Source organism: Gossypium hirsutum, chromosome D06 (genome assembly GCF_007990345.1).
Source record: "Gossypium hirsutum isolate 1008001.06 chromosome D06, Gossypium_hirsutum_v2.1, whole genome shotgun sequence".
NCBI lineage: Eukaryota > Viridiplantae > Streptophyta > Magnoliopsida > Malvales > Malvaceae > Gossypium > Gossypium hirsutum.
Genome location: NC_053442.1, coordinates 4195183 through 4261917, shown reverse-complemented (window position 1 = coordinate 4261917; position 66735 = coordinate 4195183). Strand labels below are relative to the sequence as shown.

Below are 66735 nucleotides of genomic sequence, written 5' to 3'. Positions count from 1 at the left end.
CATTGGGTATATATATGATTTTGGTTATATGTAAAGGATAAATATATGAACATTTGTTTATATGTATTTGATGAGCATATATACGTTCGGATCTTTGTGTTTAGTGAGTAAGTACATATATTGGTTGTTATGAAATTGTTGGATATATATATGTAAGCATTCGGCATATGTGGATTATAAGTATATATATGCATTTGTCACATGTAGTTTATAAGTATAAATATATGCTTTTGGCATATGTGTTTGAAAAATTATATATGTAAATGCATTCGATTAAGTGCAAGCGATAAGTACACTAGCAATCAGTATATGCAGTTAATGAGTATGTTTGTAACTTGGTTATATGCATATAATGATATACATATGTTCGTTTATATGTATTAGTTAAATATACATTCTTTTAGATATCAACAAAATGATTTAAGATAGTAATGTTTGAATAGTAATTATATTTGGTATTTGTGATCTCAATAAATTTACTTAAGGAATTATATGATTCTTTTATATGTATTTTAGATATGCTAAAGACTTACTAAGCTATAAAAGCTTACTTTGTTTGTTTGCGTCCATTTGTTTTATAGATAAAAACCAAGCTGGAGGCTCGGGATCGTTAGCAAAGATCATCACTCTATCTATTGTCTTGGTATTGAAATGTTTAAATTTTAGCTTATGACATGTATAGGCTAGATACTGTTTTGGAAGTCGTACTTTGATGTACTGTATATATAATTAATAGCCATACAAAAATGACTTATTTTCTTATGGTTTAACTAGATTGAAATGTTATATTTTGTTTTAAAAGGTTAAAGTAGAATTTATAATTATAAATGTTATATTTTGTTTTAAAAGGTTAAAGTAGAATTTATAATTATACTTACTTAAAATTTGACTAAGCTTAATACATTTAAATTTATATATATATATACAATGCTTATATTTTGATTTGGAAATAGTTGATTTAAATCTGTACTCAAACGAATTGCATATAAATGTTAAATTCTTGAATTTTACTGAACGCCTGTATTGAGTTGTGTTTTGTCCAGTAATGCCTCATAACCTTAATTCGGCGACAAATACGGGTTAGGGGTGTTACAGAAAGTAAACATGAAAGTTCGCAACAAATGCTAAACCTCAATTTATTTCGGTAATTTCCTGTCATTTTCCTTCAATGTCGCCATGCGTCACATAACGAGTGTACTCAAATCTCGCGTTCCACATAATCAGTGTATTCAATTCAAAAATTATAACTTCAACATTAATTCATTTTCAACAATAAAATAATTACATAATACCTGTCGAAACCACTTTTTGAAAACAAAAATTTTGGTGTCGATTTAAAAATGAAAATTGTAGTCGCCACCGATCTTTTATTAAGGTGTGATCGGATCACCTTAAAAATGATTTTGGTCTACGAATTTCAGAAAGAATGGGTTCGGGAGTCAGTTACGTACGAGGAAGGATTAGCACCCTCGTAACATCCAATATTGGTACCGTATTGATTAGTTAATGTCTTAAAGTTGAATGTCGAAAGTTTTAAAAGATTAAAAATGATTCCCCTTTTATTAATGACATATTTTTTTAAAGGAAAAAAATGTTTGGATAAATTTGAATGAGTGTAAAAGGTTTTCTTATCTCGATGCAACAAAATGTCGTACCCCGTAAGTTAGGATGCAACATTTGAATCCTCAAGAATAAGCTAACCTTCAAAAACTTTATTGAAATTTAGTTGATAGAGAATTGCACGCGGACCAAGATTGAGTTGTCAAGTCACGGGAAACTCCTACGAAAAATGATAGACACTTGGATCTGAAACGAAACAGAAAATTAAACTTAAAATCAACAGATCTGAAACAAAACACCCAAAATAATAAAGAATCAGCCAAGAATCGAAAACACTTATTAATAGCGTTGATTGGGAGCAAAGAAAACGAGATCTAACTTCAACGAAGACTCCAACACCGAATCTGACAAAGAAAACACCAAAACAGAATGATAAACTCAACAGATCCCGAAAACTAAATTGAAGTAGAGATAGGATTTGTGCGGCAAGAAAGAGGATTCTTGATGCCCAAGAATGTTGTGGACCTCCCAAGCCGAATCTGAAAAGAATAACACCAAAAACAGCAAATTAAACTCAAAAGTCCAGCAAACCGAATTGAATCAGAATTAGGATGATTGGACAGCAAGATCAATTGAAAAGGATGACAAAGGAACGTTTCTTGCTGCCAAGAAGGGTGCCGACCAGACTCTTGAAGAGTGTAATGGCTGGAAATGCAACAAAAGAGATTGAAACAAGTTAATCAATAAATCGGCACAAGCAGAAAATTTTAAAGAGGAATAAATAGCAACAAAGATAAAGAAAGTCCTAAGAAGCCTTGAAATCGAGAAAGATTTCACAACTCCCTTCAAACAACTCTAATCTCCCCTCCAATGTAAGCACACGGCAAGAAGAAGGCTGAAGATGGCTCCCACAATCAAAAAGATTGTTAAAACTACTTCTAAAGAAAACTCAAGAGAGAATTCTTGGAGAAAACTCAAAGAGAATTTTCACTCAACAAAAATCTAATTTCAATGTGTAATTCAATGTGTTTTTTTAAGGGTGGCCGGCCAAGCCTTATTATAGGCCTTCTAACTATTTTCCTAACCCTATTAGGAAAACTAAAAAAAAAATAGTTATTAACTTCAAGGGAAATTCGGCCAAGGCTTTTAATGGGCCTCTTGGGCTGAATTTTTACATAGGATTTTAATCATAAAGTCTAAAAATTAAAACTAAGTATTTAAAGAATTAAAATTTTACAAAGTGGGCCACGTTGACAATTTGGCCTGATTTTCAACTAAGTCTAATTTAAATTTCTTGATTGGGCTTGGAACATCTTATTGGGCCGTTTTTTCAAGCATTTGGGCTTGTAATCCGTTCTCTCCCGAAATTGGTTCGTTGATGCTCGTAACTGAGATCCAATGCGCCTTAGCTGCAAGATTCGATTTCTTGGGCCAAGATTTCCAAGATTTCAAATCTTGATTTTCTTGATTCTTGAAATCGCTCAAAACAGCAAAATTGGACCAAGATTCGGTTTCTTGATTTTCTTGAAAACAAGAAAGTGAATCTTGATTTTCTTTTTCCTTTGTATACGCATCTAAGGCCTTGCTAATGAAGTCTTGAATGGTTCCATTTAGTTTTGTACGCATTTTCCTGGCCTTTGACCTCGTTATTGGGCCTTGTGGTAATTTGAGCCCATCACGTTCTTGAGCTTGAGTTGGGCCTTTGTGACTCGTATCATTCCCCCTTCCTCAAAAAGATTCGTCCTCGAATCTGAAAAATCAAATGGAGATAAATCAACCACATTGAAAGTAAAACTTACATTGTATTCACCGGGTAGGTCAATTTTGTATGCATTATCATTGATCCGCTCGAGTACTTGGAAAGGCCCATCGCCTCTTGGATCCAACTTGGTCTTTCAGCAAATTGAATGAGCTCAAGACACAATGAATTCAGCAGCAAAACAAAGTAAAATTCGGCTGAATTTAGACATATTAAATCAAAAACAAGACACATTAATTAGATGTAATGAAACAGGCTTATTTATGCTATGTAATAACTAAAACATATTAAAAGCAAGCATGAAACACATTAAACACAATTAATTAAATTTGTCCAGATTTAAACATATTAATTACTAACATTTATTTAAGCTGAACTAAAATTTGTCCAGATTTAAACAAATTAATTACTAACTCATTTAATTTATTCCAGCAAATTAAAAATGCATGAAATTAAATAAAAGTGAATTAAGCTCAACGAGCTAGAATCAGCTCAAATTGAACTCCATGATAAAATATAAATTTAATACCTAACCCTAATGCTTTAACTTTTCACAATTTAGTCTTAAAATCAACATTTAACAAAATCACTTTATACAATCATCATATAACATATTCATCCAAAACATCCTATATTCATCAATGGTAACTTCTAAAATTTTCAATAAAATAAAAAACTAATGAATTAGTTAGTTAGACCTAATAGTAAAAATCTCAAAAACATAAAAATTTCAAGAAAAGGACAAGAGTTAAACTTACATGAAGCAAAAATATGAAAAAAAAAGCTTAAGGGGACTCTCCTATGGCGTTTTGGATGGATAATTGATGAAGAAATTGTCTAGAAACTTTTAGATTTTCAATTTAATATTTTAATTTCACCTTATTTACAAATTTGCCATTAAATAGCTTATTTTATTATTATTTTTTCTTACTTATGCCGCTTCATCTATCCCACATGGGCATATTTACTCCTTAAGTCCTTCTTTGTTTAATAATTAAGCCATTTAATCACTATTTCTTATAATTAATAAGTTTTGTGATTTTTTCAATTTAGTCCTTTTTAATTAATTAACTATCAAAACGTTAAATTTTTTTAATGAAACTTTAATACTACCTTAATGACACTCTATAAATATTTATAAAAATATTTACAGCTCGGTTTATAGATTCAATGTCTCAATACCTCATTTTTTAAAACCACTTGACCTAATTATTTTCATTAAATACAAATCACTAATTCAAAAATCTTTCTATAACCATATTTGACTCGTAAATACTAAATAATAAAATTTACGAGCTTACTCGTCGAATTTAGTGGTCTCGAACCACTGTTTTCAACACTACTGAAAATCGAGATGTTCTAATCCAACGGACTGTCATAACTTGAAGCATAAGGGCAAGTCTAGCAAACTGTAATAACTTGCGTATGCCCATGGCCATGGGACTTGCATTCATACACAACGCTTATGTTAGAGTATGCCCAAAAGATCAATCATGAGATGGTTGTAATATCATACTTGATTTATCATGTTTATTAATATAAGGCGTTACCATTATTATTTCAGTTTCTTTTCTGTGTGTATAAATAAACTGTTTTATAATAATGTCCTGAGAATAATATGATTATTCTTAAAAGATTCTTAGTCAAGTACCATGTTTGGTTGGGTGTAATGGATTAGCCATTACACCCCTAATCCGTGGCCCCACTGAATACACTGTTTGGTTCGCTGCATTGCCCTAATACGGGCCTATTACGTTGCGGACGGATTCGACTTTTCTCTGCTTCAGCGTCGATTTGCTATTACGTTCCAAAATCAAATATTGCCTAATCAGTCTCCCTTTTACCCTCCCAAGCAGAAATCGATTCTCCACCCCACCCCACCCTCTCCCTCTCCCTCTCCCTCCCAACATCAACCAAACCTCCAGCCAGTCCCGACTTTCATCTTGGCATATGGTGAAACTGAACCATTTTTAACTGCCGCAGCTCCTTTCTCGCCGAAGATCTCCTGTCCTCCGACGACAATGGTTGCTGCCAAGAAGACCGTAAAGACCCCTTTACTCGTTTTCTCTTCTTCTTTTTTTGAATATTTAACCTAAATTTTCTGAAAACATGCTAATTCATTTTTATGTTGTTGATGATGGTTTTTTAATGCAGAAGAAGACCCATGAGAGCATTAACAACAGATTGGCTCTCGTTATGAAAAGTGGGAAATACACTTGGGTTACAAAACTGTTCTCTAATCTCTCAGAAGCTCCAAAGGTATTCCATTGTTTCTTTAAAAGTGGGAAATACCGCTTGACTGGAAGTTCTCTCAGGTGTTCAGAGAACGGACGACCGGAGAGGAAATTCAGGAAGGTGTGCTATTTGGATTTTTTCGATTTGGTTTCTCTTAGTGTTGATTTTGTCTCAGTGCTAAAGAATTATCGAATTTTATTGTTTTTTAATCCTTATAGCTAATAATCTTTTTTTTCCGTTGCTATTTATTTTTCCATTGTTTAAATTGGTAATATATATTGTTAGATTAGTGTATAATGTTAAGATCTAGGTCTAGCTTCATGCACTGTATAGCTTCTCAAAGTGTGATGTGAAGCAATGAAGAATTTTTTGTGTTCTGGAATTAACTAATTATTGGTTGAGTTCAGTAATTAAGTTGAGATTAGATTTTATTTACTGAAAGTCTGAAGAAGGAATTCAATGAACTGTAGATTGAAATAATTACTAGGTTCCTGGTCTTGGAGGGTGGTGCACCATGTAAAAAATGTACTAAGCAAGTCCTTTGTGGTAAGAGACTGAGTTTGCCTGCGTAACTGATGCTCTTTAACTTTAGGGTGTTATTTATGGACTAACATGGAAGTAAAACTAGTTTCATGCATTAATCGGATGGTCTTACTTAGGAGTCTAGCCATGCAAGTGACAGTTCGATGAGGTTTTGATCCAGTAAGAACCATAATTTCTTTGTGAACCATCTTGGGATGGGCTATTATTAGTTTTGCTCTTCATGATGCCTTCCTTGCATTGGCCTCAACTCTAAGCATGATTAAATAGAAAATTTTGAAGAGCTTTTCCATGATGCACTTTGCTTGATGAGTCTGATTGTGTGAAGAAAATAGTTGCGGGCGCGATATACTTGGTACTTATATGTCCTACATGTTCTGCTTCTCTTTTCACTTCATTTACATGCCATTGTTTCTTTTTCAGTTGATATCATATCTGCAATTGAATTCAATAGAAATGGCGATCACCTTGCTACCGGTGATCGTGGGGGTTGGGTGGTTTTGTTTGAAAGGACTGACACTCAAGACGTACGTTCTCTGACCATTTTTCTTTTTAATATTTCTGAACCTGCTTGTTTCACTTACTGTGATTCTCCGGTGTTCTGTTCTCACACTTTGTCATACTGTTTTATAATATGTAGCATGTTGGACATCGAAGAGATCTAGAGAAGATGGATTATCCAATCAATAGGCATCCTGAGTTTCGTTATAAAACAGAGTTTCAGAGCCACAACCTGAGGTATTTATGTTTCGTTTGTGGTAGACATAAACATAATGATTATTGGGAGTACATGCTAAAAGCTTTCTAGACTTAAATATTGAAAACGTGTACTCCCTTGGTTTAATACAGTTTGACTATCTGAAGAGCTTGGAAATTGAGGAGAAAATTAACAAAATTAGGTGGTGCCAGTCATCTAATGGTGCTCTTTTTCTTTTGTCGACAAATGACAGAACAATCAAGTTATGGAAGGTAGGTAAAGGCATATTTTCTATTCCGGATTTTACAGTTATGAAATTATACACAAATTATTATTGTGATAACTCCACTATTTTTTCCCAAGGAATATCAATATTCCAAAAGCAGCAACATAGCAAATCTACAAATTTAACCTTGTCATCATGTTGGGTATTTCTAATGTCATTTCAAACTTGTAAAGGTACAAGAGAAGAAAGTCAAAAAAGCATGTAACATGAACGTGGACTCAACCAAAGCCATGGGAAATGGTCCTATTGTTGGTTCAAGTATATCAACAAGCTCCAAACAATACATTGCAAATGGAGGATGCACAAGCAATGACTTCTCATTCCCAACTGGGGGTTTCCCATCTTTGCATTTGCCTGTGGTAGTTGTTGTGAATCCAAAATGCTTATTTGTTAAGATACTTTGGAATCAATTACTTTTTTTGTCATTTTTCCATGGTTTAGGCAGTGTTTGATATGCCAATACTTTTATTATATGGTTTACTGATCTAACATGTAATGCTTCTGTCACAATTGTAGTCTTAACATTTTAGCCGTCGAAAATTACTTTGAATTTTTGTTATAAGAATATTGATTATTAAGAAATTTATTAAATTATATATTTTAATTAAAATATATTTAATAATAATTATGTTAAATTATATTTTATAGTATCATATATTATGATTTTAGTAAATTTATATAAGAATATTGATTATTAAGAATTTTATTAAATTATATATTTTAATTAAAAAATATTTAATAATAATTATGTTAATTTATATTTTATAGTATCATATATTATGATTTCAGTAAATACATATAAGAATATTGATTATTAAGAATTTTATTAAATTATATATTTTAATTATAATATATTTAATAATAATTATGTTAATTTATATTTTATAGTATCATATATTATGATTTCAGTAAATTCATATAAGAATATTGATTATTAAGAATTTTATTAAATTATATATTTTAATTATAATATATTTAATAATAATTATGTTTAAATATGATTAAATTATTTATTACTGATATTAATAATCTTATTAAAATTTAAATAACAATTAAAATAATCATTTACCAAAACAAATTTATGCTAAGGGTATTTTAGTCATTTTAGTTTTTTCCATTATGCTATTATACCTCTATTCCATTCAACCAAACACAAGAATACTATTACGTCTCTATTCCATTACATTCAACCAAACAATTGATTTGCTATTACACCTCTATTCCATTACACCTCTATTCCATTACGCCTCTATTCCAATACAGCGAACCAAACGTGTTCTAATTGTTGGCTAGGACAACAATAATGCATTAAAACTAACATGTAGTTTATTGATGATAAAGAGTTGTCATTGATATGGAGTGTCAAAATCAATGCATGAATATGTATGTTAGAGAACAACATATTGGACTGACCCATTCTGAGTATGTTTCTTGGATTATTATGTAATTGTCACAACATTACTCATAGTGATTAATATGTATATGATCCTCAGACTTGAGATCATCATTATCCCAACATCGTGAGTTGTATATTTTGATACAGTCAAACGTATACCGTAATTGGTTGTCCTATAAAGGCTGATGTTGGATATACCACGATCTATGTAGAGGGATATGGTTGATCGATATAGGATAAGTCTCTCCTACATAATAGGAGTGATATCTTAGGCCACTTGATTAAGTGAGACTAGAAATGCATGGTCATGCTAAAATAAGTTGATATAAGATGTCATACTTATTTGTATGTCATAGTCTACTCAAGATATCAAGGAACATGGGATGGACTATGCAAGTGTGAATATTCCATGACTTGTGTCCAACACAGAAATAAATGACTTAAGGATTAATGCATGAAAGGTTAATCGCAAAAAGGTTATGTCAAATCATGATTTCTTGTAACTTAGGTAGCAATGATGCATTGCTAGATGCCACTCATTGTTTGTAACATTAGAATCGTTCTAGTATTACTGCTAACGTTACAAGAACCTACAAGGTCACACCTTATGGTTGAAATTAACGGAATAAAACATAGTTGGTATTGTGTTTGGTTGTCAAATGAATTAAATTAATTGTAGAATTAATTTAATTGGGTAATCAAATATCAAACATATTATATGTACAAGGTTGTTGTACACATAATGAAAACATAATTCTATTAATATATGAATTTGGTTCGTATATAAATTTAAATAAATATAGTTTACCGAAATCATTATTATAATTAATGTAATTATAATTTTTGATTTAAAACATTGTTATATTTATTTAATTTCAATTATGATTATTATGTCCGCATAAATATTTAATGAATTATAATTCATTATATATATACCAATTGTAAGAGGGTTAAAAAAGTGTGTTTTAAAAAACCCTAAAAATTAGAAAATTCCGTTTTTCTTTGCTTAAAAAAAAGGTCTAGCAGCCGTCAACCAAAGTCTTCTCAAAAATAGTTTTGGGGATTTCTTCTGTTTATTGTCAACTGGGTGGATTACGTAGAGGCCGGAGTCATCAAAGGTTGCGGCTTGGTTCGGTAGTAGATCAGAATACTCGTTGACGAAGCGTCACTGTCTACTCAGTTTAAAGATTCGGTAATTTCGAAACCTTTATTTCACCCTAATTCGTTCCTTGCACATGGATCCATAGTTAAGATCGCCAGATGAATTAATTTTTGCTGCGCCGTGGGGGTGCCGATGTTTCAACAACTTAAAAACTTAGACTCCACGGAGTCTCATACTTGAAAAGAACCCTAGCGGGGGTATCCCATGCTTGTGCGCATATATCTTCGTACAGTCCAATTAAACCTCCGCAAAGCCAAATAACATACATATGCATTCCTCATAACCTCCAACTAATCCTCCCCAAAGCTAGTTAACATGAGGCACAAAGTGCACAACATGACATCTCCTTAATCATTCATCCATCATAACATCTCTCCATACTCCGCTTATTATTCATTTTATCAAAATAACACGTATCCAATATTCAACAATATAACGTACTTAATAGTATTTTACCCAGAAACAACTTATCAATACAACAAGCTTATGCTTACACCGAGACATGCATTTACACACCAACTTAACATGCAACAACATTACAATAGAAATCTCATCAAAACCATTCATCAATACTATGAATCAAGCTTACAATAAACATGCACCTTATCTTTTAACATACACCCGTGATTGTGCTCACTTTCTCAGGATAAGATAACCCTTCCTCATAAATATAACACACAACATGAACTTCAAAGTATAAAGCATGTAAGACAAAAACTGAAGATTTGAGTTCAGGGACTCACCGACAAACACCTTAAGGAAGCATCACCTACTAGCTTGACTTTCCCTTTGACATTTGGTCCCTCTCCGTCTTCGCCGACTAAACAGTAAAAACCATATAGGACCAACGGCGAGACATTTACGAGTAAGACAATCAAACTCTAACAACATGCAGAGTAAATTATTTACTTATCAAGCTGATTTTTACTTACAATTCATAATCAACCTTTAGTGAAATGTCCGCAATTCATTTCTTTCTTTCAAATCAAAAGACACAGAAAAGTATATAAACATTACCAATCCTTTATAGGATTAAATTACCAATGGTTAACAAACAATAATTATGAATTTCATCCTACAAAATAAAGACTTAAGAGCTGAACTTTATATTTGGTATGGTGTAACAAAATGTGTTGAGTTTTTGAAGAAAACAACAAACTAGTTAAGTAGCACTGTCCAATTTTTATTTGCTTTTGCAAAGGTGAAAAAATATAGAAGCTGTCATGGGAAACATCCTAATTAAAAGAACAAAACCACAAAAACTCTCAACTCATAAGATTTGATTAAGGGCAAAACCTAAACTTGAAGATTTATAACATTCACACTAAATAAATTAATCTACTTTCAATATAATTATATACTTAAATTCACTACTAATTATAAATGTTGGTTGTCAACACTATCTTAATAAAAATTCAAATTTCTGTGGTTAATATTATTATAATAATAAAGTTGGTTCATCCCCATGAAGACAGGTTCATTTTTAAAATGATAGTCAAAATATTGGGGGTTTGTTTTTAGTAATAATTGAAGTTAGAGATATAAAAATTTTAATTTAACCTTTTAAAAATTATAAATATATAAATTATTGAAATAATAAAATTATATTTTTACTATAGTAAAAATACTCCATCGCTGTGTAAAAACTTCTCATTTCTTCTTACCTTGGACAGCAAAAGCATGAAAAAAGACACAATTTCTCACCATTGGAATTAAAAGATGGAGAATTGAAGGGAAAAGATTAGTTGAGAATGGAAGGGGTTAGCTCTATTTCCTAGTAAGTACTCTTTTTGAATTTTATCTCACCATATAATTTTTTAAAATTATAAATACGAGGACTGAACCACATCACTCAGAAGTATTGATCTAATTTTTATCATATATAAACTATGATGTCATAAGACATATACATAGAAATTTATGGCTTTTTTTAAAAAATAACCCAAATAAATTAATTATTTATGAAAACTTAAAATCATGTACGAAAATGATCCGTTTTGAGCAATGAACCTCGATGTCACCGTTGTCATTGGCAACACCGGACTGATGTGTGATTATATAAAACGTTCAAGGACTTGATGAAGTAATTACCCCTTTTAGATCGGATAAAAGAAGGGTGGTGCCATCACTATTGGCGGCACAATCATGTTTCATCAAGTCCCTGAACATTTTATATAATCACACTTCAGTCTGGTGCTGCCAATGACAACAGTGGCACCCAAAAAATTATTTTTTTAAAACCAGCCAATGATTGGCCCATTATGAAGGGTAGTGCCGCCAATGACAACAGCGATACCGAAATTCACTTTCAAAATGTGTCATATTTTTTTACATGATTTTGCAAGTGGGTCATTTTCGTAAATAACTAATTTATTTAGGTTATTTTTGAAAAAATTAAAATTTATTGAATAAGTGCATTTTAATATGTGATTGTTATAATTAGACCTTTTCATGGGCCGAGTTACTTGCCCAACGTTGAAGGCTCGCCTAAATTTTGGAAGGGTTTTGACAAAAACAGTATGCCCGAAAAATGGGCTTGGGCAAAAATACTAGGTCCGCTTAAAATATGGGCCGTGTTCAGGCTTGAATATTCAAGGCCCAATCTTGGCCCAACCCGTTTTTAAGTCTATAATACTTTATATTATGTTATTTTTATATATTATGTAATTTAGAACACATTAAAAAAATAAACCTATATTAAATATATAATACTACTCTAATGTAAAAATGATTTTACCAAAAAAAATAATGTTAAGATGACTATATAAAAAATTCAATAAATAAAAAATATATAAAATTATTAAATATTAAAATAATATAATATAAATATTTAAAAAAATAAAAATATATGGGCGGACTTAAAATAGGCTTAAGTTAGTCTTTTACAAATATGAGTAGGTTTGAGCAAAATTTTAATATCATATTTCGGACTATGCCGAATTTAGACAAATATAAAATATGTTAATATCATATTTAGTCTCGAGAATCACCTTTAATTATAATCCATGTGATGCCACCGATAACTTGTTTCTCACTAACCATATTAGAGTTAAGGTGAATTTAGTTATTAGGTATATGCGTTTTTTAAGATAAATTATCTAATTAGTCCTTTAACTTTTAAAACACTTTTATTTTAGTCACTTAAATTAAAAATATTTACAATTTAATCACTATTTTTATAATAATTAAACATTTTAATCACCTTTTTTCACTAACCACGTCTTATGTCCACGTAAGCAAAAGCAAATTTTACTCTAAATAGTAAATCCAAAAAAGAGTAATTTTAATTTAGAAAAACCCAAAGGACCAAATAGAATCTAGGTGGCCAGCTGCCACCGCCATCTCCATTGGCTGCTGCTGCAACCGCCGTATCCATAGGCGGAGCAGCCGGGAAAGAGAAAGAAGAGCGAGGTGGCTGTAAAAAAATAGTGCGAGGATTGGAGTCAATGCTAATTCTTCTTTTAGGCGCATGTCCACCGTCCTTTTGTTTCACCACTGATTACTGTCTCTTTTCTGGTAACCATCTAATGACATCTGTGCTGCACACCCAAGTCTCCTTGGATACCTCCACTGACAGCTTTTGCTCCCGCAATAACTTGTCTTGACTCTCACTCTCCTTTGACTCGTTTTTCGGGTCGGTTTCTCGGGTTTCTGGGTATGAAGTTCGGATCTTCCTTGGCTTGTCTCGCATTCTTCTTCCTCCTCCGCTGTCGAACCCTTTTCTTCATCTTCTTCAGCTTCTGCTTGTTGGTGCAGTTCTTCAATGGCAGCTTCATTCTCAAGAACAAATGGAACTTCAGTTGAATTTAGGGTCTGGGTTTTTTCTAAACTAAAATTTTGAAAAAGAATTATTAAAGAATTAGACTTTTTTATCTTTTTATATTATTTTTCCTTTTCTATTATTAACTTTTTCTGGGTAGATAATTTGGTATTTTGAAATTGATTAATTGAAAACATTTAATTTTTTGTTATTAATATGGAAGTACAAAATAAAAATAAAAAAGTTTATAAAACTTTAAATTGAAAGGCTACATGATTGAATATGTGCAAATATAAGTTTGACGATTGATGATGGTTTACCCGGAGGCTAAGAGCTATCTATAAGTAATGAGGGTTAAAGGTGTTCTATGAGTATGAGAGTTGTAAGTGGTCTTCCAAGAGAAAGGAGGAGAGGAGCTCTCTCTTTTTCATGTTTTCTTCTGCGTTGAGATTGAGTGTCTCAAACTAGATCACAAGGAAAGACATATATATAGCCACTAAATCTCGAGAGATAAGCATGGGATGTGTAAAGGTCATGTGTAGATCGTGTATAGTTTATGTGTTCATAGTTATATAATATTTGATAAGGAAAATTATTTTATGTAACGCATATTCATTGTATGATTAATTATTTTAATTTATTTTAAACATGTCATAGAAATTGAATAACATAATATAATTTTTGATAATATGATAGTTAGAGATGTGGTTAATGCGAAAAGAAAATTTATAATCATGATATGTGAAATAGAGCATGCTAGCCATTTATCTCTTCAAAAAGTACTCGTGGTAAAAGAATTAGCCACTATTGTAAATGGTGGATGCTTATTTTTGACCAAAAAAGAATAAGTAAGAAACTTTTACAATCTTTTGTGTTTCTAAGCATATATGAATTTTATCAATTAAATTATTTGAAAAGTGTTTTTTTAAGGGTAACAAGTACACTAGGACTATAAATACAAATCTGAGTAACTATAAGTATCAAATTATTACAAACGGACTGTCCGAGTAACCACCAAGTAGATAATCACAAACAAACTAAGAACTAATACAATCCAGACTAAAGCCAACAAACCGGAACTAACTGAACTAAAACTCCCATGCATGATGGGGCTCATAAACCTCTGTAATAATTACACATGATAGGTCTTGAATCTAAATACTCAATACTTAGAGCCTCCACCTTTACTAAGTGAACTAAGGCCTTATTGGCGAACATTGGTCATTTTTCTTTATACTAAACATCTTGAAAAATTAGTTGAATTGACAAACATCTTGATAAAATTAAAATTTATAAACACGAAAAATAATATGGATTTGAATATTTTTATACCACTAAACTTTTTATTGTATATGATGGTTTTTAAAATTTTAATCCTTGATTTTGTATAAAAAATAGATACCATCAAATTAAATATAAAATTATTTTTAGCTCAACCAACTAATTGAATGGGTCCAAATAAAAAGTTTGACTGAATTAATGTTGGATCTGACTTTCTTTTTTCTGTGAAAAAGACAAAAAAAAATGGAAACAACTTCATTAAAATAAAACTAAATCTTTAAAGGGAAACCTAAAACATTTAAAAATCTTTTCTCTTTGATATCAATTTTTCGAATGATTCAATGTTCTATTCTTGATAAAAAAAAATCTTGAATTGCTAGGATTATCTCGATGCTATCAATTTAAATTATCACACTGTCATAACTCCACTTCAAAAGAAGCGTTAATCTATCTATGATGCCCCACAGCTCGGCCTCAATAATTTAGATATTTTGATCATATTAATATATTTGGTATTATTTATTTTTAGAAGGGAATGATTTTGGTATAATTAATCTGTTATTATCATAAAATATATTAAGATAGATAAAGTCAATGTGGACCCTAAAATATGGGTAGTTGTAAGATAAGCATCAAAAGCGTGGTGGGTTTGGTGCACATCTATTTCTTTCACAGCTAGACCCATCCTGGAGAGCCCACATGGCCCAATAGTGACCCGCGAAGACTATTGTCTACCTCTTCTTTATTATATTAATTACGAATTAATCGGATATTAATTCAATTTATAAAATTATAAAAATATCTTTAAAAATGTTAATTGTTTTAATAAATTCACATGCTTTTTAATCTAAATATAAAAATAATAACGCAGGATACATCCTCTTGAATTTTTTAACTTTATAAGTAAAATTTTAAAAAAATTATGTGCCTTATTTATTTTTTATTTTTTTAGTTTAACAAATTCCATGGCTTATTTATTAAATAGCTGTCCTATAAATAACTACACCTAAAAAAACTAATTTTTCTTACTTTTTAAGTTTTATTAGTGTGATTAGATAGTAAAAGTATCATGGAAGCTCTATATATACTAGGAGTTGAATTACGTTTTGTTCAATCTACCCAAAAAATGGGTAAATTAGTCCTCGTACATTAAATCAAAAAGTAAATTAGTCATTTTTGTTAAAAATTCCATCGATTAAAAACTAATACTGACGTGTAGGGACCAATTTTTAAAAACATAAATGGATGAAAATTTTAACAATAACACCTATTTTTTCTTTGATTTAACGTTCAGGAATTAATTTACTCTTTTTTTCAATAAAAAAGATAAAATGTAATCCTATTCTTATAGCAGGAACTATGATAGATTCTAGTATAAATAATTTAATAAGGGCTTTAAAGATAACATAAAATATGTGACAATACTTGTTAGGCTCAAATAGACAAAGGCATAGGTGACTATGACCAAGTCAAGCTCCCAAATTAGTTCACACGTGAACAACAATAGGATTTAAAGTAATTTGTCCCTATCGAATTCAGGCTCCATCTTTTATCATTTCTTTTGGCATTAATTGCTGTGGTTAAATTATGATCCAAATTTGTTAAGTTTTAATTGAGTTTTTTTATACGATATTAAAGATAGAGGACGGGTAATATTGTATCAATTAAGTTCTTTTGTTAGCTTAGTCTTTAATTTTGGTATTATTAAACAATATCTCAAGAGTTTGATGTTAGTGTACTTAAAGGACATCGATCGAATTTTAGGTGTATGTGTATGGTATATCTATCACATGAACAATTAGAATTAGACGTGTTAAAAAATAGTCATGTTTGAAATTTAATGACACTATCTGTGTTTTGACATGTTAGATCCAAATTGTTCATGCAGTAAGTATAAATGTTTTTAAAATTTAACTCACGTGTTTTAAACATCGAAGTTAGAATTTGATGCTCAATCCGATGACTCAGCTAACAAAAAGACTTGATTGATATAATATTAATATTTTAAAAACTCAATTAACAACATTTTAAAATTTGAGGATCAATTTAAAATGTATTCCCGCAATTAACCTTTTCCTTTGTTTTATAATTTTAGTTTGTAACACTTCTTACCCGTTTCAAACGATCGGTACGGATCGGAGATGCCACCGAAGCATGTATGAGTAAGAAATCTTGGATTATTTAAGAATTGAAAGTTTAAAATATTTTTATAAAACAATTAAAATATCTTTTAGACAAGATTTAAAGTTTTAAAAACAACTTAAAATCATTTACGATTTACTTGTAGTTAATCGAAGGTGATCAGAACTCAAAATGAGCTCCAGAAGGTCAAAATGACTTGAAATGGTGCAATGCTGAAACAAGTGCGATGTCGCAACGAGGAATATTTGACGTCTGACTGAGTTAATGGGGTTGCAACATGAAAAAAGATAAGTCATGACGTCGGGCACCGAGGTCGCAACGTGACTCACTAAGTTTGCCCAAAACACTTAAAAATCACTCCAAAAACACATCCCAAACATCACCATATCATTCCAACATAAATCATGTTATTATAAATCAAAAGTTAAACTCATTTAAGCTTAAAAACTTAGCATGAACACATCTAAAACAAAATATACATATTTGTTTAAGAGAAACGCAAAGAAGGCTCAAGTTAATCATTTAACTTGACAATTGCTTGAGTAATCTAAGTCTTTGTATACATGCTAATAATCCAATACAAATGGTATTTAAACATTTGAATTTCAACCTTGGAAGCACGATGGATCATGCGATACTCCCAAGCCAACACTAGGACTTCTAGGTAAGTCCAACCTACGCTTGAGCTTAAATAGCCAAGGATGAACTTACATATCTTAATTCTTATTAGTGTTGAGCCCATCCTATGGATTTCATGTTAGTTTCATTCAAGCCACATTTTAGTATTATTCGTTATTTCATTTTGATTTACCAAAATGTAAGGGCTCAACTTACACATTAACAATTTGTTAACTAATTCATTTAATGAAAATATCTATTCAAGACTCTTAAGTAGAGTCCATAGTATCTTGACATGTTCTTTCACATTTCCCAATTATAGTCGTTAATCTTTAAGTTATTCATATACATAATTTTCATTTCTTTGAATTATAACATGCTTAAATCATCAATTTCTTTAATACTGTTTAAAGTAAGTTCTCTAGGCCATACACTATTAAAGTTCATTATCATGTGAAATTCTCTTTTGCTTACATATTCATCATATACCTTATTTTAATCTCTTTTAGTTACAAGACATTTAGTTCATGAAATTAACTCTAGCTTTTAGGCATATATACTAATGTTTAAAGTTGATTAACAACATTTAACTTATTTACTCTTTTGCTTAAATTCTCTTTTGATTTTATCAATTTACTCTTGCTTTTAGCCATATATAAGAATAAAAAGGTCTGGTGTGCCTCTCTTTGCAAAATTTTGAGAGATGCAGACCCTATAAAGCTTTCAGGGAAAGAAAGAAAGTAATATAAAGAGGAGTTGCTTCAAACCTATGATCGAGTCTTCATCACCACTGCTAGTGCCAAAGGACATGCCTTCCTCACCAAGAACAACATCATAGAGGAGCAAAACATTGATGAAAGAATTTTTGGTGATCATACCATTAACTCAATCTTGGAAAAAAATGATTTGTTAATATTTGCTTAGTTTGTCAAACCCTATGTTTAGCATATAGTACTTAAGTTCTACACCAACTTGTTGCAAAGTATAAATGACCCCACCAGCAAGTTACATCACGTGGTTTATGTGTGAGGAAGATGTACAGGTTTAGCTCTGCACATATTAAACACTTGTTAACCACATTTGTACCAAGGATGTGGAGTTTGGGAATCAGAGGGCACTATTATTGCTCAAATCACAAATGGAATCCATCTTACCTAGCCTATTGGTTCTAAACTACACTCATCTACCTTAGAACCAACATACATTGCCTTATATGCCATAGCCACGAGGAATTGGCTTCTCAACAACTAGAGGCACAATATGACAAAGAAGATGGCCACCCTATTGAGGAAGGTGGGAGTTAGGATCCAGTTTGATATTAGAGATTTAATATTCACTAAGATATGTAGACATACTGAGAAGGTAAACAATAAGCTCAGTTTCCCTTATTTATCTCTTATATTTCAAATATTATACTTGCAAAATGACAAGATTGTCAAGGCCACTGAGAAGTATGAGAAGATGCCTCCTGAGCTGAAGTTCTCCCACAAGTGGTTAGAAGGCAAACATGCTCCCCTGAACCTTAGAAATGTGCAAGAAGTAGCACCTACTGAAGAGATAACATTGCCTAAAATTGTTGGCACAAATACAGACACAATTCATGGTTCCTCAAACACATCAACTATTGTTGATTAGAGGCTCCTCAAGTTACTTTCTGATGAGATTGATGTCAATGAGAGGCGGATCAAGGATCTCAAAGCTCACATCAACAAGCTATTGGCCAAAACGCTAGATAGTTTGGTTAAGCAGTTTCGATGATCCCTCAGAAATCCTTGAACAAATAGGGGGATTAATTATGATGTGATGGTGATGGTAGTAGCAACAATAACCACAAACTTAGGGTTCTAATTCTCGATAATTTTCTATGATAATTCTTTGCCCCAATGTTCACTCAATCTAATAATATTGTAATCCTAACCTTGTATGTTTGGATCATGTTAACAAGCTTGTTCTTAATGCTTGCCTTAATGAAGATGAGAGTGCTTGATTAAAGGGGATTACTTAGGGGAAGAGTATGTAATTGTGATGATTTTATTTTCCCTATATATGTTTTGTTCAAATATTGCCAAAAAAGGAGATTATTGACATATTTAGAGGCAAGTTTGCTTCTGTGGCTGAAACAGTGGCCACAATTTAAATAATTGTTTCATTGCCCAACTTGCATGTTTTAAAGAGTTAGCAGATTTTAGTACAAAAGCATTGTGCTATTTATTTTAAAGATATTTGGACATGTAAAGCTCATAACTTGAAGACCAATTGAGTTGAAATTGAAGACTTGAAGATTGGTTTCTTACAACCCAAGGAAGATTACTTGTTGAATAAGGAAAGTTACTTTCCATGTTTTGAAGGCATTGGTTTAAAACAAAACTCATATGGAAGTAGTATCTTGTACTGATTTTTAGTCATCTTTATGGAGAAGTGATTATATTGTAATTCTTATGTAAACAAAACTCAAGTAGTATATAAACTTAAGTTTTGCTTAGGTTAAGAGCACCTGAGAGTTTTGAGAGTTTGGTAGAGCACAAATTTGTTCAAGTTAGGAACTTCTGCACACACATAATCAAGAGAGTCTTTTGAGTTGCAAAACTAACTTTCTAGGGAGAAGCTTGGTGGAAGAGTGATGTAGCCTTTGTATAACAATAAGGCCGCTAAATTGGTGAGTGTTAGATCAGTGTTAGAACTTAAATCATTGGTTGTACTACGAGAAAGATAGTGGATCATTGCTTTGGGCAACGCCCTGTAGACGTAGATTGAGATCGATATGCGTAAACAATCTTTTTTATATTTATAGGTGGTACTCTTTTCTTTTGATCTTTTTATAAAATCAATTAAAAAACTCAAATATAATGATATTTGAACCTATGACACCAACATCAACAAAACCTCCATTTTACCACTTAAACCGAAATTTTGTTTTGATTTTGATATAATTTATAGTACTTTTACACTAAAAACTTTTTCACCCACATCGTTATATCTCTACTAACTTTAAACCCCCAACTGAGTTGATGTCACGAGCTAACCTGACACAAACTTGGTTGAGGAAATGCTTACAATATTTTATTATATACAAAATAAGTTATAACATTTTAACGTACTAAAAAAATGACAATACGAGTTGCAAAGTAATTGAAGTAATTTTTAAGATGTATTTACCTATTTAAATTTATTTTTATCACAATTTAAATTATTTTATTTTATTTTATTCTATTATTAATTTCAAGTTATATATTTTATTATTTATTAGATATTATTTACATGACATTCTAGATAGAAACTAAATATATTTTAAAAAAAGGAGTAGAAAAGGACTGTTCAGGCTTGAGGAGGAATGGGCGAACAAAGTTAAACAAGTGGTCAAAGACTCTAAAAGCAAAAACAATAGGACATGACATGTGAATTTAATACTACCATATATTATTATATTTATAGGTTTAATGTTCTTTGTCTTTAGTTTGCGGTGATTAAGGCCCACACTTGTCTCACATTCGGACATAACTCTATGTTGCTTTCTGGTATCGCATTTCATTTGAATTTTAATAATGATAAATCCTATTTTTGTAACAATCTAGGTTCCGATCCTATCTATTTTTTTTCTTTACATAATATCTAAAATTACTCATAATCCCTCTCCAACTCATAAATAAGAGGATAATACGCTTCAACGCACTTGAACCATGTCTTTCTGTATTGATAACAATACTTATATCAATTGAACTAAAACTCAATTTAATAGCATTTTTTAGCCTTGATACACGTCCATTGTTTTTCTTATGTATTATAGGATAGTAGTTAAATTTTAGTTTTAGTCCCTCTATTATATTCAAATTTTGAGGTGGATTGGGATGAGATTAGAAAAGCCAGTTTAAGATTAAGTGTAAATTTTTTGAATAAAAAATCGAGTTTTACCTCGTCATTTGTCATCCATTCTAGTGAAGGACAGCTTAAATGTAGTGTTGTTAGAATCAGTTTAATTATGTTGATGTTGATTTGAACAAATAAATTGAATTCACCTCAAATCGAACCATTCAAAACTAGTAAAAATTGAAAATTGAGGAAAAACAATAGTTGAACTTCATATCAACAATCAGACCGATTGAAATGAGAATTGACGGTGTAATCGATCCCACGATTCGATTCTTAAAACCTTAGTTTAAATGCATAGCTAACAAGTTAGAAGAGGGGGACTTGGAACAGTAACACCTTTAATCAAAAACAAATGAATGAGCAAAAGGGTATGGTGTTATGGGCCAGTCTTTGCCTCTCTAAAGTGTCCCACATTATATTAATAATTGTTTCAGATTCTCTGTCTCCCTTTTACCACAAGTTGTGCTAACGGGCAATGCATTTCTGCTTGTGGTTTTAGTCCTTTTCTTGACTCAAATAGTTACTTAAAAATCCCTCACACTTTGCACCACTCTTCAAATCCATGCAATTTTCTGTCAATTTCACCCATTCCCATTTTACCATCCAAGTTTGGTTCATTTTCTCCTAAACCAAAGCTCGGTCCCGAGTTACTCGATCTAATATTATCGTATTTATTGTGATTGCGGACCCAAATTTTGAATTCCAGTTACTTTGAATAAGAGAAAGAAAGGAAAATCTTACACTGAAAAATGTGAAAGATTGATCTGATTGTGTGGGCAGAGGATGTTGAAAAACCCCTTTTTGCAGCTTTGTTTTTGGGGGTCTTAAAGCACAAATGAAGTACCAAATATAAAGAAATAAGGCCAATTTGGATTTGAAAAATTACGGTCGTCCGTTTCAAATTCTATCTTAAACGGAACTTTGACCAGATTCCGTAAATTCCAAGACCAAAGAGAAAGAAAAGTAAGGGCAATTATTTTCCTTGGTTGGAAAAATCAGCACTCCATTAATTACACAATTTAAGGAGCCCAATAAAATTCAATTGCTCCTCTCTTTCCAACCAAGTTTGCAATTTCCCCATGTTTGAAAAACAAGAAATCTTTTTTCGACTCATAAATAAGATATAATATATTTTAGTGCGCTCGAACTCACTTCCTCTCATATTAACAATAATACTCATATCAATCGAGCTAGATTTAATTGACAGTTTCTTAAATTTTAAAATATTTTGATTAAATTCTTGAATCGCATATCAATCAACTTAAAACGCACGCAAATTTGAGGTATAAAAGATGCAATTAACCCTTAAAAAAGGGGAAGGCAGTGAATAAGCAGGGGAATGGCACTGTGGCATAGATAAAGACATAATATTCTTTTCTTCACTTAAAAATGGTTAGGGGTGAAAGTCTTTTAGACCCATCATTCCTATCATCTTTTATGGTTCCATAAATAAATGAAAGAAACCTCCATTATCTCCCTCTTCATCTCTTTGCCTTTGTCCCTACTCGCCGACCCTTAAACCCCCCATTTGTGTCTGCAAAATCTCACTTATTGTTTTGCTTACATATACAAATCGTTTGTTAGATCCATTGACAGATAGAGAAAAAAGGGTTTAAAAATGGATAAAAGCTGTCAATCTTCTGGTGAATCCTCCATTACTAGCAATAGCTCCACTGCTAACAATAGAGATCATTACCTTAAACACCTTAACAAGCTTTCCCATAAGATATCTAAACCCTCTTCTTCCACCACCGCCGCCGCCGTCGCTGCCTCCGCCGCTGGTCCGCTCATCAGGAAGTCTTCTTTTGAACTGACCCAGAATCTTACACAGGCTCAGCTTCCGCTTCCGCCTCCGCCACCGCCGCCTCCGAATCCTAGCCAAAGTGGTCTCCAGGCTCAACAACACCAGCCACCTGTTTATAACATCAACAAAAACGACTTCAGGGATGTGGTGCAGAAGCTTACCGGTTCACCGGCTCACGAGCGCTTTTCTACTCCGCAGCCAATCCACCAACCCAAACCACATAGCTCTCGGCTTCAAAGGATCCGACCTCCTCCTTTGCCGCATGTTAGTAATCGTCCTTCTCCCATGATGAATATGAACCCTTCCGGTTGCTCTCAATCTAACCCTCCCGTCGGTGGCCCTACTGTTAATAGCTTCATGAATCAAAGGCCACCTGCTACCGCCCCTCTTTCACCACTCCCACCACTCCCGACTGTACTCGCGGCGGCCGAATCCCCTGTCTCTGCCTATATGCGTTGCCTACAAAACTCCTTATCCACCTCTGTTGATCCTAACCCAAAACAATTCACTGGGTTCCCACCATTAGCCCCACTCGTTTCACCCCGTTGGAACAACTTGACCGCCTCGCAACAACAACAACAACCTCCGCCGCCGCCGCCGCAGCAACAGCCACAGGTATCATCACCACTACCATTCGGCTGCTTGAATTCCCCACGTTCACCCTATGCTTTACTTTCCCCAAGCTTGCTATTTTCTCCAAATTCGGGTCAACTAGGATTCCCTCTTTCACCAACAGTGCCCGTGCCCATCCCAAAATGGCGAAGTCTTTGATAATTTGGTAAGTTCTTCAAAAGAAAAAAAAATTATATATATAAGGTTTTAGTCTTTTTGTACATGGATAGGGTTGATGGATAATTTTATTCAATTACCAGTGGTTGGATAAAGAAACAAAAAGAAAATCTTACCGTGGTCAGTTAGAATTAGAAGCTTGTTTCTGGGTTCTTTTTTTTTTTTTCCTTTAATCTTTGTCATGTAAAACAGATACTTTAAAACTATGTTCATCTGCCTATATTTGGTGCTGTTTATGCTTTTTTTTCTGCTAATCTTCTTTTAGCCCATAGTGGAATAGTATATGAAGTATAGAATCCTGTTGGCCAATAATTGGATTAGCTCTTTGTTCCTGTTTTAGTCATCCTATGTGGATTTATCCATAGATTTGAAGTAATTTATATAAGTTTTGCTTAGGAGTTGTAAGGATAGGAAAATTGGATATGGATATGTGCTCGAGTATGACTATTGTATAGAAGCTATGTATTTAAAATTAAAGTTAATCCTTTTTGCCCAAACTCAGAGTCGGATTGCATTTTGCTATTCTACTAAAGAAAGGGCAAATTAGTTCTTGAATATTAGATTAAAACTTCATCTAATTCTATGGTTAAAAATAAGAGGTTTTTACATTATTATGAGGTACACGTGACATGTCACGTGTCATTCAAACATTTGCTATAGATACGCAAAACATGACTAGACTACTTGTAGTGAATATCAATGGTATCAAGTTGACTAGGTTTTGGTTTAATGGCAAATAAAAGACTTTGGGAATTTTAAGGGCTCAATTTTAAATCCAATCATGTGTGAGTTTGATCGAGATTTTTTTTATGGTTGAGTTTAGATGGACAGTGTGTTTACCTGCCGTTAGTATAAAAATGGCGGTGGCGGTGAAAGTAGAAACTGTAGTAATATCGTAGCTTGAGACAAAAAAGTAGCTAAACACACCGTACCGTGCGCACTTGCCCATCTAAACTCACCCTTAATTTTCGGTTTAATGCTTATAATAATTGGTTTTGAGTATGCTGCTGATATAGTTGTAAGTTGGTTTCTAGGTTTACATGTTAGTGATTGCATGTATATGATTTGGAATCTTTATAGAAGTTGTATTTCATTTAATCAAATTGGCAGGGAAAGAAAAGAAGCTGATTTAACTTTTGACTGTGTTTTTCTAATAATATATATTTATAACATAGTGGAGAGGGAAAGGAAGCTAAAAGACACTAAAATTGTTGACTTTGAATATGAATGCTATTGGATTTGGAGAGCAAATGTGTTTCCTGTGAGGATGAAGACTTTTCTTGAAGTTGAGGCAAAATGGCTAATTTTAGTGCTTGGAAAAGCTTTTACAAAAAACTTGGTTGGTAGAAAAAGGTTGAATTATGCTATAAATTTTTGTAGTTTCCTCAAATTTTAAATTTAGTTAATATATTTTTATTTTTAAGAATTTAATTTATTTATTTTTTAATTTTTAATATTTAAATTTAATTGATAATATGTTTATTTTTTAAAATTTATTGGTGTTATATTTGAAAGGAAAAATTTTGATACGGTAATAAATTTGAATTTAATAAAAGAATTTTAACAGTATTAATAATTGGACTTGTATTTTTATATTAAAAATTTTGAGGATTAATTTCTAAAAACATGAAGATCATTTAGAGCATATTTTATATTATAATTAGGAAGTGCATTGAAAATTTATGGGAAGAGCTTTCATATTGTATGGGAAATAACCACCTATTTCACTAGGGTAAAATGGAAAAATTACTTTTATCTTCAATATTTTATTGTTTTAATTAAAAATAAGAATAATATGCTGATTGCGTCTTAATTTAATTGATATAAGTATTATTATCAATATAAAAAGACGTGTATTTAAGTGTGTTGAAGTACATTATCATCATATTTATAAAAATAACAATAAAATAATTAGTTATAAAAATATTTTATTTATTACTAAATTAAATTATAAATCGTATTGTATTATAATATAATATTTAGTGAAATACAACATGTTGGATTACTATTTAAAAGTTTTTCCAGAATAAGTCATTATAGAGTACGACTAAATTGATAATCGAAATATGTCTAGACTTATATCATAATAAATATTTAGAAAGTTCACATATGGTATGCACATATAAATTTATATCTAGTCTACATATAATGGGACATGAATCAAATAAAATATAGATTGAGAACTTGCATATGATTTTACACAAAGTGATATTTGAACTTGAGATCTTAGTGTTCACAAGGTCGTAGCCATGCAATTAAGCTTACATAAGGTAGGATATAAACCAAAAATAAATGTAGATTGAGAACTCAGACATGATATATACAAAGTGAGACTCGAACTTTAGATCTTAAAGTGCCCAAGACCTTAACCTTGCAATTAAGTTAAGTTACAAAGTATTGTTAGTCGGGAGCCAGTGGACTCTCCATTAAATCAATGTTGCCCTATAAGGGTTCTATCTCTCAATTTTAATGAGAATTTGAAAGCTAGACTATACAGATACATATAATCACTTATCAAAAAAATCACAGCATACTCTCTAATGTACTCATTTTGAGATTTATACTTGTGTAATATAGCTATAACTAACAAAATAGCTATAACTAAGAAGTGGGGTGAAGAGTTTTCAAATGTCCCTAAGGTTGAAAAAAATTCCCCTTGCTCATTTGGTTTGGAAAATAACCACTTATTCTATGAAACTTTCCTGTGGCACTTACTTTATTAAGGTTTGATGAATTATTTTACCTTTTATTAGTTAATTATTAGGGTTTTTTCGGAATAATATGGAAAACAATATTTAACCAAAAAGAATTTAATTATCAGAATAATATGAATTATATAAGAAAACTTCAAATCGATATGGCAACTGACGATTTAGGGTGATTACGAGGCAATGATTATATCAGAAAGAGATATAAAATCTTCGTAATCCCAAGTCGACATGTCGATTTGGGTTCTCAATGGCTTGTCATCTCGGGATTTTGGGATGTTTTTATAATTTTTATTTTTAAATATGAAAAAATATTGTATTAAATTTATTTATGTGGTTTTTAAAAGGTAAACATCATTATCGGTCAATTGTGAATTATTAAATTAGTCAATGTTTGATTTTTCGATTCAACCCATGAATTATAAACTATACATAAAAGTCCTAGAAACCACATTTAATGTGAACAAGAATTGAGAAAAATATATCAAAAATCAACATCAAAGTTGGTCGCAGATGAACAAACCAGAAATATATTGTAAAAGCATTAAAATATTGAAAAAAAATATTACATCAAGAAGAAATATGTTATATTTTAAATTTATTCTTTTTATTTATATTTTATAGATTTTAAAATTTATGTCTAATTGTTAATTTCGTTTTTAATTGATCGGTTTGACATTTGAAATAAAAAGAATTTTCACTTAATAATCATGTAACACAAAATAGATTTTATAATGAACCTAAATTTAACAGTATTAATAATTGGACTAGTATTTTTAAATTAACTAAATGAAATAATCTAACATAGCTGATAATATATTAAATAATCTTACATTCCGATAATTTTATCGTAAAACTAAAATATTAAAATATTTTTATTGAGGAAATGCTGAAGAGAGGTTAAAGTTAGCAGAGTAAAATTGATGAACTCTGTTAAAGTGGTCTTTGTGTTGGTCTTCGGTCTTCTCTATGCTTTCACAGTTCTCTTCTGGGTAAGAGAATTTTGAGGTACAAAAAATAATGATGGTGTTTAATGCAGATATTGTTGTTATTTTAAGGGTAAAATATGCTATATAAGTCCATAAGGGATGAAGCCAGAATAGAAAATTGTTTTAGGGGTTAGAAGATAAATCATAAATTATTAAAAGGGTCAAAGTACAATTTAACCATTATACTAATATGTAATTTTTTAAAAATTTTAGGGAATAAAGTAATTTTATCATTTGGGGGCTAATGCCATTGCCTACTTTGTCTTTTGGTCCTGAAAGTCTATTTACTCTTCATAAATTTGGAGTTTAATCTATTTCTTAAAATTTGATTTTTTTGCTTTTTAGATTTTAAAGTTCAAATCTAACTACTAACACTGTCAAAATTATTTTGTCAAAATTATCTTCATTATCATATTATTTTTTAGTTGCATGACTATCTATCAAGTGAGTAATTTTTTTTTATTCTTAAAATATTATATCAACAAATTTAACAAAAAACAATAACTATGTTAACGACTGAACTTGAATTTTTAAAATCTGAAAACTAGAAAAACTAAATTCCTAAAAATAATAATATAGAGAGTTATGGCATATTTTAATCTTATTATAAATAAGATATTTAACTAAATTTAAAGATTGTGATTAGTCTTTTGAAGGCTAATTACTAAAAAAAAAAACCCCTCGAAAATAATTCAAAAATCAAACGAACCTTGGTTGAAAAGTGTAATTAATTGGACCTTTTGCATTGCCATTTCCGTTAGAGCTCCTGACGGACTGTTAAGTGTGGACATAACAAGTGACTTGGCAGGTGACATGAAAATTTTGATGATGTGGCAGTTGACATGATAGCTAATGTGGAAAAACACTGGCGTAAAGGGATTAATTGGTTTTTTTTTACAAATATTTAATTAATTTTTAAGAATTATATAAAAATTCTCAAGAAATTAAAATATTTTAGAAGTTATAGAAAATTAACTAAAATGAAAAACAAAAATATTAAATTTATTATAAAATTTTAGCTAAAAGTTATTAAAACAATATAAAACTTTTGAAAATTATAGAAAATCTACCAAAATTATCAAATATCATAAAAATTATAAAATTATAAAAACTACTAAATTTTATAAAATATTATTAATATGTTATGAAATAATGAAAATATTAAATAAATATTATAAAAATAAGAAATGATAAAAAAATTTATATAAAAACAACAAAAATTAATAAAAGATTATAAAAAATTTTTGAAAGTATAAAAAGTTGTAAAAATTATATATATATAAGAAAATTATAGACTTTTTAAAAAAATTTTGAAGGATTGGATTAGATTTTAATGGGGAACTTGAACTAAGAGGGTAATCAAACTTGGATGAGGTGTCAGGTAAAGGGTTCGAAAAATAATAGATTTAGTGTTTGGTGGTTTAATGTGGGTCATCAGTAATGGTTTTGGTTGAGAGATAATCAATGTACATTGATAAATATGGTTAGTAGTAATTTTTATTAAAAAATTTTAAAAATTATAAATGTTATAAACAAATTTAAATTTACTACTCTTTTTATAATTTTTTATATTTTTATAAAATTTGAAAAATTTTATATAATACGTAAAAAATCAATTAAGCCCTTCTAAAATAATTAAAAAATAAATTAAGCCCTCGTAAATTAATAAAAAATCAATTAAGTCCTCTACATCAACATTTTTCCACATCAGCTGCCACATCATCAAAATTTTCATGTCAGTTCACGTTACCCACCACGCCAACTAACGATCCGTAGGGGCCTTAACAATCTGTCGGAGAGCCTAATTAATTATTATTTTTGAATTAAGGGCCTCATTGATTGCACCTTTCAATTACTAAGGATTAAGTTGCATTATATGCTCGATTTGTAGTATAAGAAGACAATTTATATTAGTAGGTAAGTTAAATTGTCTTTAGATCATGAGATCAAATTGAGCAAATGACTCATGTTAGAACTATTGTGTGGTCTATAAGTTCAATTGGGAAGATAATTTGTCTTGATTATCGAAGATCGATTAACTTTTAAAAATAAAGACATAGATGTGATTATCTAAATTGACAATACATCGAACATGACTCAAGATGAATAAGTCTTAGATTCGACAGTCGATTAATTCACTTGTGACATCCAAAGTGTAACTTATCTAAATCCTTAGTAATTGAATGCCCATATGTGTATGACTCGTATAGTTTAATATATAGAAGATTTATGCTCTCGAGGTAGTAGGTCGAAAGTTGATATATTGGGTACATGTCTTATGCATGATATGGCTCCAATAACAATAATGAAATCATAGCTTGATAATAAGAGTAAAAGATATCTTCTCATAAGAATTGTATGGATTATGAAAGATACGGTAATAACTATGAGATACAAAGAGAAATCAAATTAAATGAACAAATTTAACTTTAAAGAATCATGAATATCCTATTAGAGTAGCACATATTATAAGCTCATTGGACTAAAGCTTGATAATGGGAAGTTCACTTAGTGGATTGACTCCATTAAATATCTTTGTAATTAAAAGACAAAAAGTCAAAACTTAATTACAAATTATTTTATCCCTAATTAAATATGTTCATTTGAGCACTCTGCTAGCTTATTATACCAATGAACGGATTGCACAAAAGAACCGAGTAAATTGACAAAAGGATGAATGAGAAATAAATTGCATGGATTACTATCTACAATAATTACAATTTTTTCAAGGCAGGCAATAGATGACTTGAAATTAAATTAATTTATTTGAATTATTATTTAACTTCTTAAATTATTCATTAGAATGACTTTTCCTTATTATCTTTTTGGTACATGTCCGTTTTACACTCCATTTTCGAGTTTGCCGATCATATAATGTGATCCCCAAGGTTCAAAACAACGTTCTCTTTTTAGGAGTGCAATGTGCCTTATCATTACACCCCACACTTATTGGAGGCTGTTACTTATTATTATTCTTTCGATAACACCTTTGTAAACACAATTAGATTCGTTATAGGCTTAAGAAGCAAGTGGTTAAAAATGTTAACATCCCCCTCTTCCTTCTCTTCCTCTCTTTCCCTCCTCTTCCCCTTCCCCTTGCTTTTGCTCTTCCTTCTCCTCTCTTCCTCTTCCAGTTTCTTCTTCTTTAAAATCTTTGTTTTCCTTCTTTGTCCCCCTCTTCCTCTGTTGCCAATGATGAGACTATCGACAGTCCCCTGATGGCGTCTCTTTCTGGCAACGATCCTTCATTTCCCTCCCCTCCCCCATTTCACCACTTCTCGTTTGTTTTTTACCTTGGTCTCTTCGTTGGCCTTTTTGACCTCTTTGCTTCTGGTGGCTTTGTTGGTCAGTTTTTGGTTGTGGATGGGGTGAGAATGCGAGGCTCAAAGCTCTTCGGCCTCTCCCCCTCTTGGCCTTTCCTTTTTATGTTTATTCCATTTTTTGACATAATAATATGTTGGCCTCAGTCTACTTGTCATTAGCATCATCCTTGGCCCCCCCCCCAAATGCCATGGTGGTTTTAACTTCCTTCAGTGTGAGTGAGTATGTCCTTGTATGAGATTGCCTGATTTAATTTGAGCTGTTCACACTTATTGCGTCAAGTTAATAGAGACGTATTCATTGCAACGGACATTGACGGAGCTTACGCATTATGTTGGACCGGTGAGTGTTTCCACCATCACTTCCTCTTTATAAAATTCAAGCAGATTTGCTCCGTTTCTTTCTAGCCTACTGGGCTTTGTCTTGTAAACCTGTTTCTATGAATGAAACTTCTATTGACCAAGAACTTATTAAGCTGACAAAATGCAACAACAATGCGTTATAAACATTCAAATGGAAATTGAAGTCTGTATTGATTGATTAACAGTTACAAATATCTTCTTTTTTAATACGCTAAAGCGATGATAAGAACATTCAACTTGGAAAACTTGTTTCGGAGCTAATACCCCATTACGTTGCTTTCTCTTCTTCCTCAGCCTATAATTTGAGTTTGCTCAGTTCAATCTTTTTGACTGGATATGTGTATGCCTCATAATTGATTTGCTGCCCCAAGCAACTTAGCTTTGTGAGTGTGGTTATCAGATCAACCTGGACCAGGAGAATCATAGTCTCGAGTTTAAACCAAGACCCGGGTTTAATGTTCAGCAGGAAGTAATTACGATTTCTTATATTGAACTTGGCAACCATGCAAGGACTAAGCTCTTGCTACATTGAAATACAAAAGGAGAAATAATGACCGAACCTCATAATCTGTCTGGGACACTGTTTCTCGGCTCCGCTGGTATTTTTGAACCCAAAGAGTAACTTCTGGATCATTGACCAATAAAGCCTCTGTAGCACTTTGTTCTGGACCCAAGAATGCAGACATCACGGCAAGCTGATCAACCAAGAAGAGAAAATAAAGACTCGGATTAGGGTGCATGCATGATTGTGACCGGAAAACACAAATGAGGAACTACCTGACGGGGACCAAAGCCAATTTCTTTGAACTTATCTTTCATTTCCTGCACACTTGCTTTCTCCCAAATAGGCACTCTTCCCTCTGGGTCTGGCTCTTCAGCATCACTTCGTCCAAACTGCCGGTCGAACAAGCCCCACTATCGGCACAATATAACAGTAACAGTATCAATAATAGTGAAGTGCCAACTTCAATCACATTTACAGTATTTAAGACTACAAACTCGAGGAGGAAACACCGGTAACGGATTAGATGCGAGCTGATAGAATTTAACAGTAACAGTATCGGCACAATATAACAGTAACAGTATCAATAATAGTGAAGTGCCAACTTCAATCACATTTACAGTATTTAAGACTACAAACTCGAGGAGGAAACACCGGTAACGGATTAGATGCGAGCTGATAGAATTTTGGCTTAAAGAAATGAAATAAGCTAATAGAAAAGAAAACACCTGCCCACTTGAACCATATGCTGCATAAAGTGTACGTCCTTTATCTTCATTCCCACCACATTTGCGAATAGCAGCTGCCAGAAAAGTAGACTTGACAGCAGCTTGAGCTGTTAAGAAATAAATAAATGCCGTGTCGGTGAGTACTAATTATCTGCTTCTTGTATAATTCTAAACTCATTGCTAGATAGCTACAACAAAACTTGAAATATCAAACGTTACAACATATCACCTGCATATTGGATGAGATCCGCATACGAGATAGGTCCTCCCTTGGAATAAGAATCGATTTCCTTCTTAGCTTCATCTAACAAACTCATAGCAGCAGCAAGCCCTTTATTTTCAGGTCGGCTTAACTCTGAGCTTTAAGCAAGAAAAAAGATAAGAAACAAAAGAAATTAAAACATGAATGAGAAGCTAAAGCAAGCGATTCTTCCGAGTCACACTTAAGGAAGGTTTATTAGCAAAACATGTTTGTTGGCAATACATTAGATAAGTCAAGGAAATCCCTTTATTATCTACATTTTAAAAGATAGAAACAGCTCAATAGTAAAACAATATCGACCTTAGTGTCAGTACAATAAATGGCTACCTTAAGAACAGCACACATCACTTGCCTTCAAGTGAGAAACTTCATTTGTAGGTTGTTTGCATAATTAACCCCTCTAGTTTCATTTTAGACATCTATAATGGAGAACAAATTGGCATATATCACATAGTTCCTGAGCACAAACTTATATTCAGCGTGTAAAAACATGACATACCTAAAACGAATTGATCCATTCGAGCCACCAGATTTTGTAGCCTACAAACTTAAGCAGCAGAAAGTTACTATATTTTTATTTCATTTCATATATAGTGAAGTAAAGAAGATACATAGTATAAAATTCCCAAAACCTTTTAACAAAAATCATTTATCTGACCTTGTCATAAGTCATAGCATCATTCAATGCCAAAGTTAGCATGGATGGGATAAGATCTGGGTTTCCCTGAAATTAATGATTGAAAGATAACATTAACAAAAGGTTAATACATGTTCATTGGCCCCTGTACTCTAGTGAAATTTTCACTTCAACCTTTTACTATTTCTTTGGTCACTTTGCCCTATCTACTTTCGTTCCATCCATCATGTTAGCCCCTTGACCATTTTCATTAAAAAAAAAAATCCCATGTGTTTGCAAATTCGCCCCTTGACAATAGGCTTGATACTTGTTTTGGCCAATGTACTGCGATGAAATTCTCACTTTGGCCCTGTACTATAGTCAAATTCTCACTTCAGCCCTTTTACCATTGTCCAAGTGTTTGCACTTGATTGGCTTAAACAACCGCACCATATTTTATTTTAACAAAAATAGTCAAGGGGCAGAGTGAAAAAAACAATAGTAAAAGGACCAAAGTAAGAATTTCACTATAGTACAGGGGCCACAATAGGTGTTAAGCCTTAACAAAATGACCATTACGAGCATAACAAATTCAATGCGAAACCGTAAATTATGTCGACAGACACAAATGCTAGTCTTCACTTTCGAGGCTCTAAACAGGATATGTAAGCATACCGTCATAGCTTTAGCCAAGGTTTCCTTAATACTTGCTGCAGAAGAAAAATGTTGGAATACCATTTAGCATAATAGTTGCATCTTAGTCAATTTAGAGGTGAAACTATACTAAAGAGTAACTTACAGAGAAACTCGGACCGTTGTCTTCGTTGTATCAAATCAGCAGCACTTGCCATTTCAACCCATGATCCTGAACTTGCAAGTAATTCCTAAAAGAAAGGTCAAAACTGACAAAAACTTATCACCACATTAAATTCTAATTCAAGAGGAAGTACATGTTCATGGTTCACACTATGGCATACTATATCCACCTATGTAAAGCTTAAATGGTTTAAAAAGGTAAATTAGAAACATACACATATATCAATTGTAAATTACATAATATCATCTTCTTCCAGCTTACCATGCCAACGGATGCTCCAATGCACTTAAGAACATCTCTACGATGAAAACCATATTCACCACAAACATCAACAGATTGGGTATTATTATTACTACAACGAATAGCAACCTGAAAATTCCAGTGCATGAAATCAAACACTAAAAATTCAAACAACCCAGATCATTAGTAAGCATTTCAAAGGGAATGTAGGTCAAAGAAAAGAACTTACAGGACGAGTGAGGTATCTAGTAGCAGCAATAGAGGGAGAATTGAGAGAAGGGTCAGAGACAGGGACGAGAGAAACTAAAGGTGTGGTTGAAAGGAAAGACACCCTCATTGCCTCCATCTTCCCTAATTGCTAAACCAATTTCCTTGTAACAGAGTTTTGTTTGGCACAAGCAAGAGAGAGCAGATATGTGAAAGGGACAAGGGTGGTGGTGGTGGGGGTGAGAGTAGTGAGTACGTGTGGAGTATGCAATAGCATCGATGATTTTGGATCATCCTTATCTCTATCTATTTATCTATCATAATCTTGATTCTTTTGTTTGTGTGTTTCGACTATGGGATCGGTTAATGGACCCAAATTAGTGGGTATTTGTTAAGCCATAGAAATTAGAAACGAACCTGCTGCCGCCATGGGCTTCCTTTTTCCTATATTTGGGTCAGAGAACAGAAAACAACTTAAGCAAACAAGAGAACTTTGGATTAGATTGCAATACCCTTAGCCTAGGGCCAGGGAAGGGATCACCCTAAAAACTATCCGAAACCAACAAGTTCCGATTCAATCTGATCCGATGAGATATTTCGGGTCGGGTTAGTTTTTAAAAATAATTGGATTTAGGATAAATCTATCTTGTCTCGAGATATTTATGAAATTACCTCTTATTATATTTATTATTTAGATTTAACCCTTAAATTTTAATTCTAAAACACTCCCAGGACACAATCATAATATGGATAAAAACATTTTTAAAAAATAAAAGTCGAATGTAATTTTAATTGAAATGATAAAATTAATATAAGGAAGATCAAAATATTTTTGAGTTCAAATCTAATAATTCTTATCATCCATATGTATTTTTTAAGATATAAAAAGACATAAAAACACTCAAAATAATATTTGTTCTTTTGTAAAAATAACCTTCTGATAATGACCTAATCATTATGTGATATTAATTCAATGAAAGCCTTGATATATAGTATATAGATAATTATTTATGTGTACACATAAGCAAATCCTCGTCACGTCATCAAATAATTGAAAAACTTGGGTCAAGGTTGGGTTTTCTATAAAATTTCAAGGGCTGGTTAGGGGAAAGTTTTTTTATGTCAAGAGTCGAGTAAGAATTGAGACGCAATGGTAAGACTTCGTGGAGCAAAAATCCGACCTGCCCCACCCCACCCCACCCCACCCTATTGCCATCACTAGGGGCAGGCGGCCAGCTAAGTTCTGTTGTCATTGGTATCATTCCATTTCGTCACTTGAAGTAAACGACAAGAAAGAATCACATTAGACATGCAAGAAAAGCAATGGAGATAATTGAAAATTAATAGATGGAAATAGTTCACATTAATTATTATTTCTTTAAGCGGTAGTACAAATATCATGTGCACAAATTATGAAATGCCACCTATGGCACTGCAGAATCCTAGCCAAAGTAATTAAACATCACTAGAGCATGTGAATTTCCTTCCCCTCGTTTTAGCCTTAGCTAAAATACCCTGTCGAATCGGAATCAATTTCCTAAAACTCAACAATATATACACTTCCGCGTCCCCCATTCTTGCAGTGGAACCCCCCCCCAAGCCATATGAATATATCTGATTCATCGATAACAGATAACAATTAACATTACCGTAAGCCAGGTGCCACCACACAACGAGACTGGGGATCTTCGATAAAAATGCATTTGTTTGTGCAGTATCTCATCTATCATCTCATACTGGCAGTAGATGCATTTACATTCTCAGATACCCTCTTGCACAAGCAGTCGGGTAACGGATTTACATAAAATGCTTCTTCTGAACGAAACCTGTCCATGCCCTTAGTTCCTGATACAGGACCTCTTCTCCTCCTCGGTGATCCTTGCCTGTAGCACACAATCCATGAAACAAACAATAACTTGAAAGGGAACTATTTTCTGTTGTACATGCAGGAATGATAAAAATGAAGTCACTCTCTAAGCAACATCTAATTAATTTTCGGACAAGCAACATACAGTTTTTTGTGTATTTCACTGATTCGATTGGAAACCTTTCTGCCTTCCATCAATAACCCCTTTTCGATTTTGTCAAATAGGCGGACTAGTGCTTTCCTGAAGGAGAGAATAAAGGAACTTCAGTAAACCACAAAAAATTAGGATATAAATCATACATATATAAACAAGACGAGTTCCAGAAAATAATTTGACTAGCCTGTCAGGAGAGATGGTTTTCCTATGTCCCAGAAATCGACGGTGCCCTTCAACTGCTCTTGCCATGTTTCCAGAGTGTGATGGAATGAAGACATCACTTTCCACAGATACAATGTAATCGAGTGCAGCCATTTGAGATGCATGGTTGGTGAATGGTTCAAGCTCCTCAACAGAAGCCAATTTTTCCTTCAAAATACCAGAAGATACAAGACAACATTACAACTCCATGTTAGTCCTTATTCACCAACTAGATAAAAGAACCGGTATAAATATCATTAAAAATCAGTCTCACTATAATAATATTTGATTAATAAACTTCAAAATCTCAGTTAACATTAAGTAGCAAATATTTGATGTTATGTTTATTCACTACTGACCCAAAAAGAAGTGATCCAAATGAAAACCTACCTTGCTCATTAAAATGGGATAGCGAGACCGTAGATCAGCCATATGAGTATCACCCCCATATATCTCTCCAGCAGCAATGTATATAGGGGTGTTTGATGGGTATCCCAGACCAGTTAGAAAAATCCCAACCTCTGTTGGGGTTAAGGGGCAATATCCTCTGGATCTCTGTTCCGTTGCATTAATGTCCTTGATTTTCCAATAGGCAGTGTTTTCTCTGCACATTCAGAAAGAAAGTGGCAAAACGAAGAGTTGATCTCTAATCCAAACAGAGGACTAGGTAGTATTGTGTACAATAAAAAGCAATACTCTCCTCCTCCACCTTACAACTCTTTTTCAAACTTCCACTGTGCATATATAGAGAGGTAGCCAAGTGCTATACCTGATTGTCCTCAGCTCTTCAGCTTCAACATCAGATAAACCATGTGTGCAACCACTAAAGGCAAGCATGTCTTTTTCATATCGTAAATGCAACGCAATGAAAGGACCATATGCTCTCATTCGATCAACCAACAACTTCAATAGTCAACAACTTAATAAGTATGACAAATATAGAAACAAAAGAAAAGACTACAAGAATTAGATTGATATTCAGGTCAAAGTAATTACTTTCCCCATTGCTTCAATTTTGGGGGAAAAACGAAGTGCTTCGTAGCAAGCACGACAGCGAAGCATTTGTATGTCAGGAGGCAGATGGTTGTTTGCTAGGCGAGAATCAGATTTAGCGGCTCGAATAACCTGGTAAAACAGGGAGAGATAAGCATAATCAGGAAGAATTAATATACCAATTGGCATAATCAAAATAAAAGCTTCAACAAACAAACCTGAAATTCTTCCCACAGACTAGCTATTTCATCCCGGTAGTACTCCAAACCAGACCAGCTTCTAAAATGCATAACTACTTTGGTAGCAGAAGACAAATCCTTAGGAAGCTTTTTTATGACTTTAACATCATTAGCCAGAGCATTAATAAAATGGTCCTCATCAAAAACATCAGAGAAATTGCTGCAAATCAACAAATAAGAAAATGTATATCCATCACAACCAAAAGAAAAACCTCAGTCAGAAATAGAAAGTAGTGCTATTTTTGTAAAGATTATGACTTGAAGAAGGGAGGCTACCTAGTATCTTGCCAAAATGACCGTTTATCAAGTTCTGGAACTACAAGGGTGGCATTTATTATGCGGGCTACAGCAACCATGTCACATATCTGTAATTCAAGAAAGAGACTCCAGTCAGCTAAATAATTCAGAAAAACTGATATAATGGCTATAGTACCATGGTTCCACTATTTTTATCAGCAAACTTTAACACAAGTAACAATTTAATCATTCAGTATCATACCATATACATAGGAATCCGAAACCATTGTGAGTTTTAGGAGAATTGGACAAATTTCAACAAACAAAAGAAGACAACTTCAAAATATCTTTATAGAAAGAGGAAACCTAGTAAGATCAAGCTTACATTAAGAAGTATTGGAAAAGCATGCAAGTATTGTAGTTCCACAACATTCATAGAAGACTATGTTTCTTCTAATCCAAGTTATGACAAGTCTCATTTTACCCAGCCATATACACCAAAATATAGCAGATATTGACACCATGTATACATATACATACATATATATTATCAAACTAGAATTCAGCCATGAAAAGGAAAGAGATACAGACCCCAGCTCGCATTTGGTTGAGCCCACCATTTGTATGAACTAGAAGGTAGCCTCTTGACTCATCAGGGGCTGCGCAAACAAACCATAAATTAAAAATGAATAAACAGGTACTTAGTAGACACATCAAAAAAGAAATCCAAACCTACCCGTATAATTAGAACCGGGCTGCACACAGGGCACGAAATCGCGATTAGAAGGTTGCTTCCACAACTTCTCAAAATCCAGACTTCCATTGGCACCATTCAACTGTCAAATCTAAAGGAGTGAAAAAACATGAAAGATGCATGACTACTTTGCATCAATACTTCTACCTACTTGACTAGAACCACAATCCTCGCCGAACACCAACAAGGTACCAAACAAATTAAACGACCAGTAAGAAAATCAAAACACTCCCCAGAAAGGGATTAGGTATTTAATTTCCAATAAGTCAATAACCAGTCAACTATCTTTCAAATGGATTAAAGAAATCAAACAGGTCGCAATGTCAATGAGATAGTCCAATTTATAGCAACAACCTTTTCCTCTCTTTTTTTCTCAGCAACCAAACAGAGAATTATCCAATAAATGAAAAGAACACGAAAACCTTGTGAGACGAAAGAGGAGCTTTGGATAGATGAGGCGGAGCCTGCTCTTTCGATAAATGAGGCGGAGTTAGCTCCTGTGTCCACTTTTTCTCGGCACTTAATTTCTGGTAATTTAATTCATGCTGCTACAGAAATGGAGAAAAAAAACAAATTATATAAATATGCAAATCACGGAAAATATATATATAAGTTTCCACATTAGTATCATACATAAATTTTATTTTATGGAAGAAAGAACACTAAAGCTTGGAGAGGAAAATGAAAAAAAAGGAAACCCTAAATCAAAGAAAGAGATAATACTTACTTGAGTGACGGTAGGGAGCTTGTAAGGATCAGTCAAGTCGGAGACTTTAGAAGAAGGAAACACGTGTACGCGAACAGAAAGCAATCCCATCAAAGCTATTACACATATAGCGCACGTTAGCAACTTCCTCAGCACCACCACCACCACCACTTTCCGCCTCCGCCACGGCCACGGCCACTGCATCTTCTCTTTCATTCTTCCCTCCTAAATAGAATAAATAAAACAAAATTACATAATAAAAAAATAAAAATAAAAATAAAAACCTTTCTTCCCTAAAACAAAGCAGGCGAGAAACAATGTGGAAGCACCACCATTAAATGGAAAAGTTACAGAGAATCAAAAATCAAAACCTCAAACTCCCCGTTTTCGGCAGTTTTTCTGCAGTTTCCCTTTGGGTTTCCGCTAGTGAGAGAAAGCTAAAGCGGTCAGTTATGATTTTTTTTTTTTGGCTTCTAATTTTGGATTTTAATTCTTGTTTATTTTGGTTTTGGTATAGCTCGGCTGAGATTTTGGTCGGTTTATAAATAAGATTATTTTAGGTGGTTGATTAGTGGAATAATTAATGGTAATAATTTAATTTCATAATTTTAGGATACTTTTTTACAAAAATAAAAATTTTTAAAAAGGGTCTAATTCGGTCCCAGTCCAGTAATTTTCACACTTTTGAAAATTTAATACTTCTACTTCTAATTTCAGTAATTTACCCTTTTATTTGTCTGATTTAAAAATATTTCAAAGGAGAAACTAAAATTCTGGGAAAAGACTAAATGTTGTCTAAAACTACAGGGACTGGGGACAAAATTAAACCTTTTGAAAAACCAAATAATGAAACTACAGTGGTCCACTAGTCAAAATCTGTTTTTGTTGATGCTTACTGCTTACTCCACTACTAATATAAAAATAGTTAAATCCAATTATAAATCAACAATAAAATCTATGTTGTTTTACAAAATGTTGGATTCCCATAGTGTTATCAATTTTATAATTAAATTTGTTTTTGTCTTTTTATATAATAATTAATTCTTAAAATTTATCATTTTTCAATTTGGTTTTTTATATAATTTAAATAAATTATAAATACTACTAATATAATAATAATACTAATAATTTGGGTAAATTACCAACATAGTCATTCTTGTTTGCCTCATGTTACATTTTAGTCGTTGAACCGTTAACTGTCGTCAACGGTGTGATGGGAAGCTGACGTGGCACGTTAAAACATCATTTCAAATGAAAATTTTAAGTTAAATTATACAATTGGTCCCTATATTTTTTCTTTTTGAGCGGTTTAATTTTTTTCTTTTAACTTTCCTTTCTTTTTTCTACTCTTCTATGCTTCTCCCTCTGTTTTCCTCCCTTCTTCATTTCTTTTAACGTAGTTTTTCTATGCTTTTCATTTGTTAAAACTAATCCACAAGCTCGCCTCACTCGAAAATTTTAATTTGTCAAAAAATAAAAGTAGGGATTAGTTTTAACAAATGGAAAATATAGAAAAATTAAAAGAAATGGAGAAGAGAAGAAAACAAAGGGAGAAGCAGAAGACAATGGAAAAAAAAAGAAAAGAAAAGTTAAAAGAACATAAAAGAAAAAAAATTAAATTACTCAAAATGAAAAAATATGGGGACTGGTTGTATAAATTAACCTGCAATTTTTGTTTGAAATGATGACTTAACATGCCACATTAGATTACCGTTACACCATTAACATCAATTAAAGGCTCAGTGACTAAAATGTTACAACGCGATAATGTAAGTGACTAAAACGTAACATTTCAAAAATAAATGACTAAAATGTAACTTGAGGTAAACAAAAGTGACTATTTTGGTAGTTTACCCTAATAATTAATAAGTAGAAGCAGTCAATCCTTCTTCCTGCACTCGTATGGTATTTATTGATTTTGGAATTTTCCTTAAAAGTTAAAATTTTGTCAAACAAATGTATATACAGAAATATTATTTATACCCATTTAACATTAATAGTTTATATTTTGAAAAAAAATATTTATTTTATTTTATTATTTTTAATTTAATTTCAGATATGGCGAAAGAATTTTAATTTTATTATTATTTTAGATTTTACTAATGATTGTCTTAATAATATTATTAAATTTATCACCTTCGACGTATTAAAATTTTACAATATTAGTCAAATTATTAATTATTACATGTAAGACGTTATCATAAATGCTACAATTAAAAGACATTAGTTAAAAAAAATTCACAACTAATTAATTTTATAAAAATGTTACAATTAAAATTTTGGATAAGAGTTATATTAATCGCGTTGCTATTACGGCTTTACCTTCTTATTGTAATCCACTAAAAAAGAAAGGATCGAGGATTATAAGATTCGAACATGTATTATTTAAATATATCATCGAAGTTTTAATCATCACTCTGAATATATATCCATAACTCTACTTATAGGGGAGAGATTTACTTTACAGCATGTGTAAATTTTAAGTGAATTTTCATTTTTTGCAACTTTTTATACTATTAATATTTATACTTAAAATGTAGGTAAATATTTTTAATCAACCTGATATTTTTATCATATCGATCTAAAATATTGTTTATATTAATATATATATTTAACGGTTAAGTCTTTTTTATATAAAACAAATAGTTAGAAAATTTTAATTTATGCCAAACTTGACATACACGATCTACATGAATATGGTATGAAATATGACAATTGACTTGTTAAAATATAATCATAAAAAAAACTATGAAATGGTGTAAAACCACTTTATTTATATTTATATCTATATTATATTTAATTGCCTGACTAAATTGGTGTCACGAGTCAATCAAAAATCAATTCAATGGAAAATTAACTAAAAACATTTTTTTACAAATTAACAAATATTATTACAATGGTATTTTTGTCCTTTATATATATATATATATATATAACTCACAAAAATCAATTCAACCTCAAAAAAAATTATAAAAAAAATATTTACGCATAATGAGACTATATTTTCCAAAGCCTCATTTGTTTTTATTTGCATCAATTTTTTATAAATATATTTTCCCATAATATTTTCACCAACACGATGTGTTAGAGATATTCATATGTTGGGTTTGAATATTATATCAATATTCTTTATACTTATCCAAGCTCGACCCTGAACATGAGTATAAAATTTTGTAAAAATCCATCCATATTTGTAAATGGTTAACATAAATCCATTTTAGACATATCCATATTAATTTTAATTTTCATTGGAAAATATTTTATGTTGTTTTTAATTCAAAATTTAATATTTTTCATTGTAAAAATTTTATATGTGGTCAACTTAACATGTTTTTAATGTTTACATTATAGTATTATATATTGTTATTGATTTAATTTTTGTGTTATAAATCACATAATATATAAAACTGACATAACATAGTATAATATATTGCAAATTTAGAAAAACAGATTCAACTCGAGCTTTGAACATTTGAGCCCGAGCTCAATCCATATTTTAAATGAGCCTATCCTTTTTCATCTAAACTCATTTTTCGGGCCTAACATTATTGACTTACTTCAAATTAATATATCAATTAATTCTCGATCCAACCAACACATCCAATAAGATCAACATTAATGTTTTTAACAACATTCCTCTTTTGATTAAAAATGGTTTTTTTAAACTTTTACCAATTAAAATAATATTCTATTAATCCCTGACACCAAATCCATCAATCAAAGACGCCAACTAAGATGAATAAAAATTGTTTAATTAATAAAGTAATCATATATAAATCTTAAGTTTAATCTCTAATTATTAATTTATATTTATTTTATTTTAAACTATATATTTATATTTTATAAATTGTTTATTCTAAGTGTTATAACTATATTTGGATTAAAAATAGCAAGGAAAAGTAAAATAGTAAAAAGTTAAAGAAAGTAAATTGCATATTATTTTGTTTGTATAGTTATTAGTTAACGGAGAGAAAGTTAAGTAACTTTAGCGGATTCAGTTTTAAATCAACTGGATGGGCTTTGTTTCTAATGTAGAGGAATATGGGTAGTTCTATAATAAGATTGTTTTAAAAAAAATTATAGAAAAGAAAGAAAATAATAATTCATTATAGGTTTTGGTCAGTTTTTGTCTTTTTGACGCAATGTTTAAAATTATTTATAATCCTTCCACAACTCATAAATAGAAGGATAATGCACTTCAGCGCACTCAAATCTACATTTTTCTGCATTGATAACAACAACCGTACCAATCGAGCTAAGATTCAATCGGCACCTCTATATCAAAAAATTAGTCAAACGAAAATAAACGTAGAAACAATAATACGTTGTTACTTTTTATCATAAAAAAATACATTGAACCAACAAGTGGTTAGGTGCAATAGTAAGACACATTACACTTTTATAAAGAGAACGTAAATTCAAACCTTAAAAATAATATTATTGTAAGAAATAATTAAGAATCCCGAACATGTTTATATAAAACAAACATGCATAACTTAATATATATATATATAAAAGAAATGAAAATTCCCCAATGAAGGGTGGATAACATTAAATTGTGTGTGCTGTAAAACCGAGGACAGGGAATGGACGGTGTGGATCTCAAGAAGAGTTGCATTGATTGAAATTATAAGGAGCCCATGTGCCTCTAAATTTAAAGCTTTGTATAAAGCAAGACAAGGTTTTTCTTTTTGTCTTTTTTTCACTGCTCCAATTGATTGAAGATATATTTAAAAAAAAAAAGTAATTGCGGGCTAGAAGAAATGAATCAGATCTAAGTAGGGGCGAAATAGGCTCTAAAATAAAAAAATGTTCTATTTAAATTATTTAAAATTTTAAATTAATAAAAATAAAATTACGCTTTAACCACTTTAAAATATAAAAAATTAATTTAATTTTTTAAATGTTATAATAAAATAATAAAATAATATTTTTATTATCATAAAAATATAATTTAATTTTGAACCTAAAAATTTTCTTATTTTACCACAAGATCAGTGGTTATAAATGAGTTTAAATTTAGCCAATGAGATACTTTAGTATTAGTAGAGTTTTTTTTTTAAATATTAATATTAATAGTAACTCTGAATAATAATAATATAAAATATGTAAAATTATTATAAATTAATATATAAATATCACGTCTACAAAATATTCTAAAAAAATAGAAGGATAATTTGACAATAACTACAACTTTGAATCTAGAAACAAATGAGAGATACATCAACTTGTTCAAATTGCTAAAATTTTCATCCTAACCTTGCCATCATTAAATCAGTCTAACAATAAACATCGATTAACCAATAAAAAAACTGCCAAAAGCTCTAAGAAACCCACCGCATCAATATGCATAAAAGGTTGCGTCTCAGATAGCCTACCCTCCTCATTATCATTTCAAATCTATCACCATCATTATGCTTTATCATGATAAAGCCCTTTGTGGACCGTTCCTAAAGAATTGACGACAAATCTCACATATAAGTCAGAACATGACTAAAAATTAGAAAACGAAAAACTTAAAATTGAATTCTCTCTAATCTTATTATATATGAAATTTAGTTTCTGTACTGAGTATTTGATTTTTTTTATTTTTTGAATTAAAAAGTACAAGTTCAATTGTTAATACTGTTAAATTTTGTTGTTAGAATTCAAATTCATCACAATATCATTTTTTAACGGCAGTCCTACATGATAGTCCAAATGATTTTTAAATGCTAACTTGAATGTCTAATTGTTAGGATAAAAATAGGTTTTTAATTAAACAAATTTAATTTGAACTACCAAGTAGGACCGCCGTTAGGAAGGTAACGGAGCTTAACGGTAGAGTGACAACTTCGTAGTAAAACAATGACGTAACATTTCAAATATATGTGACTAAAATATAACCTGAGACAAATAAAAGTGACTATTTTTACAATTTACCCATATTTTATATCCTATTCGATTTATTTTTTCCAATCATTGATAAAATTGGTGAAGATAACATTTCAAACATAAGTGACTAAAATGTAATCTGAGACAAATAAAAGTGACTATTTTTAAATTTACCCATATTTTTTATATCCTATTCGATTTATTTTTTCCAATCATTGATAAAATTGGTGAAGGAGATGAATTTATTGAAAAAGACAAAAAAAATTAAATTAAATGAAGATAATTTAAGCAAGCAGGCTATACGGTATTAGTATTATTATTCGGTTTCGGCTTCCGACAAAGCAGCCTTCAAACTCTCGTGACCCATTATTATTCACTTTTGCACAGTGAGACTCGCCCGCTTTGGCACCCCTCGCGCCATTTGTCACCTTCTCCAACTTCACTTATTCGAAAACGTTTGATACGATAAAAAGTAATTTCAATCCTCATTAAATAATAATGGTTAAATTTATTAAATAATGTTATGTTATTTTGTAATGTGATGCACCGAACATATTATTATATACACGAGCAGAGTTAATGATGTTACCAGGGACCTTGATTTCTTCTAAAATGAAAATTTTTATTTTTAGTCATTTTATAATTTATAAAATTTTAAATTAGTATATAATAAGGTGCACACTGGCCTCCCACGAAACAGAACAATTTGATTCAATCTTTTAAAAATTATAAAGGTATAAGCTATTAAAATAGTGGAATTATATTTTTACTGTCTTAAAAATTTACAACTTGATTCCACCTTACTCGAAAAATTTTCTGGTTTCGTCCCTGACCATACGTGTAATGCCATGTTAGCTTATTATTTCTACATTTTACTTACTAAAAATCCAATTAATGGATTAACGCCTTTCATTTGTATCAAGATTAAAATTTCAAAATTCGAAAAGTATATGGACTTAGAACGATCCAATTGGAAAAAATGGACAAAATCTATAAGTACTACAATGACTAGTAATTAAATTTAACCAAACAAATTTAATTACTACTGTTTGGGTCAAGACTAAAATTTCAAGATTTTAAATATACAAAGACTAAAGCTGATAAATTTGAAATATATAAAAAAAACTAAATTTTATATGGACTAAATCTAAAACTTTTATAAAGTACAATAACTAATTATAGAATTTAACATTTTTTTTATAGTTGGATAGTTAAAATGATGTTAAAATATATTACTATTATCACTAACTTAAAATGTGGTTGGCTGATATAAATATAATAGATTTCAAAATGAGCAGACACAAAAGAAACCACAGCAACGAATTTTTCTAAGAGGTTTTATTTTCTGCGTCCGATATCAACATGATGTTAATATATTTTATGTTTGTTTAAGTTTAATTTAACTTAAAATATGAGTTTAAAATTTTGTTCAAGTCTGTCCATATTTGAGAAATATTAACTTAAGCTCATTTTAGGCCCATCATATTATTTTAATTTTTTAAAATATTTATATTAATTTAATTCAATATTTAATAATTTTATATATTTTTTATTTATTGAACTTTTGTATACATTAAAGTAGTATTATATATTTAATATAAGTTTATTTTTTAATGTGTTATAAATTACATAATATAATGTATTATAAATTAAAAAACGGGTCGGGTTTTGAATGTTTAAGCTCGACCTATATTTTAAACGGGCCTAATTTTTTGCCTAAACTCATTTTTCGAGCTTAATATTTTTATTCAAACCTTTCTAAATTTCAGACGGACCTTCGAACCTAAACAACTAACCCGACCCATGAATATATCTATTTTTTTATTTTTAACCCTCCCCCCAATAATTTAACTTTGGGACCCCATTAAAAAACCGGCATAAATAAACCATATTCCATAAATGTACATATGTTGGTTATATTGGGTATCATATCATAGTCATAATTGTATAAATTTGTGACCTTTCTTTTGGTACAACAGCACAGTTAATTAATAAGCAATAATTGACTACTTATGCTACAAAATTTAGTTGGTAATTTAATTTAGCTCAAAGGCTGTCGGTGAGTGCAAATGTTGCCTATTTTGTGGCAAGTAATGAACGTGGAGATTCCCCTTTCATTATTACAATTACTACTATGGTGGTAGCCTCACAAGCTCTATGCCTAGATTGATTAAAAAAGTAATTATAATTATTAATAAAAAAAATATTAACGATGAAAAATCTCATGTGATGGCCTGATGACCAGGGTGTTCATCATTCCAAGCATGACTTGAGTTCGAATCGTGCTAATTATGTTTATTGTTCGAATTTTATCGTGTTCTTGTATTTCACTAAAAATATGGAATAGTTAAGTTGATGATTAAAAGCATGCGTGTGTAATTATAATATGGTTACTTGTCAAGTTGTCATACAAAATGCTACTTAATTAATGGGTAGGGAGAGGATTTAGCTGTTTAATTTTGGAAAATTAAGCTACGAAGGGTTTTTAGGGCAAGGAATATGATGATGTTGATTTTTTAAAGGTATAATATTAATTTTAGTCCTCGATTACAATTTTTTGTCAATTTGATCTTTAATTTTTTTTAAAATTAAATCTCTTAACATTTTTAAAAGAAAGCTAAATTGCTTTTTTTTTATAATGAAAACACTAAGACATTATTTTTTAACAATGTTGGTATGGCTACTTGCATGACAATTCACGTATATTTCATATTGGCATAACAACGAATAATTTAAAAATTATAAAATATTAAAAATATATAAAAAAATACATGCAAATTGCTATGCAATCTACCATGTTTAAAAATGTAACGTTTTAGTCTGTATTTCTGTTAAAAAAATAATAATTCAACTCTTTCTGAAATGTTGATGGTCAAATATGATTTTTTAAGGTGGATGGTCAAATTTAGCTAAAAATAATAATAAAAGTCAAATGAAAAAAATATAAATGTTAAAGGCTAAATTTAATAATGAATAAATATATTACATGCTTTTCTTTCATTTTAATGGTCCGAGATCAATTTTGCTTAAGCCGATATAATATTTAGATAAAATCCTTCTAATATTCCGGGAAATAGATGTACTCATCTTTTTCCATACACTTATTTATTTTATAATTAATTTGTAAATTTTAGAAATTAATGGGCTTTAAATGAAAAACCTTTAGACGTGTTAAGAAGGTAAGGCAGATCGCATTCACACAATCAAAAAGAAAGGGAAATTACGTGTCGAGCATTGAGTGGACATTCCCCATTAAGTGGGATTTTGAAGTCAACATTAACATGACTTTGAAAGCAGCAACCCCCTTATTTATTTAAGTTTTACCACGTGGCAGCTGATCCTTGCCCCATTTTAATAATCATGATGATAATGATTTAAGGCCAAGTGGGTCCCATTCACAGTTCACGCTTTCCCTTGTTCTAAATCAACACTCAGCCATTGGGAAACCAACAAATTTTGTAACCTAAAACTGTACGGAGTTTTCTACTAATTTAATTTCTTTACTCAAAAGGTTTTTTTTTTCTCTGTGAATTACTGAAATTTGAATTAATTAATGAGAATTAAAGTATGAAAAATTAAAGTATATATATTAAATATTAAATTTAAAGGTAAATTATTAAAATAATTATTTTTGTTTGCTTAAGGTTATATTTTAGTCACTTATGTTATCGTTTTGTTATGAAATGATAACTCTACTATTAAGATCTATTATCTCCTAAACGACAGTCTGATGTGACAATTAAATTGAGTTTTAAATGTCAACATGGATGCTTAGCTGGGGTGAGAAAAATTAAAATTTCTTTTTATGAAAATAGAATATAAATTTTTACCCTAAAACTTGATTTTCTCCAATTTAAAAAGAAGCAACAATTAGGTTTTTTTTTTATTTTGTTAGCATTAGAGAAGAGAAGAGAAGAGCGGAACACCAAAGAAGAATAAGAAGAAATTGACACACCAACCTCTATATCTGCTTGCTATTGTGGTTTCCCAGTTATGTTGAGAACTTCATGGTCGAATGAAAATTTAAATAGGAGATTTTTCGAGTGTCCAATTTATGAGAATATGGGAGAAGGCGTTATTGCAGTTTTTTCTACTGGTTTGATCCACCCATGGCACCTCGTCCAAATGGATGGTTTTTCAGTAAAAATAGAAATGAAAATTAAAAGAAAAAGGAGACAAATAGTTTTTTTTTTCAGTTCAATGATTAATTTGATGCATTAATTTTTATTATTTTGGGAAACTAAATTAACATTTTCCTTTAATTAATTTAGAAAAATCAATTAATTTACTTGGCTGGACATCCACATTAGCACTTAAAACCCATTTTAACTGTCACGTCGGACTATCGTTTGGAAGGTAATAAATCTTAACGACAGAGTGATCATTTCGTAACAAAATGATAATGTAAGTAATTAAAATGTAACATTTCAAATATACGTTACTAAAATGTAATCTGAAGCAGACAAAAGTGAGTATTTTAGTAGTTTACCCTAAATTTAAATATAATAAAAGGATGAAAATCAAAATTTGACAAAGAAAAAAGACATAGGAAATCTAAGTTGTATAATCCCGTAATGCGTACGATATGCTGAGGTTTTGGCTTCTGTTTTCAAATGTGTTCATCATTATTCCCTTAATTTCGTATATTAAAAATATTGGAGGAGAAATGAATGGGACAATTATTAAATATATCATGGTCTTTTTAATTTTGTTCATTAGTTTAAATTTTAAATATTAAGGGTTGATTAAGTCTTAATTCGATTAATATTGATATTGTTGTCAATGTAGAAAGACGTGGGTTCAAGTGCGTTGTTGGCTTATTTAAGGGTTGGGAAGAAATTATGAGCAGTTTTAAGTATTGTATCAAAAGAACAGATATGATAACAACCTATAATAAAATTAATATTCAAAAATTAAAATATTAAGCTAGGGACCAAGCAAAGCAAATAATTTCACTTGCCATTTGGCTTAATTCTCCAATCAACTTTTATTATTAGATAGTGCAGGATTAAATATTTTAATTTATCTTTCTCTTCCCCTTATTTAATAATCAAAATACTTAAGTACTTCTCTAAAGAGGGTAATGTCATACATTTTTCTTTAATACTAAAATCATTAATTAATAGATAGATTATTCTATGTCACATCAATTAATTAGATAATGATACATCGTTATAAAATTTCAAAATAAAATTTATTTAATTTCGTTTTTAATGATATATTACCATAAATAATAATTGAGGAGAGAGTCGTTTATAATGGTGTAAGTTTTATATTATTTCGTATCTTTTTCTGTAATTAATATTTTAAAGATTCAGCCATTGAATTTATTGATATAATTGTACTTATTAAGCATATAAAATTTTAAACTGGTTCAATATCTCTATCACATCGGTATAAAATATTGATATTAATATTTATTAAATGGTTGAAAGTTTTTTTTTATATAAAGCAAATAATTAGAAATTTTCAGCTTACGTCGATTTTAACATGCATTATCTATACGAGGTAACGTACTATGAAGGCCCTCGTATTAGGAATTAGGTTTTGCCCCCTTTACTAAAAAAATAGACAAATTAGTCTCCATACATTAGATCAAAGAGCAAACTGGTCTTTTTTTTTGTTATAAATTTCATCAATTTCTATTATTTAAAAACAGACATGGCTGAAAAAATAACAAAACAATTACATATGGCATCCGTTTCTAATATAAGGGCCTCCATGGTACTTCTACCTCTATATGAATGAAATATGAAATATGATGATTAAATCGTTAATATATTAGTTGAAGAAAAAACAAAGAAATGATATAGAACTATTACACGAGTGTAAGTAAGATCCCTCCGCTTAATAATTAACTCGAACATAATTAAGGGTTTGGAAATTGAGGAGGAGAGGGATAAAGTCCCTAGTCATTAAACAAATACATAAATTTTAGTATATATCAAATTAAAAAACTACTACTAGTCAACTACCTTGTACATAAGTTAGGGGTAGTTGGGAATTGGTAGTGGAACAATGTTCCACATTTAGTGGGAATCAAATTGACCCTCTAAGACACCTAGATGAATGCAAAGCACACAAAGGTTTCAAACCCATTTTCTTTGAATCATTGATGGGGATGATGCAATTTAGATGGTAGAAAATTAACCTCACTTCAATCAAGTTAAATTAAACAAATATAAAATACATCACAAAAGTTGGTCCAATTCATAAAGTGAAGCAATTTGTTTCTTCTTTCTTTTGTGTGGTTTTAATTTGATCATGGTTGCATCAAAAAGCTTGTAAAAAAAAATACCCTCAAATAAAAGGATTAAGAGGTGGGACATTTTTCTTGAGGGGTTTTTAGTAGGAGTGGGTAAATTTTGATGTAAATTGACTTCATCGATATTTTTAATTTTATCATTTTTAACTTAAATTCAAACCTATTATATTTATCACACAAAAAAGTAAGTTAATCAATTTATTTGATTGAAATAGCCGATGTTAAGTTGATTCGATTGGATTGATTAAAATTTATGTCAACCAAATAATTAGTTAAATTTAGTGATTATTCGATTAAGGGTCAGTTTATCATAGATATTAAAAATTACTTTTGAAAAATACTATGAAAAAGTGACTTTGAAAAGTTTGATAATGCTTACCGTTATTATCAAAAAGTATTTTTTTTAAGCAGATAAAATGTTAATTTCATTGAAAACCACTCTCCCAATAGCCAAAAGCTATGTTTTAAAAAACTTTTTTGGCTTCAGTCAAAGTTCGTGTTTAAAAAAAAGTTTTGATTTAAAAACATGCTTGTTTATCAAATAGTAAACAAAGTTTAAGGGTCCTCCCCTTGGATGAGCGTTTACTTCCAGTGCGGTACATTTAGTTTTCTTTTTGTCTCGCGTTACAATATCGTTACAATATCTAATCTCACCGCCACCACTGTTTTTACTAACCACGGATAAATACATCGCCCATCTAAAAAGACCCTAAAATCTATCAGTCAATTCTTTTTAACCCAACCGACCGGTTGTTATGTTGTAATTTTTAGTTGCAAGAGGTGTAGGTTAACATCATTTTCCAATGAAAAATTCAACATCCACTTTAGTGAGTGTTGTCTGATTTGAAAGGAATTTAGATACACCCAACTGTATTTTTCTTAGTTGGGACATGTCAATTTATGAGCTTCATATAATGCTTCCATTCCCAATATAATGAGGTTGTTGAAGCCTATTTAGTAGTTGTTTTAACAGTGTAAAGTCGCATCATCATTATTGTTATTATTTGCAAATTGTGGGCACACAATTGGGTTTAAATCTTTGTCTAACTTTAGCTTTTTTTGTGTTAAACTTACTTGTACGTATAATTATTGTAGCATTGTAATTATGGACCGTTCATATTTTAAGCCATTATTGTGCTACATAATTAAGTTTAGTTTAGTGGGAAAGGGAAAAAAAATTTAAGAGCTCGATTGAGACTTAGCTCGATTAATATGAATATTGTTGTCAATGTAAGAATATGCGAGTTTGAGCGCTAAAGCGCATGATCTTCCTATTTATGGATAATTTTAGATATTGTATCGAAAAGAACATATATAATCAAAACCTATAATGAAATTATTAAAAAATGTTTTAAGGGTAGACGATGTGGATTATAGATAAACACCATAAATTGTTGTGTGAAGTGGCTTTGATTCTTTGCTGACGCGGATGAATTATCCAGCTGAGGACAGCAAAATTGGGTAGTGAAGGTCTATTTAGATGAGATACGGCCCGACATGAAGGTCCACGGTTTAGTAGGCTCAAACTCTTCAGCCCACGTTTAGTTCTCTTATTGGTTTAAGATCCTCCATTCTACAACTTAAAATTAGTGCTTAATTCAAACTCGAGATTTGATCTATTGGTCAAGAGTGTTCACTTTTGTGTTCATGTTGTGGGATTGAATTGTAGGAATTATCTGTTAGTCGTGTGTGCGATAATAATTTGTTGTAAAAAAATAAATAGCAATACCCATTTTCCATTTTGATCCGTTTACAGGTTGAGTTACTTATTTAAATCCGAAGGCTTATTTATATTTGGATTGGATATTAATTTGTTTAAAGGTCGAATTTAAGAATTCTAATTTGTAGCTCTAGGAGTTCAAGAGCCTATTTTGTAAATATCATCGAAAATAAATCCTCGGTTTGAATTTTTTTTTTGATAAATGAGGGAAGGGAATGAAGTTACTTAAGATCGAATCCAAGCTCTCATGCCTACAATCTAAATAAAAGAATAAATCAACATTCAGTCCCTGAATTTTTTTTAAGAAAAGAATTATAATTTTTAATGTGATAATGTGACACAATAACAAAGTGTCACATCTTCACATGGACCAAAAATGGGAACACTTGCCAAGTTCCAAGACTAATGTGAGAAAATTTATCAACTTCCAATACCATATGGACCCAAAAAAGTTGAAGGATTAAGGAAAAGTTGTCAAGTTCATCGACTAAATATTGTTTTATCCTTATAATAAAACAACTTTTTATTATTATATAAAATTAAGTGTTCTAATCCGTTTTACAGTCGAAATGATATTCAAGTAAAGCTCTCTAGCAATGGCGATTCCAAAATTTAAAGTCAACCCAAATGTTTGGAGGTAGAATTATGAGCAATATTTTTTCAACAAAATTCTTGTACCATCCACAACATAAAAGAAGTTGAAGTAGCTAATCCTACACAGGAACTTGGAAAGAACATGAGATGAGAGTGAAATTAGGGTTTCTTAATTTGATATTGATAAGCAGTAGGGGTCCATAAACAACAATCAAGAGTACATCTTTATATAATTGAAGCAGCTTTAAGTGTTTGAATCTTATAGCAATTGGCCACACGATGAAATTTCTTGGAAAGAGATGAGATCATGCATACCATCATCAAGCAAGCAGCCCACAGTTTATTAGTTTATTAATATGATTTAAAATATGGTTTTGCCAGAATGTGTTCGCTGTGATACATGAACTCTTCTCACACTATACAACCTTTTCCCTACAAAAAGAATAAAATAATTTCGTACAAAATCAATTTCTCAAAGTACAATACATTATTTTACCAATAAAAAACTACAATATATATATATAATCAATCGAAATAGACGACTGAGTCTCAATTCAATTGGTATCGATAGTGTTGTCAGTGTAGGAGAACGTGAGTTCGAGTGCGCTAAATCTCATTATCCTTCTATTTAAAAATTAGGGAGGGACTATGGGTAGTTTTAAGTATTGTATAAAAAAACAAATTTATTTGATGGCTAAATAATTTCTATATAAATTATAATATAAAAGCATATAATTACAAAAAGATAAATATAATTATAAATATATAAATAAAGTAACAATAAATTAAATAATTATAATTAAGCATATGATTAATTTATCTCACAGTTATTGTTGCGATTGAATCCAAATATATATTTCATCAATAGTTTTAATCACATCACTACAGTAACTAGTCTCACAATCATTATCGTTTTTAACCTCATTAGAGATAATTTCACCGTCCATTAAAACTATAACGATGGTTTAGAATTTTAATCCCTTAAAAAGCAATGAAATTATAAATTAATAAATAATAAAATTATGTCTTAACCTCTCAAAAATTTATAATTAAATTTTCACTCCTAAAATTTTTTAGATTTAGCCTAGAATGTTTATGTTGCGAGTTTCCAAACTATGTTCTTTTTAAGACATCCCAATAGTGAAGCAACTCAACAACCTTTACCAAGTGAAATACATAAAAGACCCAATATAACCAATAACCTAAAATATCCAATGATTAGATAATAGAGAAGCGATTGTATGAAACTGTGATTCCACGCCATCATTATCCCTTTTCAATAAGAGAATGATAGAGAAGATTTTTCCTCCTGATTTTCAGCTTTTTCAGCTTTTTCCTCCTGACAAAATTCAAATCTAACTAAAACTGCTAAAAATCAAGAATAAAAATCTGATTTGTCATCCTCCTATTAAAAAAGGATAAGGATGAAATGAAATTACAATTTCATACAATTTTTTCTCTAGATAACATATAATTGTGGAAACCTAAGAATGGTTTGTAGAGAGTAAAATGACAGAGCCAACAAAAGAGGATAAAGGCACAACCCTGTGCAACCAAGAATACACAACCCAACCAATCATGTACTAATCCCTCCACACCCTCAATGACGACTCCAAAGACAGCAAAGGTCTCAAGCATCACTAATATTACTACAATCATCTTTCCTTCGTCTTATAAACTCAAAAATGGTCATCACCCACCTTCCTGGTTAACAAATTTGATTTTGATGAGTAGCAAGTCTATAAACATAAACCATATAATTGAATTTTGGCAATGGTGGACAGGGATGAGATGATGTACAGCAGTCAGGGCCATCGTCAACCAAACCCACAGCTTATTTATTTATTAATTTGATTAAAATAAGGTTTTTGCCAGATTGTTTTTGCTGTAATTTGTGAAGTTTTTCTCTTTTATTTTTATTTAAAAATTTATTTTTAAACACTAAACAACGTTACAACAACAATAATCAAATGATTTCGCACAAAAAAAAGGAAAAAAAAAAACAATTTCTCACATTACAATACATTACATTTATATATATTATCTGTTTGGTACGGAGAAATAAACAATGAACTGATAGAAGCCAAGATCAATCAAGATCAAAATATATATCTTTTTGTTGGAACTGGATTTGCTATGATCAGTCAAAAAATGACCAAAGAAAACTGATCACAGCTGATGTATATATATGGAAAAAAGAAGAAGAAGAAGACTGAAAACCCATAAAAAAACACCACCATTAATGAACCATGGTGGTAGTGTTGCTGTGATGATGAAGCAACTTTGAGAAGAACCCACAATTCCTTTTCATGCCACTAAACAGTAACAAGGGAAACGAATTACCCTTTCCTTCTCTAACCAAATGGTAGTTATGTGTAGGAGAAGAAGAAGCAGAAGTTGAAGCTGAAGAATAATAAGATGACAATGAAGAAGATGAAGATGATGTTGACGATGAAGAACAAATGGAAGAGTCAACTGTAATGGGGATACGACATCGTGGGATGGAATATTCAAACGATAGCTGAGAGAGTTTTTGTTGTAAACACAGTGAACAAACGCCTGGTGATTGCTTGTGTTTTGGGTGTTTTTTGCATCCTTCAATAGCCTTGGATCGTCTTCCACCCTTTGATCTTCTAAAGGTTGCCATTAGATTTTGGCTTCTCATGTTTTTCTCTTTCTGTTTGCTTGGCTGCTGCGATATATTTATGGATGTGTTTGGGGTTTGAAAATGCTATATATATATATATAACACAAAGGAAAGCAAAGAGTAGGTGTGTGGGTTTCCAAGAGGGTTCATGGGAGGTTTCATTGGTGTTTTCTTTTGGCTTTTTGACTGCATATCTATGTGTAATGTGTGTCTGTCCTACATCTACATGTGTTGGAAAAGGTATTTTCCTCTTAGATTTCTCACTTGATTAAGTTTAAAATTAAAGGATAAAATTCTTTCCATATTAATTTTTAGGTTAAAATATGCTCCAAGTCTTTGTATTCATTTTATATTTAAAATTTGGTTTCCTTACTTTTATTTAAAGGAATTTAGTTTTTTTACTTTTCTAATATAAAAATGCAAAGTTCAATTATTAATATTATTAAAATTCTTCTATTAAATTCAGGTTCATTACAATGTGTTTTTTTAATTACATAACTACCAAGTGAACAACTTTCCTTATTTCAAAATGTTATACCAATAGATTTAATAAAAGAACTTTAACGATGCAAACTATCGGACTTAAATTTTAAAATTCAAAAAGTTGAGAGACTAAATTCTTAGAAATATAATTAGAAAGATTAATTCTAAATATACAAAAAGTATAAGGACTTAAAACTAATTTTACCCATTTAAAAATAATTTTTGGGGGGGGGGTGGTGGAAAAAATGAAAGGGTATGATAGAGAAGAGGTAGGATGGGGGTCCACTTGATTGTAGAGTCGGTGGTTAAGATGGTTTGGGTTGGGTGATTAAAATATTTTGAGTGCAAGCAATGCTTTTGACTTTGAGCCCAATTTTTCCTTTTCGATTTTTCCTTTTTATAAAATGTATGATTATTTTATTTGGAGGTTTGTGACTGTTTTTCTATTAATATCGTCTTTAAAATTTAAATTTATGTTCTCCTCTCAAGAATATAATAAATTTTACTTATTAGTATTCCTTTTTTCGGATTTGGAACATTGAAATTTTACTTTACCCTAAGACACCATGCTCAACATCCCACCGCAATACCACATCAACTTTTATTTCATAACTCTAATTTATTACCATTTTTTAAAATTTTGCATGTATCAAGTTTTTAGGTGACAGACTAATTTTGTTTTTTGCTATTTTAATTAAAAATTAAAGGATTAAATTTATTCTAGTGTTATTTTTTAATGAATAGAAATGTATTGATAATAGTAAAAATGAATGCGAAAATTGATACCTCATGGATTGATCATCAAGAATTGAACTCTAATTAATTTTGTTTTTTTAATTCAAAAATTAGGTTAATTAATTTTTTTTACGTTAGATCAAAGAATAAATCTGTCTTTCTGTTAAAATATTCATCTATTTCTATTCTTAAAAACTGGTGTGACTAATGTTATATGTACATACATGAACTAATTTTTAATACTAGAAATGAATAGACTTTTTAACAAATGGATTAATTTACTCTTTGATCTAAAGTACAATAACTAATTTATCTATTTTTTGAGTAAAAAGAACAAAACACAATTTTAACTCCTAATATAAAGGCTTTAATAGAACTTTTACCCTAATGAGTTTATATATATAAATTAAAATTTCATACACCCAGGGTGAAAAACTAAAAATAGAAGATGAAAAATGATTTGGTATGATGTCAGTAATTTTATAAGTGAAATAACTATAAATTTTAAAAATGATTAATAAAATATTTAAAATGTTATATTAAATATCACATATATCCCTTATTTTATATGCACTTCAAAAATGAATATAAAATTATTATTGTGATCATAGATATTGTTTGTATTATAAATTTACGTCAATAATTAAAGTTTTCAAATATTGTAATGATTAAAAAAATATTAGATTTGGTAACTCCTGATATGAATGAAGGAATTGTTATTGAGGCAATCTTTGGTCGAGTGGTGTGGGGCTGTGGGCGAGGGGACAAAGCTTTTATTAGGACGCGGAAAGAGCCTTGTGCGAAAATGCCAAATGGGACTTCAAAGCAAGAGTAGGGATTTGATTCTTTCCAGCCATTAAAGGATACATCTGTATTGTTGTAATAAAGCCTTTACACACTCATCCCTACCCATATTTCTTTTCCCTGTTGTTGGGGACGATGTTCTCTTTGGTCCATCGTCATGAATTTCAATACTAAAATATTATTACGACTAGGAGAATGTGGACTTAAGCATGCTTATGCACGTTTTTCCTAAGTTAAAAAAAAAAAAAGACGGTATAATAAAAAAAATTCAATCCTAACCCAAAATCACTAAATTCGTCTATTTCCTAAATCTCATATAGCAAACATATTATCACATGTGTAATATCATATCAATTTGATATTTCTGCATAATACTCACAAAAATGCTATGTCATTGTAGTTAATGGATTTAGCAACAACTACTACTCAAAATATAAAAACTCTAAACATGGATTAGATCAACAACTTATGCATACTACTCAACTAATACCTAAATGTTTTTAATTGTTATTGTTTAGGTGAAGTCTGAAATTTCAAAATTCAAGAAATACAAGAACTATAACTCACCAAATTAGAATAAAGAGACTAAATCCACAACTTCCGCATAATACAGAGATTGATAGCATCATTTGACCTTTAATTTAATATATGTTAAATGTCTTTTGTGCAACACCCAACACAACTAGTAAGATTTTGTCATTTCAAAATGACTTCTAGAACCTGAAAAATCTATGTATGTCAACAGTGTTCTAAGAATACCGTATATGTACTTGGTATATGGAAGAACACACTTTGAACCAAAAGGGATTAATGCTTGAAAATTTCATGCTAATTACTACAATTGAAGTAATTGGATAGGCAGCATAAACTAGAGAATTTGATGTAAGGACATCATGCAACAAATTCTGAACAAACATAGTTGATGATCAAGAAACAGAATTTCAAAGCAATTTAAATTTTCGATACCGATGGGTTCAATGTTTAAGACATAGTATATTCTTATTGCTTAGTGCTTGTATGTCCTGATTTACCTATTGCTGGGTATCAGCTAAATCAGGTAGAGGTGTTGTACATTTTAAGCAATCAGACCTCAGACATTACAGGCAATTGTTAATAGTTTAGAATGTAGGACAAAAATAAAGAACTCGCAAGACCTTGACCTAAGGCAGTGCACCCCAAAAGACTATGTTCTAATTTAACAAGGCTGAGGTTAGATGATGAAATACATGATCAAACAACTATACTCACTCCATCTGCTGATTATTTAGCTGATTCAGCAGCCTCTGCGGTTTTGACTTCAGTTGGGCACTGGGATACATATGGTTTGAGCTGCAGGAACAAAAAGGATAACTCAGATCAGAAGCAATAGACGCAAGCACTTTCTGGGTGAAGCTGTAAATCACAAAGTAAAAACTTCAACTGTTTATGAAACAAAATAGGGGCATTGAGCCAGTGGCGTGATGTATGCTATTCTCCTTCTGAGGGCTAATAACTCGAGTGAGGAAATCAGAAAAAAAATGCCAACTCTCAGCTTTAATAATCAGGCCACCAATCCCCAAAACTGCAATTCTTTGATATATCCATACAGGGGGTTTGGTTTGGCAATTCAAAACTACGTTATATCCTTTCAAAGTGAACCCTAACTTACGGTTCAAGAATCAACAGATTAAAACCATTATAGTACAAAGGAAAAAGAGAAATGGCATTCAGTTGGATAGAGAGCATAAGTTATCACAGCCAGAATGCCCTAATTCAGTTTGGAACGGACAACAGACTCAGTTCTCCTACAAGCATCATGTACAAACCCACTTAAAATCAAATTTCTAGCATCATGATACCTTAAAATCCTTGAAACTGTCCAATGAAGTTTTGGCAAGGGCAGACTAGTATGTTTCAGACACAAGCAGAGTTTTGCACCTCCTTTAGAATTATTAATCCATAAGTTGAAAAATTGGTATAAAAAATGCAAGCGAGGAATAAAATTACCTTGAAGTCAGTCAAATCAGGAACCACATAGTTTGGCAACTTCTCCTGCATCACAACATATCCACCTGCAGTGCATGCTTCAGTTATACTCCCAGCAAAAAGCAGATGCATACACAGTTCAATCAAAATTAAAATCGTTGGATCGTAATTCAAACTCCGAGAAGTTAATATGAACTTGTTTTCGTAATTTTTTGTCACATAGTTCTAATAAAGACTATAACCTAGCATGCACACAAGCTGCCGGATTTTTTTAACTTGAATCATAACCACAAAGGCAAATACTTGAGTTTCTTCAAATATTCAAAATTAGAATCAGCCTTCTCATTGGAGTATTAAGAGGATTTTACCTACATTTATACACTACATAAGCTCTGTATCACCAACAAACTGAACCTTATATTTTACTATAACAAGGTTATATTCACAAATCACAACCTTAAGATTATCCATAATAGCTTAAAACTTAATACAAAAGCAAAGTTGTTGAGATATTAGAGTATAGCATGCTGCATTCAGCTCGAGACATCGTGATATAGTTAGCGAGGAAATTCTATCTGGTGATTCAATGCAAAAATAACCAACGACGGCAAGTGAATTTAAATAATCGAGAAAACGAAAACAAAGGATTTTCAAAGTCCATTACACTTGTAAAAAAGCAAAAAACCAATGGACCGAGCAAACAACTCCTTATCTTTTACTGTAACAGGGTTATACTCACGCCCATAAGATTATCCATAATAGCTTAATAACTTTAACACAAACGCATAGTTGTTGAGTTATTAAAGTATAGTATGCTGCATTCAGTTAGACACAGGAAAATTCTATCCAGTGATTCATCAAAAGCATTATCAACCAAATCTAAAATCAAATGAACCAAAGATCAAAATTATAAATCCACATTGCTAATAAAGATTCTTCTGCTTGTCAAACCTAAAAATAATCACAAATTAAAGAAGAGAATGGAACCTTTGCGAGTGTGGAAACCAGTAGACTTGCAATTTTTCCCCTTGTAATAATCTCTTGGTGCTCGTTTAGACGAGAGAATATCGAGCGATGAGGTACGCTTCCTTCGAAACGTCCTTCCAATTCCTAATATCAATCCCAGTGGCATTTTTTCCTTGTTTTAACTAAATTTTAAACCCTAAAAAGATCAGAATTAAGCCATTATTATTAGATAATTAAAGAAAAAAAAAACTAAGGCAACCATTATAGAGACAAGTAGAAGCAAACTTACTGGTTGGAGGGTTTAGCAGAACGAAGTGGGGAAGCCTTGGGGGTTTTCTTGGACCTTTTCTTTTAAAGTTCGTAATCATAAGAAACGATGGCGTTTAAGTCGGCCCAGAAAGTTTCGGGCTGATCTTTTTGGGCTTTGAAAAAGTTGCAATTTTAACATAAAAAGCCCAAATTCTCTTTAATCATTAATTGATTTTTTTATTATTAAAGTAGTTAATTGTTTTTTTAATAGCTAGACTCATTTATTGATCTGAAAAACATACAGAAAAACGTGGAAGTAATTGACACAAAAAATGCCTCTTAAAGAAGCCAAATAGTCCAGCCTAAAGATGGGTTTTCTTTCCCATTTACAAAGACATTACAGAATAAAAAAAAATAAGAAAAACAATAATGAAATGTTGGTGCGTACATTTCAACATTTAGCCCATTAGTCCAATCTTCACAAGGTTGTAGGTTTTAGTGTAAGGGCTAATTTAGCAATGCTTCTAAGAAATACTTTGAGGATAAAAAGTATTTTTAAGAAAAACTCAAATTTTCTGCTTCTGCGTTTGACCAATTTTTAGCATTTGAAAAATATTTTTCCTCTCAAAGGCGTATTGTTTAGGAATATTTTTATCTCAAAAACACTTTTTGTCCCAAAAGTACTTCTGAAAAGCATTGTTAAACTAGCCCTAAATGTAATATTATTCAATATGATGATTTCTTTGATTCTATCTACAACTATCTAATTTGAAGTTTAGGATTGTATAAAGTATTCGCGAGTTCTCTCACTCTATGTGAGGAGTATTAATGTATTTGAGTTGTTTTTCATTTAAATGAGTTTCCTTCATTATAGGAGAGTCTCATGGAAGTAGTTATTAGTTTTGTTGATCATTAATTTGTCTTTAAAAACCTATTGATGAATGAACAAGGATCATTAACATTTTATTCATTATTTTTATGTTTATATGGTATCAGAGCTAGCAAAAATTGTACAATTTTGATAAAAATATCCCTATTGTTTCATGCATAAACAAGCCTACTAGTAGTTGTTATATTGAATAGTTTCTATCAATACTCTCATTTTCGAAGCTAATAAAACATTAATCATACTACGACGAATAATTCAACCCCACCTCTTAACTCATTATAACATTAATTAGGAATATCAATTTTTCGACCTAGAAAGTACAATTTTCAATGCTCATGCATGACCATGATCTCTTTGGCCATCAAATTGGTTTTAATCTAGCCCTTCAACGCATTACCAATGATGGTTAACAAATCAATTTTGACTATACCATTTGGCTCCTTTAAGAACAACTTATCCAGAATGCCTTAATGGCATTTGTTGACCCAACAACATCCAAGATTGCTATTGTTGCTGAATTGAAAGTCCCTCCATGCAACTTTCGTTAATAACTCACAAAATTGGGTTTTTAGCCTCGGAGATCGACTAGCACACTTCATAAAGATGTCACTTCCCATGGTTGACTATGTGCAGTGTGTTCATAAAGATGACACTTCTTGACCTAATCCGACATGTTTTTAAGTTTCTAATACATTCTATTATGTAGTTTTTATATATTATGTAATTTATAACACATAAAAATTAAATTTATAGTAATATATAATACTATAATGTAAACATTAAAAATGTTAAAATACATATATATAATATTTAATAAAAGAAAATTATTAAATATTAAATATTAAATTAAAAACAATATAAATATTTTTAAAAAAGCAAAAACAATATAGACGGGCCTAAAATTAGCTTGAGTTAACCATTTATAAGTACGGGTGGGCTTGGGCAAAATTTAGACTTATATTTCGAGTTAAGTCGGGTTTAGGCAAACATAAGTGTGTTAATATCATGCTTAAGCTCAACTCGAACTGAACCAAATAGGGATGTTTTCGTAAAAGAGTGCAGTTTCCTCCGAGCAAATCACAATTAATTGCAAAACAACTTCTTCAACTTGCGAAAACGAATCAAAATACATCTAAAAACTAGATTATTAACAATTTATTGTTCTAACTATGTCTTCTAACTATCTTAGTTGATCCTGGATGTATTACAAATTTTAAAATTCTATCATGCACACCTTACATGCTTCCCCAACACTTCTTCCTTGTAGCCTAGTTGTCGCACGTTCCTCCACCGCTACTAACCTTCTTTGATTGGTCAAAAAAAGACACTGGAATTTGTTCTCCCTCCCTCCCTCCCTTCTTTTTATTGGTTTGATTTTGGGAATTCTTCCTCAAGGTTTTAGGAAATTAAAGCCTAAATCTTTCAGTATTACAACTTAGATTGTTGCTTCATTGTCCCGATGAAGGCCTCAACCGCTCGGAATCTCTAACGAATATTCCAAATCTCTCCAATTACTCATTGGCCAAACTTGAAGGATCCTTCTCACTCTTTTTCTTTATCTTTCTTCGCTCTTTAATTTTGATGCTTTTTTGGTTTTGTAGATTTGTCAACGAGAGAGGAAAATGTGACGACTAGAGTTGGGAAGAAGAGAGGAGGGAAGAAAAGAAAAATAACAAAAAATGTGAAAGAAGAAAAAGATGAAAAGGAAAAAGAAAAAAAAAGAAAAAGAGAAAAAATGAAGAGAGAGAGAGAAGTAAGGACATATTTATAAAAAAAAAAAAGAAAAAGAAAGAGACTTACCCCTTTAAATTAATGTTCAATCCACTTCACAAAATATTTTTTCTTTTCAAAATGTTTTAAAAACTATGATTTATGTTTTTTTATTTTTTATTTTTAAAAAAATCGATACTATATTTAAATTTGTTTCTTTAAGTTAGTGTCATGAGTCAACCATATATCAATTTAGCTATGAAATGAGTAAAAGTAATATTCTTTTACGTAAATTATACTATTATTAGTGTTTTTGTCTTTTTTAGGGCTAGTTTAACAATGTTTTTGAAAAGTGTCGTAGAAAAGTGTTTTTGAGAAATGTTTTTGAAAAGTTTAGTTTAAAATTTGAGTGTTGCTGTCAAAAAGTGATTTTGAGAAGTAAAATATTCATTTTAGACATGTTATTATTAAGAAACAATGCATTTAAATAATATTTAAATTAGTTAATATTATTATATTTTAGTAAGAATATAAAAAATTATTATAACTTGTTGTTAATGTTTTAATATATGAAATATAAATTTTAAATATTTTTAAGCAATAAATATTAATTATTTATAAAATTTAATTAGAATATATAAACTATATTTTAAATATTTAAATATAACCACTAAATATGTGTAATTAGTATTTTTAAAAATATTTATTTTTATTTTTATTTTTAATTAATGATTTTAACACATTTGTAATTAAGCACCAAGAGAAACAAAGAGAAAGTACTATGTTATTGGGGAGGTGAAAAAATAATTAAGCACCAAAAGTGCTTTTGGGGGAGGAAAAGCTAAAAATTTTAGCTTCTCCTTTTCAGAAGTGCTTTTGAAGCAAAAAATTTTAACCAAAAGCAGTTTGTTTAGCACAGTTTTTTTTTCTAAAAGTGCTTTTGGAGTCAGAAGTGTTTTTTTTAAGCACTACTAAACAAGCCATTATATTTTTATATAAAATTAATGAAAACACATGTATGATCAGACTTAAACCTAAAACTCTATAATTTTTTAGAAATTTAATTTTACCAAACCAACCAAAGCTTTACTTGATTCTTACATAAATTTTTAATAAATATAATTTTTATATAAAATTTTTTCAATACCATATTCTAATATACAATTTTTTCCCACTAAGTTTAAAAGTACGATATCAACTATGAGATGTAGTGTGGTGGTTGCTCACCTCATCTTTTAATTATATGGTTAGGGTTTTAATCATTGCTCATGAAAATAAAACACTTTTCATGGTTAGTCATTTACCTTTTCAAAGAGCACCCATGAGAATTAATCATTGTAAATATTTTAAGTGCGAAAAAAATATTATGTAAAAATGTTGTGATTCAATAACATCTATATACTTTTACCACAAGTGGGAGGGTGAAAATTTTAATGGGCTTTTTAGGGATTGCCAATTTCCCACAAAAGTTATGGAACAGCTATAGGTAGATTCAATAGTGGATAAAAAGAGTCAAACAATTGATGAACAAAGGGACCCATTGTTTTCCAGACATGAAAGGGAACGACAAGAGAGTCAGCAGCAGCTTTTTGGTGCGTCTCTTTCCCGCTCCCAAACTAAGAAAAGTGGAAAGGGACGAGCCTTATATCCACATCCACATGTTGTAGGCTCAACTCATGGGGCTAAAAGCATGCATGCCAGACAGACAGGTTCCATTCATGTGGTGCTCAAGGAAGGTAACTCTTTCATTAAAGCATTTCGAATAAGTTAATACATTATCAGGAAGTTCAGTTGCTATCAAGCATTTACACCCCCCCCTTTCTAAAGATTTGTAATGAAAGTATGGTCCTTTGCTGCATATAGGGGATGAAGGATGAGGAGTACATGAGTTGGGTGCTTTCACATTTTTGCATCGGATTCAATCTCCTTATGATTGTAAAACTTTGAGAGAAATTTGTTGTATGTTTTTTAAATAGAAACAGGGTGGTGTGAGTCTATTTGGTCTAAGCCCTAGACAATTGCTTGTTCTTTT

The 66735-nt window shown here is 30.9% G+C and overlaps 5 protein-coding genes and 1 long non-coding RNA gene across 9 annotated transcripts; 2 read left to right on the top strand and 4 right to left on the bottom strand.

Annotated features, from left to right (window-relative positions):
* The first annotated feature begins 5643 nt into the window (after positions 1–5643).
* On the top strand, positions 5644–6822 carry LOC121218232 (uncharacterized). Its single transcript, XR_005914409.1, has 3 exons — positions 5644–5674; positions 6518–6621; positions 6735–6822. It is a non-coding gene; the product is annotated as an uncharacterized lncRNA (long non-coding RNA).
* Positions 6823–22678: 15856 nt separating this feature from the next.
* Positions 22679–25310, top strand: LOC121218231 (VQ motif-containing protein 9). The gene is made up of 2 exons (XM_041095099.1): positions 22679–23885; positions 25072–25310. The coding sequence occupies exon 1, from the start codon at positions 22922–22924 to the stop codon at positions 23876–23878; it is 957 nt and encodes a 318-aa protein (XP_040951033.1). The 5' UTR covers positions 22679–22921; the 3' UTR covers positions 23879–23885; positions 25072–25310.
* A 6106-nt stretch (positions 25311–31416) lies between these two features.
* Positions 31417–34951, bottom strand: LOC121218230 (thylakoid lumenal 29 kDa protein, chloroplastic). 3 transcript variants are annotated; one of them, XM_041095096.1, is made up of 11 exons: positions 34671–34951; positions 34463–34570; positions 34184–34268; positions 33964–34094; positions 33427–33492; positions 33268–33308; positions 32736–32866; positions 32507–32613; positions 32054–32191; positions 31837–31971; positions 31417–31682 (listed from the first exon to the last, which is right to left on the bottom strand). In XM_041095096.1, exons 1-11 carry the CDS (start codon positions 34785–34787, stop codon positions 31572–31574), a joined length of 1170 nt encoding a protein of 389 aa, XP_040951030.1. In that variant the 5' UTR covers positions 34788–34951; the 3' UTR covers positions 31417–31571. The 3 variants fall into 3 exon arrangements, with proteins under 3 accessions (XP_040951030.1, XP_040951031.1, XP_040951032.1); XM_041095097.1 differs by having other exon boundaries at positions 34060–34094; XM_041095098.1 differs by lacking the exon at positions 31417–31682 and having other exon boundaries at positions 31831–31971; positions 32054–32321; positions 32464–32613.
* A 1030-nt stretch (positions 34952–35981) lies between these two features.
* Positions 35982–40330, bottom strand: LOC121218229 (O-fucosyltransferase 7). Of its 2 annotated transcripts, none has more exons than XM_041095094.1 (13): positions 40174–40330; positions 39824–40027; positions 39519–39644; positions 39079–39178; positions 38934–39001; positions 38382–38470; positions 38085–38265; positions 37870–37998; positions 37643–37776; positions 37264–37477; positions 36857–37041; positions 36661–36756; positions 35982–36531 (listed from the first exon to the last, which is right to left on the bottom strand). In XM_041095094.1, the coding sequence occupies exons 2-13, from the start codon at positions 40016–40018 to the stop codon at positions 36375–36377; spliced, it is 1674 nt and encodes a 557-aa protein (XP_040951028.1). In that variant the 5' UTR covers positions 40019–40027; positions 40174–40330; the 3' UTR covers positions 35982–36374. The 2 variants fall into 2 exon arrangements, with proteins under 2 accessions (XP_040951028.1, XP_040951029.1); XM_041095095.1 differs by having other exon boundaries at positions 39519–39641.
* A 16164-nt stretch (positions 40331–56494) lies between these two features.
* LOC121218722 (uncharacterized) lies at positions 56495–56902 on the bottom strand. The gene has a single exon (XM_041096413.1). The coding sequence runs from the start codon at positions 56900–56902 to the stop codon at positions 56495–56497; it is 408 nt and encodes a 135-aa protein (XP_040952347.1).
* A 2961-nt stretch (positions 56903–59863) lies between these two features.
* LOC121218228 (39S ribosomal protein L41-A, mitochondrial) lies at positions 59864–62298 on the bottom strand. The gene is made up of 4 exons (XM_041095093.1): positions 62145–62298; positions 61877–62051; positions 60911–60975; positions 59864–60253 (listed from the first exon to the last, which is right to left on the bottom strand). Exons 2-4 carry the CDS (start codon positions 62019–62021, stop codon positions 60185–60187), a joined length of 279 nt encoding a protein of 92 aa, XP_040951027.1. The 5' UTR covers positions 62022–62051; positions 62145–62298; the 3' UTR covers positions 59864–60184.
* Positions 62299–66735: the final 4437 nt, after the last annotated feature.

Excerpts from the sequence above, each read along its gene's own strand:
- LOC121218231 (XM_041095099.1), top strand. The coding sequence starts at position 22,922 with ATGGATAAAAGCTGTCAATCTTCTGGTGAATCCTCCATTACTAGCAAT.
- LOC121218230 (XM_041095096.1), bottom strand. The coding sequence starts at position 34,787 with ATGGAGGCAATGAGGGTGTCTTTCCTTTCAACCACACCTTTAGTTTCT. Across the intron at positions 34,269-34,462 it reads TTGGAGCATCCGTTGGCATG|GAATTACTTGCAAGTTCAGG; the intron begins GTAAGCTGGAAG and ends CCTTTCTTTTAG. Across the intron at positions 33,309-33,426 it reads ATGCTATGACTTATGACAAG|GCTACAAAATCTGGTGGCTC; the intron begins GTCAGATAAATG and ends TTAAGTTTGTAG.
- LOC121218229 (XM_041095094.1), bottom strand. The coding sequence starts at position 40,018 with ATGAAAGAGAAGATGCAGTGGCCGTGGCCGTGGCGGAGGCGGAAAGTG. Across the intron at positions 39,179-39,518 it reads CTCCTCTTTCGTCTCACAAG|TTGAATGGTGCCAATGGAAG; the intron begins GTTTTCGTGTTC and ends TAGATTTGACAG. Across the intron at positions 38,266-38,381 it reads TCATTTTGGCAAGATACTAG|CAATTTCTCTGATGTTTTTG; the intron begins GTAGCCTCCCTT and ends GTTGATTTGCAG.
- LOC121218722 (XM_041096413.1), bottom strand. The coding sequence starts at position 56,902 with ATGGCAACCTTTAGAAGATCAAAGGGTGGAAGACGATCCAAGGCTATT.
- LOC121218228 (XM_041095093.1), bottom strand. The coding sequence starts at position 62,021 with ATGCCACTGGGATTGATATTAGGAATTGGAAGGACGTTTCGAAGGAAG. Across the intron at positions 60,976-61,876 it reads TGGTTTCCACACTCGCAAAG|GTGGATATGTTGTGATGCAG; the intron begins GTTCCATTCTCT and ends CATGCACTGCAG. Across the intron at positions 60,254-60,910 it reads CTGATTTGACTGACTTCAAG|CTCAAACCATATGTATCCCA; the intron begins GTAATTTTATTC and ends TTGTTCCTGCAG.